Genomic DNA, 52,162 nt, shown 5'->3' on the forward strand with positions numbered 1-52,162 from the left:
CAAGGCAGTAGTTGTCGTCTGGTCTTCCTCTGCAGGGGTTATCAGCTAGCCAGTCCTTCTTCTTGTTGTTGCAGGAATCTAAAATCTTAGGTTCAGGGAAGCCCTTAAATACTAAATTTAAGGGCGTGTTTAGGTCTGGGGGGTTAGTAGCCAATGGCTACTAGCCCTGAGGGTGAGTACACCCTCTTTGTGCCTCCTCCCAAGGGGAGGGGGTCACATCCCTAATCCTATTGGGGGAATCCTCCATCTGCAAGATGGAGGATTTCTAAAAGTTAGAGTCACCTCAGCTCAGGACACCTTAGGGGCTGTCCTGACTGGCCAGTGACTCCTCCTTGTTATTCTCATTATTTTCTCCGGCCTTGCCGCCAAAACTGGGGGCCGGGGCCGGAGGGGGCGGGCAACTCCACTAGCTGGAGTGTCCTGCGGTGCTGTGACAAAGGGGTGAGCCTTTGAGGCTCACCGCCAGGTGTTACAGCTCCTGCCTGGGGGAGGTGTTAGCATCTCCACCCAGTGCAGGCTTTGTTACTGGCCTCAGAGTGACAAAGGCACTCTCCCCATGGGGCCAGCAACATGTCTCTAGTGTGGCAGGCTGCTGGAACTAGTCAGCCTACACAGACAGTCGGTTAAGTTTCAGGGGGCACCTCTAAGGTGCCCTCTGGGGTGTATTTTGCAATAAAATGTACACTGGCATCAGTGTGCATTTATTGTGCTGAGAAGTTTGATACCAAACTTCCCAGTTTTCAGTGTAGCCATTATGGTGCTGTGGAGTTCGTGTTTGACAAACTCCCAGACCATATACTCTTATGGCTACCCTGCACTTACAATGTCTAAGGTTTTGTTTAGACACTGTAGGGGTACCATGCTCATGCACTGGTACCCTCACCTATGTTATAGTGCACCCTGCCTTAGGGCTGTAAGGCCTGCTAGAGGGGTGACTGACCTATACTTGCATAGGCAGTGAGAGGCTGGCATGGCACCCTGAGGGGAGTGCCATGTCGACTTACTCGTTTTGGTCTCACTAGCACACACAAGCTGGCAAGCAGTGTGTCTGTGCTGAGTGAGAGGTCTCCAGGGTGGCATAAGACATGCTGCAGCCCTTAGAGACCTTCCTTGGCATCAGGGCCCTTGGTACTAGCAGTACCAGTTACAAGGGACTTATCTGGATGCCAGGGTCTGCCAATTGTGGATACAAAAAGTACAGGTTAGGGAAAGAACACTGGTGCTGGGGCCTGGTTAGCAGGCCTCAGCACACTTTCAATTGTAAACATAGCATCAGCAAAGGCAAAAAGTCAGGGGGCAACCATGCCAAGGAGGCATTTCCTTACACAACCCCCCCCCAAACGAAAGAGGATGAGACTAACCTTTCCCAAGAGAGTCTTCATTTTCTAAGTGGAAGAACCTGGAAAGGCCATCTGCATTGGCATGGGCAGTCCCAGGTCTGTGTTCCACTATAAAGTCCATTCCCTGTAGGGAGATGGACCACCTCAACAGTTTTGGATTTTCACCTTTCATTTGCATCAGCCATTTGAGAGGTCTGTGGTCAGTTTGAACTAGGAAGTGAGTCCCAAAGAGGTATGGTCTCAGCTTCTTCAGGGACCAAACCACAGCAAAGGCCTCCCTCTCAATGGCACTCCAACGCTGCTCCCTGGGGAGTAACCTCCTGCTAATGAAAGCAACAGGCTGGTCAAGGCCATCATCATTTGTTTGGGACAAAACTGCCCCTATCCCATGTTCAGAGGCATCTGTCTGCTCAATGAACTGCTTAGAATAATCTGGAGCTTTTAGAACTGGTGCTGAGCACATTGCTTGTTTCAGGGTGTCAAAGGCCTGTTGGCATTCTACAGTCCAGTTCACTTTCTTGGGCATTTTCTTGGAGGTGAGTTCAGTGAGGGCTGTCACAATGGATCCATATCCCTTCACAAACCTCCTGTAATACCCAGTCAAGCCAAGGAATGCCCTGACTTGAGTCTGGGTTTTTGGAGCTACCCAGTCCAGAATAGTCTGGATCTTGGGTTGGAGTGGCTGAACTTGGCCTCCACCTACAAGGTGGCCCAAGTAAACCACAGTTCCCTGCCCTATCTGGCATTTGGATGCCTTGATAGAGAGGCCTGCAGATTGCAGAGCCTTCAAAACCTTCTTCAGGTGGACCAAGTGATCCTGCCAGGTGGAGCTAAAGACAGCAATATCATCAAGATAAGCTGTGCTAAAGGACTCCAAACCAGCAAGGACTTGATTCACCAACCTTTGGAAGGTGGCAGGGGCATTCTTTAAACCAAAGGGCATAACAGTAAACTGATAATGCCCATCAGGTGTGGAGAATGCTGTTTTCTCTTTTGCTCCATGTGCCATTTTTATTTGCCAGTACCCTGCTGTCAAGTCAAAGGTACTTAAGAATTTGGCAGCACCTAATTTGTCTATGAGCTCATCAGCTCTAGGAATTGGATGGGCGTCTGTCTTGGTGACAGAGTTGAGCCCTCTGTAGTCCACACAAAACCTCATCTCTTTCTTTCCATCTTTGGTGTGAGGTTTGGGGACTAAGACCACTGGGCTAGCCCAGGGGCTGTCAGAGCGCTCAATTACTCCCAATTCCAGCATCTTGTGGACTTCCACCTTGATGCTTTCCTTAACATGGTCAGACTGTCTAAAAATTGTGTTTTTGACAGGCATGCTGTCTCCTGTGTCCACATCATGGGTACACAGGTGTGTCTGACCAGGGGTTAGGGAGAAGAGTTCAGGAAACTGTTGTAGGACTCTCCTACAATCAGCTTGCTGTTGGCCAGAGAGGGTGTCTGAGTAGATCACTCCATCTACTGAGCCATCTTTTGGGTCTGATGACAGAAGATCAGGGAGAGGTTCACTCTCTGCCTCCTGATCCTCATCTGTTACCATCAACAGATTTACATCAGCCCTGTCATGGAAGAGCTTAAGGCGGTTCACATGGATCACCCTCTTGGGGCTCCTGCTTGTGCCCAGGTCCACCAGGTAGGTGACCTGACTCTTCCTTTCTAGCACTGGGTAAGGGCCACTCCATTTGTCCTGGAGTGCCCTGGGAGCCACAGGCTCCAGAACCCAGACTTTCTGCCCTGGTTGGAACTCAACCATTGCAGCCTTTTGGTCATACCAAAACTTCTGGAGCTGTTGGCTGGCCTCAAGGTTTTTGCTTGCCTTTTCCATGTACTCTGCCATTCTAGAGCGAAGGCCAAGTACATAGTCCACTATGTCCTGTTTAGGCTCATGAAGAGGTCTCTCCCAGCCTTCTTTAACAAGAGCAAGTGGTCCCCTTACAGGATGACCAAACAGAAGTTCAAAGGGTGAGAATCCTACTCCCTTCTGTGGCACCTCTCTGTAAGCGAAAAGCAGACATGGCAAGAGGACATCCCATCTCCTTTTGAGCTTTTCTGGGAGCCCCATGATCATGCCTTTTAATGTCTTGTTGAATCTCTCAACTAAGCTATTAGTTTGTGGATGGTATGGTGTAGTGAATTTGTAAGTCACCCCACACTCATTCCACATGTGTTTTAGGTATGCTGACATGAAGTTGGTACCTCTGTCAGACACCACCTCCTTAGGGAAACCCACTCTGGTAAAGATACCAATAAGGGCCTTGGCTACTGCAGGGGCAGTAGTTGACCTAAGGGGAATAGCTTCAGGATACCTAGTAGCATGATCCACTACTACTAGGATATACATATTTCCTGAGGCTGTGGGAGGTTCTAGTGGACCAACTATGTCCACACCCACTCTTTCAAAGGGGACCCCCACCACTGGAGGTGGAATGAGGGGGGCCTTTGGATGCCCACCTGTCTTACCACTGGCTTGACAGGTGGGGCAGGAGAGGCAAAACCCCTTAACCTTGTGGGACATATTGGGCCAGTAGAAGTGGTTGACTAACCTCTCCCACGTCTTGGTTTGTCCCAAATGCCCAGCAAGGGGAATATCATGGGCTAAGGTCAGAATAAACTCTCTGAACGACTGAGGCACTACCACTCTCCTAGTGGCACCAGGTTTGGGGTCTCTGGCCTCAGTGTACAGGAGTCCATCTTCCCAATAGACCCTATGTGTTCCATTTTTCTTGCCCTTGGACTCTTCAGCAGCTTGCTGCCTAAGGCCTTCAAGAGAGGGACAGGTTTCTTGTCCCTTACACAGCTCCTCCCTTGAGGGTCCCCCTGGGCCTAAGAGCTCAACCTGATAAGGTTCAAGCTCCAAAGGCTCAGTTCCCTCAGAAGGCAGAACTTCTTCCTGAGAAGAGAGTTTCTCTTTTTCTGACTGTGTTGCAGTTGGTTTCCCAACTGACTTTCCTTTTCTCTTGGTAGGCTGGGCCTTTCTTCCAGACTCCAGCTCTACTTTTTCACCCTGTGCCTTGCACTGTGCTCTTGTTTTTACACACACCAGTTCAGGGATACCCAGCATGGCTGCATGGGTTTTTAGTTCTACCTCAGCCCATGCTGAGGACTCCAGGTCATTTCCAAGCAGACAGTCTACTGGGATGTTTGAGGAGACCACCACCTGTTTCAGGCCATTGACCCCTCCCCATTCTAAAGTTACCATTGCCATGGGATGTGCTTTAGTCTGATTGTCAGCGTTGGTGACTGTATAGGTTTTTCCAGTCAGGTATTGGCCAGGGGAAACCAGTTTCTCTGTCACCATGGTGACACTGGCACCTGTATCCCTCAGGCCCTCTACACTTGTCCCATTAATAAAGAGCTGCTGCCTGTATTTTTGCATGTTAGGCGGCCAGGCAGCTAGTGTGGCTAAATCCACCCCACCCTCAGAGACTAGAGTAGCTTCAGTGTGGACCCTGATTTGCTCTGGGCACACTGATGATCCCACTTGGAGACTAGCCATTCCAGTGTTACCTGGATTGGAGTTTGGAGTGGAACTTTTCTTGGGACAGGCCTTGTCTCCAGTTTGGTGTCCAGACTGACTACAGTTTCGACACCAGGCCTTTTTGGGATCAAAGTTTTTACCCTTGTACCCAGGATTGTTTTGTGAAGAGGCTCTGGGCCCACCCTCCTGTGCAGGTTTTTGGGGGCCTGTAGAAGACTCTTTACTATTTTTATTTTTGGCTGTCTCACCACCTTTCCCCTGGGGAGGTTTTGTGACCCCTTTCTTTTGGTCACCCCCTGTGGAAGTTTTGGACACCCTTGTCTTGACCCAATGGTCCGCCTTCTTTCCCAATTCTTGGGGAGAAATTGGTCCTAGGTCTACCAGATGCTGATGCAGTTTATCATTGAAACAATTACTTAACAGGTGTTCTTTCACAAATAAATTGTACAGCCCATCATAATTACTTACACCACTGCCTTGAATCCAACCATCTAGTGTTTTTACTGAGTAGTCTACAAAGTCAACCCAGGTCTGGCTCGAGGATTTTTGAGCCCCCCTGAATCTAATCCTATACTCCTCAGTGGAGAATCCAAAGCCCTCAATCAGGGTACCCTTCATGAGGTCATAAGATTCTGCATCTTTTCCAGAGAGTGTGAGGAGTCTATCCCTACACTTTCCTGTGAACATTTCCCAAAGGAGGGCACCCCAGTGAGATTTGTTCACTTTTCTGGTTACACAAGCCCTCTCAAAAGCTGTGAACCATTTGGTGATGTCATCACCATCTTCATATTTAGTTACAATCCCTTTGGGGATTTTCAACATGTCAGGAGAATCTCTGACCCTAGTTATGTTGCTGCCACCATTGATGGGTCCTAGGCCCATCTCTTGTCTTTCCCTTTCTATGGCTAGGATCTGTCTTTCCAAAGCCAATCTTTTGGCCATCCTGGCTAACTGGATGTCCTCTTCACTGGAATATCCTCAGTGATTTCAGAGTTGTTGGTCCCTCCTGTGAGGGAACCAGCATCTCTGACTATTATTTGTGGAGTCAGGGCTTGAGAAGCCCTGTTCTCCCTAAGTAGGACTGGAGGGGGGGAATTTCCCTCCAAGTCACTATCTTCATCCTCTGTGTTGCCATCCTCAGAGGGGTTGGCTTTTTCAAACTCTGCCAAAAGCTCCTGGAGCTGTACTTTGGTAGGTTTGGAGCCCATTGCTATTTTCTTTAGTTTACAGAGTGACCTTAGCTCTCTCATCTGTAGATGGAGGTAAGGTGTGGTGTCGAGTTCCACCACATTCACATCTGTGCTAGACATTATGCTTCTAAAAGTTGGAATACTTTTTAAGAATCTACAACTAGTTCTAGGTTCTAATTCAAACTTTTAACAAACTTTTAAACTCTAAAAGAAATGCTAACAGGGACTAACACAAGGCCCTAGCAGGACTTTTAAGAATTTAGAAAACTTTTCAAATTGCAAAAATCTATTTCTAATGACAATTTTGGAATTTGTCATGTGATCAGGTATTGGCTGAGTAGTCCAGCAAATGCAAAGTCTTGTACCCCACCGCTGATCCACCAATGTAGGAAGTTGGCTCTGTATGTGCTATTTCAAAGTAAGGAATAGCATGCACAGAGTCCAAGGGTTCCCCTTAGAGGTAAAATAGTGGTAAAAAGAGATAATACTAATGCTCTATTTTGTGGTAGTGTGGTCGAGCAGTAGGCTTATCCAAGGAGTAGTGTTAAGCATTTGTTGTACATACACATAGACAATAAATGAGGTACACACACTCAGAGACAAATCCAGCCAATAGGTTTTGTATAGAAAAATATCTTTTCTTAGTTTATTTTAAGAACCACAGGTTCAAATTTAACATGTAATATCTTGTTTGAAAGGTATTGCATGTAAGTACATTAGGAACTTTGAATCATTTCAATTGCATGTATACTTTTCAAGTTATTCACAAATAGCTATTTCAAAAGTGGACACTGCAATTTTCACAGTTCCTGGGGGAGGTAAGTTTTTGTTAGTTTTACCAGGTAAGTAAGACACTTACAGGGTTCAGTTCTTGGTCCAAGGTAGCCCACCGTTGGGGGTTCAGAGCAACCCCAAAGTTACCACACCAGCAGCTCAGGGCCGGTCAGGTGCAGAGTTCAAAGTGGTGCCCAAAACGCATAGGCTTCAATGGAGAGAAGGGGGTGCCCCGGTTCCAGTCTGCCAGCAGGTAAGTACCCGTGTCTTCGGAGGGCAGACCAGGGGGGTTTTGTAGGTCACCGGGGGGGACACAAGCCCACACAGAAATTTCACCCTCAGCGGCGCGGGGGCGGCCGGGTGCAGTGTTAGAACAAGCGTCGGGTTCGCAATGGAAGTCAATGAGAGATCAAGGGATCTCTTCAGCGCTGCAGGCAGGCAAGGGGGGGCTTCCTCGGGGAAACCTCCACTTGGGCAAGGGAGAGGGACTCCTGGGGGTCACTTCTGCAGTGAAAGTCCGGTCCTTCAGGTCCTGGGGGCTGCGGGTGCAGGGTCTTTTCCAGGCGTCGGGACTTAGGTTTCAGAGAGTCGCGGTCAGGGGAAGCCTCGGGATTCCCTCTGCAGGCGGCGCTGTGGGGGCTCAGGGGGGACAGGTTTTGGTACTCACAGTCGTAGAGTAGTCCGGGGGTCCTCCCTGAGGTGTTGGTTCTCCACCAGCCGAGTCGGGGTCGCCGGGTGCAGTGTTGCAAGTCTCACGCTTCTTGCGGGGAGATTGCAGGGTTCTTTAAAGCTGCTCCTTTGGATAAAGTTGCAGTCTTTTTGGAGCAGGTCCGCTGTCCTCGGGAGTTTCTTGTCGTCGTCGAAGCAGGGCAGTCCTCAGAGGATTCAGAGGTCGCTGGTCCCTTTGGAAGGCGTCGCTGGAGCAGAGTTCTTTGGAAGGCAGGAGACAGGCCGGTGAGTTTCTGGAGCCAAGGCAGTAGTTGTCGTCTGGTCTTCCTCTGCAGGGGTTATCAGCTAGGCAGTCCTTCTTCTTGTTGTTGCAGGAATCTAAAATCTTAGGTTCAGGGAAGCCCTTAAATACTAAATTTAAGGGCGTGTTTAGGTCTGGGGGGTTAGTAGCCAATGGCTACTAGCCCTGAGGGTGAGTACACCCTCTTTGTGCCTCCTCCCAAGGGGAGGGGGTCACATCCCTAATCCTATTGGGGGAATCCTCCATCTACAAGATGGAGGATTTCTAAAAGTTAGAGTCACCTCAGCTCAGGACACCTTAGGGGCTGTCCTGACTGGCCAGTGACTCCTCCTTGTTATTCTCATTATTTTCTCTGGCCTTGCCGCCAAAAGTGGGGGCCGGGGCCGGAGGGGGCGGGCAACTCCACTAGCTGGAGTGTCCTGCGGTGCTGTGACAAAGGGGTGAGCCTTTGAGGCTCACCGCCAGGTGTTACAGCTCCTGCCTGGGGGAGGTGTTAGCATCTCCACCCAGTGCAGGCTTTGTTACTGGCCTCAGAGTGACAAAGGCACTCTCCCCATGGGGCCAGCAACATGTCTCTAGTGTGGCAGGCTGCTGGAACTAGTCAGCCTACACAGACAGTCGGTTAAGTTTCAGGGGGCACCTCTAAGGTGCCCTCTGGGGTGTATTTTGCAATAAAATGTACACTGGCATCAGTGTGCATTTATTGTGCTGAGAAGTTTGATACCAAACTTCCCAGTTTTCAGTGTAGCCATTATGGTGCTGTGGAGTTCGTGTTTGACAAACTCCCAGACCATATACTCTTATGGCTACCCTGCACTTACAATGTCTAAGGTTTTGTTTAGACACTGTAGGGGTACCATGCTCATGCACTGGTACGATCACCTATGGTATAGTGCACCCTGCCTTAGGGCTGTAAGGCCTGCTAGAGGGGTGACTGACCTATACTTGCATAGGCAGTGAGAGGCTGGCATGGCACCCTGAGGGGAGTGCCATGTCGACTTACTCGTTTTGGTCTCACTAGCACACACAAGCTGGCAAGCAGTGTGTCTGTGCTGAGTGAGAGGTCTCCAGGGTGGCATAAGACATGCTGCAGCCCTTAGAGACCTTCCTTGGCATCAGGGCCCTTGGTACTAGCAGTACCAGTTACAAGGGACTTATCTGGATGCCAGGGTCTGCCAATTGTGGATACAAAAAGTACAGGTTAGGGAAAGAACAGGCCTCAGCACACTTTCAATTGTAAACATAGCATCAGCAAAGGCAAAAAGTCAGGGGGCAACCATGCCAAGGAGGCATTTCCTTACATCATGGAAAAAGGATAACTTTGTCATTCATGGCTGGTTAGCTCAGTTGGTTAGAGCGTGGTGCTAATAACGCCAAGGTCGCTGGTTCGATCCCCGTACGGGCCAAGTTAAGTTTTTTCTCTCAAGTAAACTCTTTTTTTCTCATTTAATCAAACGCTTGTAAATCCATAATCTCTGTTGCTCCAGTACACGTTCACTTTCCATTAGTCCTTCTTTTGCCACTTCTGACCAAAGCTCAAGCCGGCAGCGCCAGTAGAACAACAGAAGTGCAAGAGATTGTCTCTCCAAGATGGAGACACTGGTTCAGACTATGTCACGTGAGAGGTGGAGGGAGACCAAGAGCTGATTATTAGATGCGTGGGGATAAGAGGAACATAACTCAGGTGAACAGATTCTGGATAGTCATTCTATAGCTAGGATCAGCAACGTTACAGGGGAATGGATAGGAAAATAATTAGGTGACAGAAGTATAGAAGTGGCTACAAGGGGGCGTGTCTCTTAACAGGGCCGAAAGATACACAGAAGGCGAAGGTGAAGTGAAAGAAGAAAGAAAAATCAAAGGAAATCAACAGTGATTGAGAGAAAACTCACAAAGGCAAATTGAGCAAAAGATAGGACATGGGGAGTTAGACTACTTCAATGCAAATTTACGCCGCAGATGAGCATGACAACTGACCCTTGTCCAGTGGTGCTGAAACAATTTTCAGTGTGGGAGTGCTGCCATCAAAGAGCTTCTGAAAATCCAGGAATCATACAAAGAACAAGTCCTGCAGAATGAGCCACGCACATTCAGAAAGAGTGGTGATGCGTTTGTTACTTATTGGTAATCTTCATTAGCCTTAGTCCATTGCGTCCTTGTGACAGTCATTACAAAGTAAAGTGATGTCACCCTCCAAGAGGAAGAAAGAACAGGAGGATTCTCAAATGCTAGCGCCATGCACCCAACCTGGGTGCCAAGCCCTTGCCAAAGGACTGATGGGAAGGTGGGCAGGATGTAATGTTTGTGACAAGGACAAGATGGACTTAGGGTAATGCAGAGTTCAAAACATTGGTACTCAAATGCAAAACAGAAAATTTATTAAGCGATAATGCTTGACAAATGTATGCCCTCAGGCCCAAGTAACCACCCTAGGAATTTCCTAGATTGTTACTCACTGGGATTCAACCCAGGAGGTGGCCATTCCTCTCGTAGACCATCCCTGACCTGGAAGATTTTCTAAAAAGCCTTGCAAAGCCAGAAAAATTGACAACTTAATCCACCTACTCAGAGTCATAAAAGTCACCTTCTTTTCTTTTCCAGGCTGTCCAAAAGTCACAAACAAGGAGTCGGTTTTCCTGAACTACAGAGGCCTGGTGACATAAATGAAAAGAGCTCTTTAAACATCAAGTGTATTCAACAAATGTTCCTCCGGAGAGGAAGGAGAGGGAATGAAAGAAGAAAGAATTATTTACTAAGATCTATCAAAAATAGACTTAACCTTTGCAGCAAAGGTAGGGCTAGGCCTTAAAGTTACCCCATCTTCCAAAGTATCAAATGAAGAGAGGACAGCATTTTAAGGCTCCCAGCTCCCCAATTGTTCTCAGCAAGGTGATAGCAAATAGGAAAATAACTTTACAGGAGACAATCTTTAATTGTACAGTATCCAGATCCTCAAAGAGATAAAATTGCAAAGCCTATAAAAGAGTAGGAAGATTCTGAGTTGGAGAAAAGGGATTTTTCATTGTTCTTACCATTGACAAAAGATCATAACAGTCTAGACACCAAAGAGTGTAACATCGATGAAAGTTCAGAAAAGTCCCTAAAAGCCTTTATCGCAAACCAATGAGCTTTCAGAGTGGAAAGAGATTCAAGTGAAACCCATTCAGAAGAAAATGCAAAATAGCAGACAAACTACAGGTAGGTGCCAAAAGATCATGAGCAGAACATCACGTCTGAAAGGACTTCCAGTTCTTTGAGTAAGACTTCGAAGTAGAAGGCCTGCTGGAGTGCTGAATTAACTCCACTAAGGAAGAGGAAAGACCCTTTGCTAGCAGTCCAGACTTCTCAACCTCCAAAGCGATAGAGTGAGTTGGAGCAAGAAGGTCAGGGACAACGTTCTGAGAAGAGACACACTTGAGCAGTACCCAAGGAGGTAGAAGAGCCAGGGGTTCAGAAGAGGAAACCATGACATCTCTGGCCAATCAGGGCCAACAAGAATCAAGTTCCCTCCCCCCTGCTGAGACTTGAAGAGAACTATCTGGATCAATAAAAAGGGGGGGAATGTATAAAGGAGACTTCTCAGCCACTTTATCACCAATACGTCCACTACCTAGGCTCCTTGTTCCGGAAACCTGGATCAGAATCGACAAAGATGAGCATTGTCCTTGTTTGAAAAGAGATCCAGAAAGGGTTTCACAAACTCTCGGCATATCTCTCAAAACAACGACCTGGATAACGTCAACTCCAGCAAATTTGGAAACCTCCAGCTGTCTGCCATCACATTGTCGGTGCCCTTGATGTGTACTGCCGACGTATGCAACAGGTTGATCTCTGCCCAATAGCCCAATTGTTCTGCTATTGCATTGAGGGATTTTGAATGCATGCTTCACTGCTGGTTAATGTAAAAGACCACTACCTTATTCTCTGTCTTTACTAGCACATTTTTCTGAGACAGATGATGATGGGAAAACTTCAAAGCCCTGAAGCTTACCATCAATCCATCTACTTCCATGACCTCCGACTCTCTAGGAAAGACCACTTGAATCGACAGGATCAGTCCAACGCAGTAGCTCTCCAGCCAGGTTTGCTGGCATCTGTTGCGAGGGATTCAGGAGGATCCAGGTGTATTAGTGTCCACTTAGACCAGTGGTCTTCAAACTCTTTAATGCCACATCCACCCAAAGGGAAAAAAAAACATTGGTGCCTCCCCTCTGAATTTTCCAGAATTCTTCTATCAAATTGACACTGTTTAAATATGTCTAGACCTATTTAAACATTGCAGTTAAGTTCTGTTACTGTTTTAAAAATGCAATCAAATACATGACCCCAAATATACTATTCTGGTCAGGCAGGCCTTACTAACCAATTGCAGCGTCATGCTCTGCTGAGTAAACTGATCTCACGGCAGTGAGGAATGCACAGGCCGGGTGGTGCCCGGCGCACGAAAGCACGCCTTCTTGTGTTGTACGTCTCTTTGCGCAAATGCAAACTCAAATTTCCTGCACTGTGGTCGGCAGGAGAGACATGGGAAGGTGCAGTAGGGAAGGCTTGAGCAACAAACCGTTGGCTATGTTTTGTTGTTACTTTGTTGACATGAGCTAGAGTAATTTAAAGCAGAAGGAACGGCCAGACCTAAAAACAACTCTCTTACCTCCAACGCCGAATAACCACTATAATTAGAATATCTCAAAAGCAGCTGGCCTTGTAAACTTAATGAGCAAGCAAGCCGATGCATTTTGCGTTTTGTTGTAAAAGAATACAAATCCTATCCATCCTTTCCTTTTCTTCCGGCAACAACCAATGTTACAAAGATATCACAGCACACAGTGACATTGACTGAAAGAAGAGGCGCTGAGGCTGGCGTGCAGCACTCAACAGCTCTTGTTATTGCAATCCAGACAGGGGATGGAAGGAGAAAAGTATGAAGGAATTGCGATAGTGAGACCGACTCTTCTGTGTATCTGCATGTCATGGAAAAAGGATAACTCTGTCATTCATGGCTGGTTAGCTCAGTTGGTTAGAGCGTGGTGCTAATAACGCCAAGGTCGCTGGTTCGATCCCCGTACGGGACAAGTTAAGTTTTTTCTCTCAAGTAAACTCTTTTTTTCTCATTTAATCAAACGCTTGTAAATCCATACACTCTGTTGCTCCAGTACACGTTCACTTTCCATTAGTCCTTCTTTGCCACTTCTGACCAAAGCTCAAGCCGGCAGCGCCAGTAGAACAACAGAACTGCAAGAGATTGTCTCTCCAAGATGGAGACACTGGCTCAGACTATGTCACGTGAGAGGTGGAGGGAGACCAAGAGCTGATTATTAGATGCGTGGGGATAAGAGGAACATAACTCAGGTGAACAGATTCTGGATAGTCATGCTATAGCTAGGATCAGCAACGTTACAGGGGAAAGGATAGGAAAATAATTAGGTGACAGAAGTATAGAAGTGGCTACAAGGGGGCGTGTCTCTTAACAGGGCCGAAAGATACACTGAAGGCGAAGGTGAAGTGAAAGAAGAAAGAAAGATCCAAGGAAATCAACAGTGATTGAGAGAAAACTCACAAAGGCAAATTGAGCAAAAGACAGGACCTGGGGAGTTAGACTACTTCAATGCAAATTTACGCCGCAGATGAGCATGACTACTGACCCTTGTCCAGTGGTGCTGAAACAATTTTCAGTGTGGGGGTGCTGCCATCAAAGGGCTTCTGAAAATCCAGGAATCATACAAAGAACAAGTCCTGCAGAATGAGCCACACACATTCAGAAAGAGTGGTGATGCGTTGGTTACTTATTGGTAATCTTCATTAGCCTTAGTCCATTGCGTCCTTGTGACAGTCATTACAAAGTAAAGTGATGTAGCCCTCCAAGAGGAAGAAAGAACAGGAGGATTCTTAAATGCTAGCGCCATGCACCCAACCTGGGTGCCAAGCCCTTGCCAAAGGACTGATGGGAAGGTGGGCAGGATGTAATGTTTGTGACAAGGACAAGATGGACTTAGGGTAATGCAGAGTTCAAAACATTGGTACTCAAATGCAAAACAGAAAATTTATTAAGCGATAATGCTTGACAAATGTCTGCCCTGAGGCCCAAGTAACCACCCTAGGAATTTCCTAGATTGTTACTCACTGGAATTCAACCCAGGAGGTGGCCATTCCTCTCGTAGACCATCCCTGACCTGGAAGATTTTCTAAAAAGCCTTGCAAAGCCAGAAAAATTGACAACTTAATCCACCTACTCAGAGTCATAAAAGTCACCTTCTTGTCTTTTCCAGGCTGTCCAAAAGTCACAAACAAGGAGTCGTTTTTCCTGAACTGCAGAGGCCTGGTGACATAAATGAGAAGAGCTCTTTAAACATCAAGTGTATTCAACAAATGTTCCTCCGGAGATGAAGGAGAGGGAATGAAAGAAGGAAGAATTATTTCCTAAAATCTATCAAAAATAGACTTAACCTTTGCAGCAAAGGTAGGGCTAGGCCTTAAAGTTACCCCATCTTCCAAAGTATCAAATGAAGAGAGGACAGCATTTTAAGGCTCCCAGCTCCCCAATTGTTCTCAGCAAGGTGATAGCAAATAGGAAAATAACTTTATAGGAGACAATCTTTAATTGTACAGTATCCAGATCCTCAAAGAGATAAAATTGCAAAGCCTATAAAAGAGAAGGAAGATTCTGAGTTGGAGAAAAGGGATTTTTCATTGTTCTTACCATTGACAAAAGATCATAACAGTCTAGACACCAAAGAGTGTAACATCAATGAAAGTTCAGAAAAGTCCCTAAAAGCCTTTATCGCAAACCAATGAGCTTTCAGAGTGGAAAGAGATTCAAGTGAAACCCATTCAGAAGAAAATGCAAAATAGCAGACAAACTACAGGTAGGTGCCAAAAGATCATGAGCAGAACATCACGTCTGGAAGGACTTCCAGTTCTTTGAGTAAGACTTCGAAGTAGAAGGCCTGCTGGAGTGCTGAATTAACTCCACTAAGGAATAGGAAAGACCCTTTGCTAGCAGTCCAGACTTCTCAACCTCCAAAGCGATAGAGTGAGTTGGAGCAAGAAGGTCAGGGACGACGTTCTGAGAAGAGACACACTTGAGCAGTACCCAAGGAGGGAGAAGAGCCAGGGGTTCAGAAGAGGAAACCATGACATCTCTGGCCAATCAGGGTCAACAAGAAGCAAGTTCCCTCCCCCTGCTGAGACTTGAAGAGAACCATCTGGATCAGCAAAAAGGGGGGGAATGTATAAAGGAGACTTCTCAGCCACTTTATCACCAATACGTCCACTACCTAGGCTCCTTGTTCCGGAAACCTGGATCAGAATCGACAAAGATGAGCATTGTCCTTGTTTGAAAAGAGATCCAGAAAGGGTTTCACAAACTCTCAGCATATCTCTCAAAACAACGACCTGGATAACGTCAACTCCAGCAAATTTGGAAACCTCCAGCTGTCTGCCATCACATTGTCGGTGCCCTTGATGTGTACTGCCGACGTATGCAACAGGTTGATCTCTGCCCAATAGCCCTATTGTTCTGCTATTGCATTGAGGGATTTTGAATGCATGCTTCACTGCTGTTTAATGTAAAAGACCGCTACCTTATTCTCTGTCTTTACTAGCACATTTTTCTGAGACAGATGATGATGGGAAAACTTCAAAGCCCTGAAGCTTACCATCAACTCCATCTACTTCCATGACCTCCGACTCTCTAGGAAAGACCACTTGAATCGACAGGATCAGTCCAACGCAGTAGCTCTCCAGCCAGGTTTGCTGGCATCTGTTGCGAGGAATTCAGGAGGATCCAGGTGTATTAGTGTCCACTTAGACCAGTGGTCTTCAAACTCTTTAATGCCACATCCACCCAAAGGGAAAAAAAAACATTGGTGCCTCCCCTCTGAATTTTCCAGAATTCTTCTATCAAATTGACACTGTTTAAATATGTCTAGACCTATTTAAACATTGCAGTTAAGTTCTGTTACTGTTTTAAAAATGCAATCAAATACATGACCCCAAATATACTATTCTGGTCAGGCAGGCCTTACTAACCAATTGTAGCGTCATGCTCTGCTGAGTAAACTGATCTCACGGCAGTGAGGAATGCACAGGCCGGGTGGTGCCCGGCGCACGAAAGCGCGCCTTCTTGTGTTGTACGTCTCTTTGCGCAAATGCAAACTCAAATTTCCTGCACTGTGGTCGGCAGGAGAGACATGGGAAGGTGCAGTAGGGAAGGCTTGAGCAACAAACCGTTGGCTATGTTTTGTTGTTACTTTGTTGACATGAGCTAGAGTAATTTAAAGCAGAAGGAACGGCCAGACCTAAAAACAACTCTCTTACCTCCAACGCCGAATAACCACTATAATTAGAATATCTCAAAAGCAGCTGGCTTGTAAACTTAATGAGCAAGCAAGCAGATGCATTTTGGGTTTTGTTGTAAAAGAATACAAATCCTATCCATCCTTTCCTTTTCTTCCGGCAACAACCAATGTTACAAAGATATCACAGAACACAGTGACATTGACTGAAAGAAGAGGCGCTGAGACTGGCGTGCAGCACTCAACAGCTCTTGTTATTGCAATCCAGACAGGGGACGGAAGGAGAAAAGTATAAAGGAATTGCGATAGTGAGACCGACTCTTCTGTGTATCTGCATGTCATGGAAAAAGGATAACTCTCTCATTCGTGGCCAGTTAGCTCAGTTGGTTAGAGCGTGGTGCTAATAACGCCAAGGTCGTGGGTTCGATCCCCCTACAGGCCAAGATAAGTTTTTTCTCTCAAGTAAACTCTTTTTTTCTCATTTAATCAAACGCTTGTAAATCCATACACTCTGTTGCTCCAGTACACGTTCACTTTCCATTAGTCCTTCTTTTGCCACTTCTGACCAAAGCTCAAGCCGGCAGCGCCAGTAGAACATCAGAAGTGCAAGAGATTGTCTCTCCAAGATGGAGACACTGGCTCAGACTATGTCACGTGAGAGGTGGAGGGAGACCAAGAGCTGATTATTAGATGCGTTGGGATAAGAGGAACATAACTCAGGTGAACAGATTCTGGATAGTCATGCTATAGCTAGGATCAGCAACGTTACAGGGGAAAGGATAGGAAAATAATTAGGTGACAGAAGTATAGAAGTGGCTACAAGGGGGCGTGTCTCTTAACAGGGCCGAAAGATACACTGAAGGCGAAGGTGAAGTGAAAGAAGAAAGAAAGATCAAAGGAAATCAACAGTGATTGAGAGAAAACTCACAAAGGCAAATTGAGCAAAAGACAGGACCTGGGGAGTTAGACTACTTCAATGCAAATTTACGCTGCAGATGAGCATGACAACTGACCCTTGTCCAGTGGTGCTGAAACAATTTTCAGTGTGGGGGTGCTGCCATCAAAGGGCTTCTGAAAATCCAGGAATCATACAAAGAACAAGTCCTGCAGAATGAGCCACGCACATTCAGAAAGAGTGGTGATGCGTTGGTTACTTATTGGTAATCTTCATTAGCCTTAGTCCATTGCGTCCTTGTGACAGTCATTACAAAGTAAAGTGATGTCACCCTCCAAGAGGAAGAAAGAACAGGAGGATTCTTAAATGCTAGCGCCATGCACCCAACCTGGGTGCCAAGTCCTTGCCAAAGGACTGATGGGAAGGTGGGCAGGATGTAATGTTTGTGACAAGGACAAGATGGACTTAGGGTAATGCAGAGTTCAAAACATTGGTACTCAAATGCAAAACAGAAAATTTATTAAGCGATAATGCTTGACAAATGTATGCCCTGAGGCCCAAGTAACCACCCTAGGAATTTCCTAGATTGTTACTCACTGGAATTCAACCCAGGAGGTGGCCATTCCTCTCGTAGACCATCCCTGACCTGGAAGATTTTCTAAAAAGCCTTGCAAAGCCAGAAAAATTGACAACTTAATCCACCTACTCAGAGTCATAAAAGTCACCTTCTTGTCTTTTCCAGGCTGTCCAAAAGTCACAAACAAGGAGTCAGTTTTCCTGAACTGCAGAGGCCTGGTGACATAAATGAAAAGAGCTCTTTAAACATCAAGTGTATTCAACAAATGTTCCTCCGGAGAGGAAGGAGAGGGAATGAAAGAAGGAAGAATTATTTCCTAAGATCTATCAAAAATAGACTTAACCTTTGCAGCAAAGGTAGGGCTAGGCCTTAAAGTTACCCCATCTTCCAAAGTATCAAATGAAGAGAGGACAGCATTTTAAGGCTCCCAGCTCCCCAATTGTTCTCAGCAAGGTAATAGCAAATAGGAAAATAACTTTATAGGAGACAATCTTTAATTGTACAGTATCCAGATCCTCAAAGAGATAAAATTGCAAAGCCTATAAAAGAGTAGGAAGATTCTGAGTTGGAGAAAAGGGATTTTTCATTGTTCTTACCATTGACAAAAGATCATAACAGTTTAGACACCAAAGAGTGTAACATCGATGAAAGTTCAGAAAAGTCCCTAAAAGCCTTTATCGCAAACCAATGAGCTTTCAGAGTGGAAAGAGATTCAAGTGAAACCCATTCAGAAGAAAATGCAAAATAGCAGACAAACTACAGGTAGGTGCCAAAAGATCATGAGCAGAACTTCACGTCTGAAAGGACTTCCAGTTCTTTGAGTAAGACTTCGAAGTAGAAGGCCTGCTGGAATGCTGAATTAACTCCACTAAGGAAGAGGAAAGACCCTTTGCTAGCAGTCCAGACTTCTCAACCTCCAAAGCGATAGAGTGAGTTGGAGCAAGAAGGTCAGGGACGACGTTCTGATAAGAGACACACTTGAGCAGTACCCAAGGAGGTAGAAGAGCCAGGGGTTCAGAAGAGGAAACCATGACATCTCTGGCCAATCAGGGCCAACAAGAATCAAGTTCCCTCCCCTCTGCTGAGACTTGAAGAGAACTATCTGGATCAATAAAAAGGGGGGGAATGTATAAAGGAGACTTCTCAGCCACTTTATCACCAATACGTCCATTACCTAGGCTCCTTGTTCCGGAAACCTGGATCAGAATCGACAAAGATGAGCATTGTCCTTGTTTGAAAAGAGATCCAGAAAGGGTTTCACAAACTCTCTGCATATCTCTCAAAACAACGACCTGGATAACGTCAACTTCAGCAAATTTGGAAACCTCCAGCTGTCTGCCATCACATTGTCGGTGCCCTTGATGTGTACTGCCGACGTATGCAACAGGTTGATCTCTGCCCAATAGCCCTGTTGTTCTGCTATTGCATTGAGGGATTTTGAATGCATGCTTCACTGCTGTTTAATGTAAAAGACCGCTACCTTATTCTCTGTCTTTACTAGCACATTTTTCTGAGACAGATGATGATGGGAAAACTTCAAAGCCCTGAAGCTTACCATCAACTCCATCTACTTCCATGACCTCCGACTCTCTAGGAAAGACCACTTGAATCGACAGGATCAGTCCAACGCAGTAGCTCTCCAGCCAGGTTTGCTGGCATCTGTTGCGAGGAATTCAGGAGGATCCAGGTGTATTAGTGTCCACTTAGACCAGTGGTCTTCAAACTCTTTAATGCCACATCCACCCAAAGGGAAAAAAAAACATTGGTGCCTCCCCTCTGAATTTTCCAGAATTCTTCTATCAAATTGACACTGTTTAAATATGTCTAGACCTATTTAAACATTGCAGTTAAGTTCTGTTACTGTTTTAAAAATGCAATCAAATACATGACCCCAAATATACTATTCTGGTCAGGCAGGCCTTACTAACCAATTGTAGCGTCATGCTCTGCTGAGTAAACTGATCTCACGGCAGTGAGGAATGCACAGGCCGGGTGGTGCCCGGCGCACGAAAGCGCGCCTTCTTGTGTTGTACGTCTCTTTGCGCAAATGCAAACTCAAATTTCCTGCACTGTGGTCGGCAGGAGAGACATGGGAAGGTGCAGTAGGGAAGGCTTGAGCAACAAACCGTTGGCTATGTTTTGTTGTTACTTTGTTGACATGAGCTAGAGTAATTTAAAGCAGAAGGAACGGCCAGACCTAAAAACAACTCTCTTACCTCCAACGCCGAATAACCACTATAATTAGAATATCTCAAAAGCAGCTGGCTTGTAAACTTAATGAGCAAGCAAGCAGATGCATTTTGGGTTTTGTTGTAAAAGAATACAAATCCTATCCATCCTTTCCTTTTCTTCCGGCAACAACCAATGTTACAAAGATATCACAGAACACAGTGACATTGACTGAAAGAAGAGGCGCTGAGACTGGCGTGCAGCACTCAACAGCTCTTGTTATTGCAATCCAGACAGGGGACGGAAGGAGAAAAGTATAAAGGAATTGCGATAGTGAGACCGACTCTTCTGTGTATCTGCATGTCATGGAAAAAGGATAACTCTCTCATTCGTGGCCGGTTAGCTCAGTTGGTTAGAGCGTGGTGCTAATAACGCCAAGGTCGCGGGTTCGATCCCCGTACGGGCCAAGTTAAGTTTTTTCTCTCAAGTAAACTCTTTTTTTCTCATTTAATCAAACGCTTGTAAATCCATACACTCTGTTGCTCCAGTACACGTTCACTTTCCATTAGTCCTTCTTTTGCCACTTCTGACCAAAGCTCAAGCCGGCAGCGCCAGTAGAACAACAGAAGTGCAAGAGATTGTCTCTCCAAGATGGAGACACTGGCTCAGACTATGTCACGTGAGAGGTGGAGGGAGACCAAGAGCTGATTATTAGATGCGTTGGGATAAGAGGAACATAACTCAGGTGAACAGATTCTGGATAGTCATGCTATAGCTAGGATCAGCAACGTTACAGGGGAAAGGATAGGAAAATAATTAGGTGACAGAAGTATAGAAGTGGCTACAAGGGGGCGTGTCTCTTAACAGGGCCGAAAGATACACTGAAGGCGAAGGTGAAGTGAAAGAAGAAAGAAAGATCAAAGGAAATCAACAGTGATTGAGAGAAAACTCACAAAGGCAAATTGAGCAAAAGACAGGACCTGGGGAGTTAGACTACTTCAATACAAATTTACGCCGCAGATGAGCATGACAACTGACCCTTGTCCAGTGGTGCTGAAACAATTTTCAGTGTGGGGGTGCTGCCATCAAAGGGCTTCTGAAAATCCAGGAATCATACAAAGAACAAGTCCTGCAGAATGAGCCACGCACATTCAGAAAGAGTGGTGATGCGTTGGTTACTTATTGGTAATCTTCATTAGCCTTAGTCCATTGCGTCCTTGTGACAGTCATTACAAAGTAAAGTGATGTCACCCTCCAAGAGGAAGAAAGAACAGGAGGATTCTTATATGCTAGCGCCATGCACCCACCCTGGGTGCCAAGTCCTTGCCAAAGGACTGATGGGAAGGTGGGCAGGATGTAATGTTTGTGACAAGGACAAGATGGACTTAAGGTAATGCAGAGTTCAAAACATTGGTACTCAAATGCAAAACAGAAAATTTATTAAGCGATAATGCTTGACAAATGTATGCCCTGAGGCCCAAGTAACCACCCTAGGAATTTCCTAGATTGTTACTCACTGGAATTCAACCCAGGAGGTGGCCATTCTTCTCGTAGACCATCCCTGACCTGGAAGATTTTCTAAAAAGCCTTGCAAAGCCAGAAACATTGACAACTTAATCCACCTACTCAGAGTCATAAAAGTCACCTTCTTGTCTTTTCCAGGCTGTCCAAAAGTCACAAACAAGGAGTCGGTTTTCCTGAACTGCAGAGGCCTGGTGACATTAATGAAAAGAGCTCTTTAAACATCAAGTGTATTCAACAAATGTTCCTCCGGAAAGGAAGGAGAGGGAATGAAAGAAGGAAGAATTATTTCCTAAGATCTATAAAAAATAGACTTAACCTTTGCAGCAAAGGTAGGGCTAGGCCTTAAAGTTACCCCATCTTCCAAAGTATCAAATGAAGAGAGGACAGCATTTTAAGGCTCCCAGCTCCCCAATTGTTCTCAGCAAGGTGATAGCAAATAGGAAAATAACTTTATAGGAGACAATCTTTAATTGTACAGTATCCAGATCCTCAAAGAGATAAAATTGCAAAGCCTATAAAAGAGTAGGAAGATTCTGAGTTGGAGCAAAGGGATTTTTCATTGTTCTTACCATTGACAAAAGATTATAACAGTCTAGACACCAAAGAGTGTAACATCGATGAAAGTTCAGAAAAGTCCCTAAAAGCCTTTATCGCAAACCAATGAGCTTTCAGAGTGGAAAGAGATTCAAGTGAAACCCATTCAGAAGAAAATGCAAAATAGCAGACAAACTACAGGTAGGTGCCAAAAGATCATGAGGAGAACATCACGTCTGAAAGGACTTCCAGTTCTTTGAGTAAGACTTCGAAGTAGAAGGCCTGCTGGAATGCTGAATTAACTCACACTAAGGAAGAGGAAAGACCCTTTGCTAGCAGTCCAGACTTCTCAACCTCCAAAGCGATAGAGTGAGTTGGAGCAAGAAGGTCAGGGACGACGTTCTGAGAAGAGACACACTTGAGCAGTACCCAAGGAGGTAGAAGAGCCAGGGGTTCAGAAGAGGAAACCATGACATCTCTGGCCAATCAGGGCCAACAAGAATCAAGTTCCCTCCCCCCTGCTGAGACTTGAAGAGAACCATCTGGATCAATAAAAAGGGGGGGGGAATGTATAAAGGAGACTTCTCAGCCACTTTATCACCAATACGTCCACTACCTAGGCTCCTTGTTCCGGAAACCTGGATCAGAATCGACAAAGATGAGCATTGTCCTTGTTTGAAAAGAGATCCAGAAAGGGATTCACAAACTCTCGGCATATCTCTCAAAACAACGACCTGGATAACGTCAACTCCAGCAAATTTGGAAACCTCCAGCTGTCTGCCATCACATTGTCGGTGCCCTTGATGTGTACTGCCGACGCATGCAACAGGTTGATCTCTGCCCAATAGCCCAATTGTTCTGCTATTGCATTGAGGGATTTTGAATGCATGCTTCACTGCTGGTTAATGTAAAAGACCGCTACCTTATTCTCTGTCTTTACTAGCACATTTTTCTGAGATAGATGATGATGGGAAAACCTCAAAGCCCTGAAGCTTACCATCAACTCCATCTACTTCCATGACCTCCGACTCTCTAGGAAAGACCACTTGAATCGACAGGATCAGTCCAACACAGTAGCTCTCCAGCCAGGTTTGCTGGCATCTGTTGCGAGGAATTCAGGAGGATCCAGGTGTATTAGTGTCCACTTAGACCAGTGGTCTTCAAACTCTTTAATGCCACATCCACCCAAAGGGAAAAAAAAACATTGGTGCCTCCCCTCTGATTTTTCCAGAATTCTTCTACCAAATTGACACTGTTTAAATATGTCTAGACCTATTTAAACATTGCAGTTAAGTTCTGTTACTGTTTTAAAAATGCAATCAAATACATGACCCCAAATATACTATTCTGGTCAGGCAGGCCTTACTAACCAATTGTAGCGTCATGCTCTGCTGAGTAAACTGATCTCACGGCAGTGAGGAATGCACAGGCCGGGTGGTGCCCGGCGCACGAAAGCGCGCCTTCTTGTGTTGTACGTCTCTTTGCGCAAATGCAAACTCAAATTTCCTGCACTGTGGTCGACAGGAGAGACATGGGAAGGTGCAGTAGGGAAGGCTTGAGCAACAAACCGTTGGCTATGTTTTGTTGTTACTTTGTTGACGTGAGCTAGAGTAATTTAAAGCAGAAGGAACGGCCAGACCTAAAAACAACTCTCTTACCTCCAACGCCGAATAACCACTATAATTAGAATATCTCAAAAGCAGCTGGCTTGTAAACTTAATGAGCAAGCAAGCCGATGCATTTTGGGTTTTGTTGTAAAAGAATACAAATCCTATCCATCCTTTCCTTTTCTTCCGGCAACAACCAATGTTACAAAGATATCACAGCACACAGTGACATTGACTGAAAGAAGAGGCGCTGAGGCTGGCGTGCAGCACTCAACAGCTCTTGTTATTGCAATCCAGACAGGGGACGGAAGGAGAAAAGTATAAAGGAATTGCGATAGTGAGACCGACTCTTCTGTGTATCTGCATGTCATGGAAAAAGGATAACTCTCTCATTCATGGCTGGTTAGCTCAGTTGGATAGAGCGTGGTGCTAATAACGCCAAGGTCCCGGGTTCGATCCCCGTACAGGCCAAGTTAAGTTTTTTCTCTCAAGTAAACTCTTTTTTTCTCATTTAATCAAACGCTTGTAAATCCATACACTCTGTTGCTCCAGTACACGTTCACTTTCCATTAGTCCTTCTTTTGCCACTTCTGACCAAAGCTCAAGCCGGCAGCGCCAGTAGAACAACAGAAGTGCAAGAGATTGTCTCTCCAAGATGGAGACACTGGCTCAGACTATGTCACGTGAGAGGTGGAGGGAGACCAAGAGCTGATTATTAGATGCGTGGGGATAAGAGGAACATAACTCAGGTGAACAGATTCTGGATAGTCATGCTATAGCTAGGATCAGCAACGTTACAGGGGAAAGGATAGGAAAATAATTAGGTGACAGAAGTATAGAAGTGGCTACAAGGGGGCGTGTCTCTTAACAGGGCCGAAAGATACACTGAAGGCGAAGGTGAAGTGAAAGTAGAAAGAAAGATCAAAGGAAATCAACAGTGATTGAGAGAAAACTCACAAAGGCAAATTGAGCAAAAGACAGGACCTGGGGAGTTAGACTACTTCAATGCAAATTTACGCCGCAGATGAGCATGACAACTGACCCTTGTCCGGTGGTGCTGAAACAATTTTCAGTGTGGGGGTGCTGCCATCAAAGGGCTTCTGAAAATCCAGGAATCATACAAAGAACAAGTCCTGCAGAATGAGCCACGCACATTCAGAAAGAGTGGTGATGCGTTGCTTACTTATTGGTAATCTTCATTAGCCTTAGTCTATTGCGTCCTTGTGACAGTCATTACAAAATAAAGTGATGTCACCCTCCAAGAGGAAGAAAGAACAGGAGGATTCTTAAATGCTAGCGCCATGCACCCAACCTGGGTGCCAAGTCCTTGCCAAAGGACTGATGGGAAGGTGGGCAGGATGTAATGTTTGTGACAACGACAAGATGGACTTAGGGTAATGCAGAGTTCAAAACATTGGTACTCAAATGCAAAACAGAAAATTTATTAAGCGATAATGCTTGACAAATGTATGCCCTGAGGCCCAAGAAACCACCCTAGGAATTTCCTAGATTGTTACTCGCTGGAATTCAACCCAGGAGGTGGCCATTCCTCTCGTAGACCATCCCTGACCTGGAAGATTTTCTAAAAAGCCTTGCAAAGCCAGAAAAATTTACAACTTAATCCACCTACTCAGAGTCATAAAAGTCACCTTCTTGTCTTTTCCAGGCTGTCCAAAAGTCACAAACAAGGAGTCGGTTTTCCTGAACTGCAGAGGCCTGGTGACATAAATGAAAAGAGCTCTTTAAACATCAAGTGTATTCAACAAATGTTCCTTCGGAGAGGAAGGAGAGGGAATGAAAGAAGGAAGAATTATTTCCTTAGATCTATCAAAAATAGACTTAACCTTTGCAGCAAAGGTAGGGCTAGGCCTTAAAGTTACCCCATCTTCCAAAGTATCAAATGAAGAGAGGACAGCATTTTAAGGCTCCCAGCTCCCCAATTGTTCTCAGCAAGGCGATAGCAAATAGGAAAATAACTTTATAGGAGACAATCTTTAATTGTACAGTACCCAGACCTTCAAAGAGATAAAATTGCAAAGCCTATAAAAGAGTAGGAAGATTCTGAGTTGGAGAAAAGGGATTTTTCATTGTTCTTACCATTGACAAAAGATCATAACAGTCTGGACACCAAAGAGTGTAACATCGATGAAAGTTCAGAAAAGTCCCTAAAAGCGTTTATCTCAAACCAATGAGCTTCCAGAGTGGAAAGAGATTCAAGTGAAACCCATTCAGAAGAAAATGCAAAATAGCAGACAAACTACAGGTAGGTGCCAAAAGATCATGAGCAGAACATCACGTCTGAAAGGACTTCCAGTTCTTTGAGTAAGACTTTGAAGTAGAAGGCCTGCTGGAGTGCTGAATTAACTCCACTAAGGAAGAGGAAAGACCCTTTGCTAGCAGTCCAGACTTCTCAACCTCCAAAGCGATAGAGTGAGTTGGAGCAAGAAGGTCAGGGACGACGTTCTGAGAAGAGACACACTTGAGCAGTACCCAAGGAGGTAGAAGAGCCAAGGGTTCAGAAGAGGAAACCATGACATCTCTGGCCAATCAGGGCCAACAAGAATCAAGTTCCCTCCCCCCTGCTGAGACTTGAAGAGAACCATCTGGATCAATAAAAAGGGGGGGAATGTATAAAGGAGACTTCTCAGCCACTTTATCACCAATACGTCCACTACCTAGGCTCCTTGTTCCGGAAACCTGGATCAGAATCGACAAAGATGAGCATTGTCCTTGTTTGAAAAGAGATCCAGAAAGGGTTTCACAAACTCTCGGCATATCTCTCAAAACAAAGACCTGGATAACGTCAACTCCAGCAAATTTGGAAACCTCCAGCTGTCTGCCATCACATTGTCGGTGCCCTTGATGTGTACTGCCGACGTATGCAACAGGTTGATCTCTGCCCAATAGCCCAATTGTTCTGCTATTGCATTGAGGGATTTTGAATGCATGCTTCACTGCTGGTTAATGTAAAAGACCGCTACCTTATTCTCTGTCTTTACTAGCACATTTTTCTGAGACAGATGATGATGGGAAAACTTCAAAGCCCTGAAGCTTACCATCAACTCCATCTACTTCCATGACCTCCGACTCTCTAGGAAAGACCACTTGAATCGACAGGATCAGTCCAACACAGTAGCTCTCCAGCCAGGTTTGCTGGCATCTGTTGCAAAGAATTCAGGAGGATCCAGGTGTATTAGTGTCCACTTAGACCAGTGGTCTTCAAACTCTTTAATGCCACATCCACCCAAAGGGAAAAAAAAACATTGGTGCCTCCCCTCTGAATTTTCCAGAATTCTTCTATCAAATTGACACTGTTTAAATATGTCTAGACCTATTTAAACATTGCAGTTAAGTTCTGTTACTGTTTTAAAAATGCAATCAAATACATGACCCCAAATATACTATTCTGGTCAGGCAGGCCTTACTAACCAATTGCAGCGTCATGCTCTGCTGAGTAAACTGATCTCACGGCAGTGAGGAATGCACAGGCTGGGTGGTGCCCGGCGCACGAAAGCGCGCCTTCTTGTGTTGTACGTCTCTTTGCGCAAATGCAAACTCAAATTTCCTGCACTGTGGTCGGCAGGAGAGACATGGGAAGGTGCAGTAGGGAAGGCTTGAGCAACAAACCGTTGGCTATGTTTTGTTGTTACTTTGTTGACATGAGCTGGAGTAATTTAAAGCAGAAGGAACGGCCAGACCTAAAAACAACTCTCTTACCTCCAACGCCGAATAACCACTATAATTAGAATATCTCAAAAGCAGCTGGCTTGTAAACTTAATGAGCAAGCAAGCCGATGCATTTTGGGTTTTGTTGTAAAAGAATAGAAATCATATCCATCCTTTCCTTTTCTTCCGGCAACAACCAATGTTACAAAGATATCACAGCACACAGTGACATTGACTGAAAGAAGAGGCGCTGAGGCTGGCGTGCAGCACTCAACAGCTCTTGTTATTGCAATCCAGACAGGGGACGGAAGAAGAAAAGTATAAAGGAATTGCGATAGTGAGACCGACTCTTCTGTGTATCTGCATGTCATGGAAAAAGGATAACTCTCTCATTCATGGCCGGTTAGGTCAGTTGGTTAGAGCGTGGTGCTAATAACGCCAAGGTCGCGGGTTCGATCCCCGTACGGGCCAAGTTAAGTTTTTTCTCTCAAGTAAACTCTTTTTTTCTCATTTAATCAAACGCTTGTAAATCCATACACTCTGTTGCTCCAGTACACGTTCACTTTCCATTAGTCCTTCTTTTGCCACTTCTGACCAAAGCTCAAGCCGGCAGCGACAGTAGAACAACAGAAGTGCAAGAGATTGTCTCTCCAAGATGGAGACACTGGCTCAGACTATGTCACGTGAGAGGTGGAGGGAGACCAAGAGCTGATTATTAGATGCGTGGGGATAAGAGGAACATAACTCAGGTGAACAGATTCTGGATAGTCATGCTATAGCTAGGATCAGCAACGTTACAGGGGAAAGGATAGGAAAATAATTAGGTGACAGAAGTATAGAAGTGGCTACAAGGGGGCATGTCTCTTAACAGGGCCCAAAGATAGACTGAAGGCCAAGGTGAAGTGAAAGAAGAAAGAAAGATCAAAGGAAATCAACAGTGATTGAGAGAAAACTCACAAAGGATAATTGAGCAAAAGACAGTGCCTGGGGAGTTAAACTACTTCAATGCAAATTTACGCCGCAGATGAGCATGACAACTGACCCTTGTCCAGTGGTGCTGAAACAATTTTCAGTGTGGGGGTGCTGCCATCAAAGGGCTTCTGAAAATCCAGGAATCATACAAAGAACAGGTCCTGCAGAATGAGCCACGCACATTCAGAAAGAGTGGTGATGCGTTGGTTACTTATTGGTAATCTTCATTAGCCTTAGTCCATTGCGTCCTTGTGACAGTCATTACAAAGTAAAGTGATGTCACCCTCCAAGAGGAAGAAAGAACAGGAGGATTCTTAAATGCTAGCGCCATGCACCCAACCTGGGTGCCAAGTACTTGCCAAAGGACTGATGGGAAGGTGGGCAGGATGTAATGTTTGTGACAAGGACAAGATGGACTTAGGGTAATGCAGAGTTCAAAACAACCACCCTAGGAATTTCCTAGATTGTTACTCACTGGAATTCAACCCAGGAGGTGGCCATTCCTCTCGTAGACCATCCCTGACCTGGAAGATTTTCTAAAAAGCCTTGCAAAGCCAGAAAAATTGACAACTTAATCCACCTACTCAGAGTCATAAAAGTCACCTTCTTGTCTTTTCCAGGCTGTCCAAAAGTCACAAACAAGGAGCCGGTTTTCCTGAACTGCAGAGGCCTGGTGACATAAATGAAAAGAGCTCTTTAAACATCAAGTGTATTCAACAAATGTTCCTCCGGAGAGGAAGGAGAGGGAATGAAAGAAGGAAGAATTATTTCCTAAGATCTATCAAAAATAGACTTAACCTTTGCAGCAAAGGTAGGGCTATGCCTTAAAGTTACCCCATCTTCCAAAGTATCAAATGAAGAGAGGACAGCATTTTAAGGCTCCCAGCTCCCCAATTGTTCTCAGCAAGGCGATAGCAAATAGGAAAATAACTTTATAGGAGACAATCTTTAATTGCACAGTATCCAGACCTTCAAAGAGATAAAATTGCAAAGCCTATAAAAGAGTAGGAAGATTCTGAGTTGGAGAAAAGGGATTTTTCATTGTTCTTACCATTGACAAAAGATCATAACAGTCTAGACACCAAAGAGTGTAACATCAATGAAAGTTCAGAAAAGTCCCTAAAAGCCTTTATCTCAAACCAATGAGCTTCCAGAGTGGAAAGAGATTCAAGTGAAACCCATTCAGAAGAAAATGCAAAATAGCAGACAAACTACAGGTAGGTGCCAAAAGATCATGAGCAGAACATCACGTCTGAAAGGACTTCCAGTTCTTTGAGTAAGACTTCGAAGTAGAAGGCCTGCTGGAGTGCTGAATTAACTCCACTAAGGAAGAGGAAAGACCCTTTGCTAGCAGTCCAGACTTCTCAACCTCCAAAGCGATAGAGTGAGTTGGAGCAAGAAGGTCAGGGACGACGTTCTGAGAAGAGACACACTTGAGCAATACCCAAGGAGGTAGAAGAGCCAGGGGTTCAGAAGAGGAAACCATGACATCTCTGGCCAATCAGGGCCAACAAGAATCAAGTTCCCTCCCCCCTGCTGAGACTTGAAGAGAACCATCTGGATCAATAAAAAGGGGGGGAATGTATAAAGGAGACTTCTCAGCCACTTTATCACCAATACGTCCACTACCTAGGCTCCTTGTTCCGGAAACCTGGATCAGAATCGACAAAGATGAGATTGTCCTGGTTTGAAAAAAGATCCAGAAAGGGTTTCACAAACTCTCGGCATATCTCTCAAAACAACGACCTGGATAACGTCAACTCCAGCAAATTTGGAAACCTCCAGCTGTCTGCCATCACATTGTCGGTGCCCTTGATGTGTACTGCCGACGTATGCAACAGGTTGATCTCTGCCCAATAGCCCAATTGTTCTGCTTTTGCATTGAGGGATTTTGAATGCATGCTTCACTGCTGGTTAATGTAAAAGACCGCTACCTTATTCTCTGTCTTTACTAGCACATTTTTCTGAGACAGATGATGATGGGAAAACTTCAAAGCCCTGAAGCTTACCATCAACTCCATCTACTTCCATGACCTCCGACTCTCTAGGAAAGACCACTTGAATCGACAGGATCAGTCCAACACAGTAGCTCTCCAGCCAGGTTTGCTGGCATCTGTTGCGAGGAATTCAGGAGGATCCAGGTGTATTAGTGTCCACTTAGACCAGTGGTCTTCAAACTCTTTAATGCCACATCCACCCAAAGGGAAAAAAAAACATTGGTGCCTCCCCTCTGAATTTTCCAGAATTCTTCTATCAAATTGACACTGTTTAAATATGTCTAGACCTATTTAAACATTGCATTGCAGTTAAGTTCTGTTACTGTTTTAAAAATGCAATCAAATACATGACCCCAAATATACTATTCTGGTCAGGCAGGCCTTACTAACCAATTGCAGCGTCATGCTCTGCTGAGTAAACTGATCTCACGGCAGTGAGGAATGCACAGGCCGGGTGGTGCCCGGCGCACGAAAGCGCGCCTTCTTGTGTTGTACGTCTCTTTGCGCAAATGCAAACTCAAATTTCCTGCACTGTGGTCAGCAGGAGAGACATGGGAAGGTGCAGTAGGGAAGGCTTGAGCAACAAACCGTTGGCTATGTTTTGTTGTTACTTTGTTGACATGAGCTAGAGTAATTTAAAGCAGAAGGAACGGCCAGACCTAAAAACAACTCTCTTACCTCCAACGCCGAATAACCACTATAATTAGAATATCTCAAAAGCAGCTGGCCTTGTAAACTTAAGGAGCAAGCAAGCCGATGCATTTTGGGTTTTGTTGTAAAAGAATAGAAATCCTATCCATCCTTTCCTTTTCTTCTGGCAACAACCAATGTTACAAAGATATCACAGCACACAGTGACATTGACTGAAAGAAGAGGCACTGAGGCTGGCGTGCAGCACTCAACAGCTCTTGTTATTGCAATCCAGACAGGGGACGGAGGGAGAAAAGTATGAAGGAATTGCGATAGTGAGACCGACTCTTCTGTGTATCTGCATGTCATGGAAAAAGGATAACTCTGTCATTCATGGCTGGTTAGCTCAGTTGGTTAGAGCGTGGTGCTAATAACGCCAAGGTCGCGGGTTTGAGCCCCGTAGGGGCCAATTTAAGTTTTTTCTCTCAAGTAAACTCTTTTTTTCTCATTTAATCAAACGCTTGTAAATCCATACACTCTGTTGCTCCAGTACACGTTCACTTTCCATTAGTCCTTCTTTTGCCACTTCTGACCAAAGCTCAAGCCGGCAGCGCCAGTTAAACAACAGAAGTGCAAGAGATTGTCTCTCCAAGATGGAGACACTGGCTCAGACTATGTCACGTGAGAGGTGGAGGGAGACCAAGAGCTGATTATTAGATGCGTGGGGATAAGAGGAACATAACTCAGGTGAACAGATTCTGGATAGTCATGCTATAGCTAGGATCAGCAACGTTACAGGGGAAAGGATAGCAAAATAATTAAGTAACAGAAGTATAGAAGTGGCTACAAGGGGGCGTGTCTCTTAACAGGGCCGAAAGATACACTGAAGGCGAAGGTGAAGTGAAAGAAGAAAGAAAGATCAAAGGAAATCAACAGTGATTGAGAGAAAACTCACAAAGGCAAATTGAGCAAAAGACAGGACCTGGGGAGTTAGACTACTTCAATGCAAATTTACGCAGCAGATGAGCATGACAACTGACCCTTGTCCAGTGGTGCTGAAACAATTTTCAGTGTGGGGGTGCTGCCATCAAAGGGCTTCTGAAAATCCAGGAATCATACAAAGAACAAGTCCTGCAGAATGAGCCACGCACATTCAGAACGAGTGGTGATGCGTTGGTTACTTATTGGTAATCTTCATTAGCCTTAGTCCATTGCGTCCTTGTGACAGTCATTACAAAGTAAAGTGATGTCACCCTCCAAGAGGAAGAAAGAACAGGAGAATTCTTAAATGCTAGCGCCATGCACCCAACCTGGGTGCCAAGCCCTTGCCAAAGGACTGATGGGAAGGTGGGCAGGATGTAATGTTTGTGACAAGGACAAGATGGACTTAGGGTAATGCAGAGATCAAAACATTGGTACTCAAATGCAAAACAGAAAATTTATTAAGCGATAATGCTTGACAAATGTATGCCCTGAGGCCCAAGTAACCACCCTAGGAATTTCCTAGATTGTTACTCACTGGAATTCAACCCAGGAGGTGGCCATTCCTCTCGTAGACCATCCCTGACCTGGAAGATTTTCTAAAAAGCCTTGCAAAGCCAGAAAAATTGACAACTTAATCCACCTACTCAGAGTCATAAAAGTCACCTTCTTGTCTTTTCCAGGCTGTCCAAAAGTCACAAACAAGGAGTCGGTTTTCCTGAACTGCAGATGTCGCGCCGCACCGCACGGCGCGAGCCGAGCGTTCGGCACAAGCCGCGCGTTCGGCTCGGGCCGCGCTTCGCGTCTTTAAGACGCGGCGCGCCCCGAGCCTTTCCTGCACCCTACGAGGCCCCAAGGCTTACTTGGGGCCTCGCGCTGCTCTCTCCCTCCGTTTTGTTGGGGTCTCCTGACCCCTCTTACCTGTCTGGGCTCCTTTTCTTCTTTCTTCTGTCTTCTTTCTTTTTGGGTCTGTTTCTTACTCTTTCCTTTATGTCTTTTCCCCTTCCCAGGTTACCCTTGTCTTCCCAGCATTCCTCCTTCCCTATTCTCTATGGTTTCTGCTCCAGTCTATTCTATCTACTTTTCCCTATCCAAGATGGTGTCCTTTTTCTTCCTGTGGGTCACTTCCTGTTTTATGGTATTTAAGGGTGGTGTTTTCTTTTCCTCTTTGCGCTGCAACACTCTCTGTTCAGTTAGTGTCCTCGCTCCTGATTTCCTAGCCTTTGGCTCTGGATTTCGCCATTTCTGTGTTATTACGTCAGTTCTTTTTGATTCCTGTTCCTCTGTTCTTGTTTCAGGAATCTTCTGCGAATCTTCTTGGAGGTTTTTTCCTCTTCTTCTGAAGGGGTTTTTTCCCTCTGGCGCTACTTTCTCACGGTCACGGTCTGTCCTTGGCGTTTCCTTTGCCTACAGCACCGTGGCTACCAGAAAGAGTTGCCCCTTTTTGGGCCAAAGTCGAACTCTCAAGATCCACGCCTCAAGATCTGCAAACTCCAGGCGCAAGCAGCACGTGAGTCGTGACAGATTGCAGCGCCCAACCATCCCGACGTCTTCTAACACCATGGAAGACACTGTGGTAGCTGCTGCAGATCCGGATCAAGCTCTTCTAACTACAATTCAGCAACAAGCTCAAGAATTACACCAACTACGTAGTGAGAATGCTGCGCTGCGACAGGCTTTGGCTTTCCGTAGTGGTGATGTTCCGACGCTCTCCGCCTCTACCCATCGTTTTTCTGGTGAACCAACCAAGCTGCGTGAGTTCCTTGATTCCTTAACAGTGTACTTCGCCTTCCGACCCACCCAATTCTCCCATGACAGAACAAAGGTGGGTTATCTCATCAGTGCCTTATCTGGTCCTGCCTTGGCCTGGGCAACCCCGATGGTATCATCTAACGATCCGGTATTGTCGGATTATTCCACCTTTGTGAACCGCTTCAAGCTGATGTTTAGTCGTCCGGGATTGGAGGCTTCAGCGGAAGAAGCCTTATGCGATATTCAGCAAGGTTCACAAGATGTCCTTCAATACATTACACGCTTTCGTCAACTAGCGGCAGAGACCACCTGGGTGGAACGTACTTTGGTGACTTTGTTTCGTAGAGGACTCAAAGAAGAAATAAAAGATGAACTAGTACATTCCACCAGAGTGGAAGATCTTCGTGGCCTGATGGATCAAGCCCTCTCCATCGAGTATCGCCTTCAGGAACGGAGAGCAGAGAAGAGAAAGAGCAGAGGGTCTTTTCAACCAAGCACCTCACGAGTTTTTCCGCATCGTTCTGAGGAACCTCGCCCTCCTGTCAGAGACACCGAAGGAGAACCCATGCAGGTGGATACAACTCGAGGCCCTCTCTCCGCTAGCGAACGAGAAGATAGACGAAAGAAGGGTTTGTGTTTATACTGCGGTTCTGCCGGCCACATACTGCGTACCTGTCCAGTACGTCCATCAAGGCCATCGGGAAACGCCGCTTCCCGTCCTCTGTAAGAAGGGAGGGGACGGGATTAGCAGCTATACCTTCCATCAGTTCTTTCAATAACAATACCACATCCTTGTTCATTTTACCAGTCATGTTACAATTACCTGATGGCCGTCAAGAGAAGACTATGGCACTACTAGATTGTGGAGCTAGTGGTATTTATATGGATAAGAAGTGGGCCACTACTCAACAAGTTCCTATACAACCTAAGGAGATTCCAGAACAAGTACACACGGTGGACGGATCTTTGATATCATCGGGTCCAGTTGATACAACTACCCTGATGCTGAATCTACAGATCGGTAACCATCAGGAACACATCTCCTTTGATCTTATAACTTCCCCCAACCATACCATCATTCTTGGAATCCCGTGGTTCATCAGACATAATCCATATGTGAACTGGGCTACCCGGACGGTTTCCTTGTCTTCACAGTTCTGTCACGAGCACTGTTTTGCTTCAGACAAGTATTGGTCGCCTAAGAGATCAATAATCACGGAGGGTACTACCGGTTCGACCATAAATACAGTCCAAGGAGTTCCTGAACACTATTTGGATTTTCAAGATGTCTTCCAAAAACCTTCCAAACCTGTGTTACCTCCACATCGAGATTACGATTGTGCTATTCCCTTGGAACCTAGCACTATCGTTCCTTTTGGCAGGATGTATTCCCTCACGGAAACTGAAAAGGAAGTACTAAAGGAGTATTTGGATGAAAATATTCAAAGTGGTCTTATTGTTCCATCGTCCTCTCCGGCCGGGGCTCCTCTCTTTTTCGTACCCAAGAAGACAAAGGATCTTCGCCCTTGCCTGGATTTTCGAGGCCTGAATAAAATAACTATTAAAGATCGTTATCCTTTGCCTCTCATAAGGGACATTTTAGAGGCAGTCAGAGGGGCCCAACGGTTTACCAAACTAGATCTACGGGGAGCCTACCACCTTTTACGCATTAAAGAAGGAGATGAGTGGAAAACGGCCTTTAGGACTCCATTTGGTCACTTTGAATACAGGGTAATGCCTTTCGGTCTTACTAATGCCCCGGCAATCTTTCAGAGATTTATGGACTCAGTATTCTCGGATCTCCTGAATCAGACAGTTGTAATCTACCTTGATGATATTCTTATTTATTCTAGAAATCCCGAACTCCATTCTTCCCATGTGAAACAAGTCCTTCAACGACTCCGGGCACATCAACTATTTTGCAAACCCGAAAAGTGTGAGTTTGACAAGACGGAAGTCAAATATCTAGGATATCATTTAAGTACCACCGGTGTAGCTATGGATCAAGAAAAGGTACAAGCTATTCTAGATTGGCCTTCTCCATCTTCTATTAAAGAAACACAATGCTTTCTAGGATTAGCGAACTTCTATCGACAATTCATCGCAGACTTTGCAAAACAAACTAGCCATATAACTCACACTTTAAAGAAGGAAAATCTTATTAAAGGGTTTGTCTGGAATAAAGCTGCCGAAACAGCCTTTCAGGATTTAAAGAAGGCATTTACACAAGCTCCCATCTTAAGACATCCAGATACCAACAAACAATTTATTGTCGTTGTAGTGCTTTCCTCTTATCTAGTTTCTAAGCACTAACATAACACAACAGAAATGCACTTCTGAGGTCAAAGAAGACTTTTATTGTTGTTAATTCTTCCCCAACCACAATATTTTATGTATGACGAATTAGTAGCTTTCAAGTCCGCGTTAATCAAACAAAATATATCAGTTTGCAATATACACAGCAGGTTATATTTATAAGATATTGAATGCAAAGCAAAACAAATACTTCACCGTGTGGGAACTATTCACAGCTTCATCTTTCTAAGGTCTGCAAGCTGAGGACCCCTGTCAGCCGCGAGAAAGAGAGATTCATCTACCCACACGGGATTGCTGGCAGCTGGCGCCAAGCTCCAGCACGAGGTCCGGCAGATTCAAATCTGACTCTCTGCAGCCTGTGTCATTCGTTACAAAGGTGTGCCCCCTCCTCTCAGACCTGGGAAACTGAGCAAGCCTTTTGGAGACTGGCCAGGTCTCCAAGACTACTCCTGTTCACAAGCTCAAGCGAAGAAAAAACAACACCCATGTACTCTCTCTTATCATGTCTAGTCTACTGTGAGAAAAACATCTTGGTTCTCTGGTGCAAAAACACAGCTTGGAAAAATACAGCTTGGATTCTCAACTGCAATGTCTAACTCCACGTTAAAGGCAATAGGCAGCTAACCTAGATATCAAATGTAATGTCATGTTAAAGGCAATAGGCAGCTAACCTAAATATCAAATGCAATGTCTAGTGTCATGTCAAAGCCAATAGGCATCTAAGCTGAATACAAAATGCAATGTCTTATATCATGTCAAAGCCCATAGGCAGCTGAGCTGAATACAAAATGCAATGTATAATATCATGTCAAAGCCAATAGGCAGCTGAGCTGAATATAAAATGTAATATATGATATCATGTCAAAGCCAATAGGCAGCGGAGCTGAATACAAAATGTAATATATGATATCATGTCAAAGCCAATAGGCAGAATATCTAATAGCATGTCAAAGTCAATAGGCAGCTAAACTGAATACATCATGTCAAAGTCAATAGGAATGCAATGTCAAAGCCAATAGGCGGCTAGACTGGATACAGCATGTCAAAGCCAATAGGCAGAATACAGAATGTAATGGCTAATGCAATGTCAAAGCCCATAGGCGGCTCAACTGAATACAGAAAGTAATGGCTAATGCCATGTCAAAGCCAATAGGCGGCTAAACTGAACAAAACATACCATGTGCTACTGGTGAACATTGAGCAACTAATATGCGCAGTGGTGAAACACAAAGTCATTGGTCAAAACAAACTTTATCAAATGGCAGTACATTCCGCCCTTTGACCAATGAATTTTTGTTTCACATATCTCTTGTTTCAAACAAAAACAAAAAACATCAGATTTGAATGATCAAAACAATCCCTGTAAAGCAATAGAAGTGAATTAACACATTGATTTCATAACCTTTCACATCAGATACATCTACATAGAAAAGACTGGGCAATTTTTATACTCTGAATGAGTCTCTAATTCAATAGTGTTAGCAATTTGATGTGGCATGAGTTCTGCTCATGTAAAGAGGCACGGTCCACCTGAAAGGTTTGCTGGAAGATAAGCAAAAGTCAGAGTTCCATACGAGAAGGGAAAAAGAAAAAAAAACACAGCAAACAAGTTGAACTTGAACTGAAGGAGCAGTTTGCGCAAAATGGATCCATGGTGCTGGCACTTTACTCAGCCAGGTTCAGGTTGGTGGTTCGGTCCCTTCCCCGACCCCACACGCACACACTGGAAGGGGGACCACACAGCACACTCAGGGACAGTGGCGAAACGTGGTAGGATCTGCAAAAGAAACAAGTATGACTTTTCTTGCAAATAACATTTTTCATTTAAACTACACCCTTCCTCTTTCTTTCCCTGTTTTATAATCAGCAGGACGTTTTTGAGGCCCTTTGTTATATTTTCTGCAGGTTCTGGAGGATCACTTGGGGCTTCAGCCCACACATCAGCACTGAGGTTTTTATCTGCTGCGCCACAGCTTCCCTTTTCTTGCACTGTCAGAAGGGCTGGGGCAGACTCATTCTTTACCAAACCTCCATTCACTGCACTTTTGTCAATTTGGGCCATTCTGTCTCCAATTTGTATGAATGAATCAGATTCTTTTCTAGGTATCAGCATAATTTCGATTTTTCCTTGGTAATCTGCAGCAATCACTCTCCCTAAAACCTGATCACTTTCCCATTCCTGTCCTGGTAACTTTCCTCTCCCCAACTGCTCTGTGACTGCTTGCATGACAGATTGCTTTTGTGCGTACTGCACAGTTTTTATCAAAACTAGGGGAATGTGCATCTCTCTCATCTCTGCCCACCTGTAAGTGGCTTTTTCTCTCAGCTGTTCACATTTCTGGGGCACCCACTTAGCCATCCCAACTAAGGCAGAATTCTGGGTGAACACTTCTCTCTCTGAATTTTTCTCATTAACATCTGTAAGGTAATTGAACCAGTTAGGTGCTAAAACATTAACAATGAACCAAAAATCAGCATAAAAATGACACATCTCACGTAGCTCTTGCTTTAAAATCTGACACACATTATACAACGCTGTTCCTTCTGCTGTGCCAGAAAACAACATTTCAGTCAATGAATCATTAGTAAAACAAACATGCTTTTTATCTTCAGTGGACACGAATTCAAATGGTGCACACAACTTCATTGATAACTCTTTTACCTGTGGTACTCTAGCCCTGTCTTGCAAGTACCAGATCCATTGTATGATTCTAGCTAGGGGCACTATTTTCTTTCCTTGTTCTTGATTTACATGTACATCAGTTTTTCCTTCTTGCACTGCGCAGAAACCTGAAGTCTGCATTATTTCATTTGCCAAATCACAAGCGCGCAGCTGCATATAATTTTTCACAGTGACCATATACAAAAGTGTTAGGATTTCTCTCAAATGAGGGCTATTCTTTTTCCAAAAATCAAACAAGCTAATGAAACTCGGGGTGTCTTGCTCTAAAATCCTTAAAACCCTGGCTCACACGGAAAGGCTGTCTTAACCCCCTCATTACTGGAATGGGACAAGAAAGATTCTTCAAAAACAGCCTTTTTATAACTTTCAGTCGGGCTAATTTGCTCACGTAAATTCCTATTTTCATGTTCCAACTTCCTACATTTCTCCTGCATTTCTCTGTAAGCAGATAAAGGTATCCAGACCTTTCTGTCATCATTAATTCCAAAAGACACGTTTTCTACATCAGGCATTTTAGCTACACATGCATTTTCTTCTGTAATTCCCCAAACAGAAAACAATTCACAGTTTTTCTTAGCACCATCAGGCAGTTTAACAACACATGACATGGTCTGCTGTGCTACTGTGATTTTCCAAACAACAAACAATTCACAGTTTTTCGTAGCACCATCAGGCAGTTTAACAACACATGACATGGTCTGCCGTGCTACTGTGATTCTCCAAACAACAAAAAACAATTTCTGTAACTCTCCAAACAACAAAAAAAACAATTACACTTTTAAAGTGTGCACTTAGAAATCTACTAACTCGTCAAACCCCTTCTTAATCACCTCTTAATGACCGACCCCACGACTCCAGGTACCAATTGTAGTGCTTTCCTCTTATCTAGTTTCTAGGCACTAACATAACACAACAGAAATGCACTTCTGAGGTCAAAGAAGACTTTTATTGTTGTTAATTCTTCCCCAACCACAATATTTTATGTATGACGAATTAGTAGCTTTCAAGTCCGCGTTAATCAAACAAAATATATCAGTTTGCAATATACACAGCAGGTTATATTTATAAGATATTGAATGCAAAGCAAAACAAATACTTCACCGTGTTGGAACTATTCACAGCTTCATCTTTCTAAGGTCTGCAAGCTGAGGACCCCTGTCAGCCGCGAGAAAGAGAGATTCATCTACCCACACGGGATTGCTGGCAGCTGGCGCCAAGCTCCAGCACGAGGTCCGGCAGATTCGAATCTGACTCTCTGCAGCCTGTATCATTCGTTACAAAGGTGTGCCCCCTCCTCTCAGACCTGGGAAACTGAGCAAGCCTTTTGGAGACTGGCCAGATCTCCAAGACTACTCCTGTTCCCAAGCTCAAGCGAAGAAAAAACAACACCCATGTACTCTCTCTTATCATGTCTAGTCTACTGTGAGAAAAACATCTTGGTTCTCTGGTGCAAAAACACAGCTTGGAAAAATACAGCTTGGATTCTCAACTGCAATGTCTAACTCCACGTTAAAGGCAATAGGCAGCTAACCTAGATATCAAATGTAATGTCATGTTAAAGGCAATAGGCAGCTAACCTAAATATCAAATGCAATGTCTAGTGTCATGTCAAAGCCAATAGGCATCTAAGCTGAATACAAAATGCAATGTCTTATATCATGTCAAAGCCCATAGGCAGCTGAGCTGAATACAAAATGCAATGTATAATATCATGTCAAAGCCAATAGGCAGCTGAGCTGAATATAAAATGTAATATATGATATCATGTCAAAGCCAATAGGCAGCGGAGCTGAATACAAAATGTAATATATGATATCATGTCAAAGCCAATAGGCAGAATATCTAATAGCATGTCAAAGTCAATAGGCAGCTAAACTGAATACATCATGTCAAAGTCAATAGGAATGCAATGTCAAAGCCAATAGGCGGCTAGACTGGATACAGCATGTCAAAGCCAATAGGCAGAATACAGAATGTAATGGCTAATGCAATGTCAAAGCCCATAGGCGGCTCAACTGAATACAGAAAGTAATGGCTAATGCCATGTCAAAGCCAATAGGCGGCTAAACTGAACAAAACATACCATGTGCTACTGGTGAACATTGAGCAACTAATATGCGCAGTGGTGAAACACAAAGTCATTGGTCAAAACAAACTTTATCAAATGGCAGTACAGTCGTCACCGATGCTTCTGAAAAAGCCATTGGTGCCGTCCTACTCCAACAACAAGAGGATGATGGTCTTGAACATCCTGTTTTCTATTTGTCTCATATACTCTCTATTGCAGAACAACATTACTCAGTACTGGAAAGAGAATTGTTGGCTCTGAAAACAGCTTGTATTGAATGGAGACAGTTTCTGATGGGTTCCAAGGAACCTTTTGAAGTGAGAACAGACCATCGAAACTTACAATGTTTACGAAATTTCGTATGCCAAAATAGTCGTCAAGCTCGTTGGGCCTTCTTCTTCAGCCAGTATGATTTCTACATTACATATATTCCTGGCTCCCAAAACATTCTGGCTGATGCTCTGTCGCGTCGTTATCCAGATTGTACTCCTGTCCCAGCTCAACCCCTACTGGAACCTAATAAGATCATTGGGGTAGCTCAGTCTTTTCTGGAGGAGGTACAACTGGAATACTCCAATCTATCTGATGATGAAGTAGAGAACTTAAGGCCTCTTTTACATAAGAGACAAGGATACTATTATTATCACGATCTGTTATTCATCCCTACTAACAGAGTTAGAGAAAAGGCATTACAAATGTGTCATGATTCACCGGTTGCTGGTCATAGAGGCATCAAGGCCACACAAGAACTGTTATCACGATTTTTCTGGTGGCCTACTTGGAAACAGGATATTGAAACATACGTTCAGGCTTGTCCCACATGCGCTCAAGTCAAGATTCCCCGAACCAGACCTGCAGGATTACTCCAGCACTTGCCGGTTCCGCCAACTCCATGGCACACCATCTCTACTGATTTTATGTGTTCGTTACCACTTTCAACAGGAAACCGGGTAATCATGGTCACTGTGGACTCCTTTACTAAGATGGCTCACTTCACTGCCTTGAAAAAGCTACCTACATCCCAAGAATTAAGCCAGATATTCATCGAACATATCTTCCGTCTTCATGGACTTCCTCATACCATTATATCTGATAGAGGACCTCAGTACATTTCTCGGTTTTGGAGGTATTTTTGTAAGACACTAAACATCGATAGAGCTCTGTCATCGGGCTTCCATCCTCAGACCAATGGACAGACCGAGCGTCTGAACCAAGGCTTAGAACAATACCTTCGTTGTTTTTGCAACTCAACTCAAAGCAACTGGAACACTTATCTCCCTATTGCTGAATTCTCTTACAATAATTCAGTCCATAGTGCCTCCAAGACCACTCCTTTTTTCTGTTCTTATGGTTTTCATCCTACCTCTTTTCCTACTTCTTCTCGGTCTCCCACTCCCTTGCCCGCTATTACTCATTTTTCCAAACGTCTTCGACAAATCCATAGACTGATTCGTTCTAATCTCTTACACACCAAGAGATATATGAAGAAAGTAGCAGACAAGAAACGTAGGGCCACTCCGGACTACCATCCACAGGATAAATTTTGGCTTTCTTCAAAATTCTTACCCTCACATCTTTCTCAGAACAAATTCACACCTCGCTACTACGGGCCTTTCCGTATTCTCCAGTTGCTTAATCCTGTCACTGTCCGTCTTCACTTGCCTCACACGTGGAAGATTCATCCAGTCTTCCATGTCTCCCAACTCAAACCTTATGTACCAGATCCGTATTCTCGTCAGTTTTCCTGTCCTCCTCCTGTCTTAGTGGATGATGTTCCTGAATATGAGGTTCAGGAGATTTGTGACTCTCGTCTTTTTCACACCCGTCTGCAGTATCTGATTCATTGGAAGGGTTATCCTCTCAGTGAATGTTCTTGGGAAGATGCATCTTCTGTTCATGCTCCTCTTCTGACTCAGCGCTTTCACTGTTTATTTCCTTTCAAACCAGGGCCTTCGGGAGGGGGGCTGTAGGAGGCTGGACTAGCTTGTAGTGAGTACCAAGGGGTACTTGCACCTTGCACCAGGCCCAGTTATCCCTTATTAGTGTATAGGGTGTCTAGCAGCTTAGGCTGATAGATAATGGTAGCTTAGCAAAGCAGCTCAGGCTGAACTAGGAGACGTGTGAAGCTACTACAGTACCACTTAGTGTCATATGCACAATATCATAAGAAAACACAATACACAGTTATACTAAAAATAAAGGTACTTTATTTTTATGACAATATGCCAAAGTATCTTAGAGTGTACCCTCAGTGAGAGGATAGGAAATATACACAAGATATATATACACAATAGCAAAAATATGCAGTATAGTCTTAGAAAACAGTGCAAACAATGTATAGTTACAATAGGATGCAATGGGGAAACATAGGGATAGGGGCAACACAAACCATATACTCCAAAAGTGGAATGCGAACCACGAATGGACCCCAAACCTATGTGACCTTGTAGAGGGTCGCTGGGACTATTAGAAAATAGTGAGAGTTAGCAAAATAACCCTCCCCAAGACCCTGAAAAGTGAGTGCAAAGTGCACTAAAGTTCCCCTAAGGACAAAATAGTCGTGTTAGAGGGAAAATGCAAGGAAAACACAAATCAGCAATGCAACAACGATGGATTCCTGACTGAGGGTACCTGTGGAACAAGGGGACCAAGTCCAAAAAGTCACAAGTAGCTCGGAGATAGGCAGATGCCCAAGAAATGCCAGCGGTTGGTGCAAAGAAGCTCTTACTAGGCTGAAGAACTGTGAATACTGCAGGAACGACAAGGGCTAGAGACTTCCCCTTTGGAGGATGGATCCCCCACGCCTTGGAGAGTCGTGCAGAAGTGTTTTCCCGCCGGATGGACGCCAACAAGCCTTGCTACACGCAAATCGTGCGTTTGGCGTTTTTGGACGCTGCTGGGGCCCAGGAGGGACCAGGAGGTCGCAAATTGGACCTGCAGAGAGAAGGGACGTCGAGCAAGACAAAGAGTCCTCACTAAAGCAGGTAGCACCCGGAGAAGTGCCAGAAACAGGCATTACGAGGATGCGTGAAACAGTGCTCGCCGAAGTTGCACAAAGGAGTCCCACGTCGCCGGAGACCAACTTAGAAAGTCGTGCAATGCAGGTTAGAGTGCCGTGGACCCAGGCTTGGCTGTGCACGAAGGATTTCCGCCGGAAGTGCACAGGGGCCGGAGTAGCTTGCAAAGTCGCGGTTCCCAGCAATGCAGCCCAGCGAGGTGAGGCAAGGACTTACCTCCACCAAACTTGGGCTGAAGAGTCACTGGACTGTGGCGGTCACTTGGACGGTGTCGCTGGATTTTAGGGACCTCGCTCGTCGTGCTGAGAGGAGACCCAAGGGACCAGTAATGCAGCTTTTTGGTGCCTGCGGTTGCAGGGGGAAGATTCCGTCGACCCACGGGAGATTTCTTCGGAGCTTCTGGTGCAGAGAGGAGGCAGACTACCCCCACAGCATGCACAAGCAGGAAAACAGTCGAGAAGGCGGCAGGATCAGCGTTACAGAGTTGCAGTAGTCGTCTTTGCTACTATGTTGCAGGTTTGCAGGCTTCCAGCGCGGTCAGCGGTCGATTCCTTATCAGAAGGTGAAGAGGGAGATGCAGAGGAACTCGGCTGAGCTCATGCATTCGTTATCTAAAGTTTCCCCAGAGACAGAGACCCTAAATAGCCAGAAAAGAGGGTTTGGCTACCTAGGAGAGAGGAAAGGCTACTAACACCTGAAGGAGCCTATCACAAGGAGTCTCTGACGTCACCTGGTGGCACTGGCCACTCAGAGCAGTCCAGTGTGCCAGCAGCACCTCTGTTTCCAAGATGGCAGAGGTCTGGAGCACACTGGAGGAGCTCTGGACACCTCCCAGGGGAGGTGCAGGTCAGGGGAGTGGTCACTCCCCTTTCCTTTGTCCAGTTTCGCGCCAGAGCAGGGGCTAAGGGGTCCCTGAACCGGTGTAGACTGGCTTATGCAGAATTGGTCACATCTGTGCCCAACAAAGCATTTCCAGAGGCTGGGGGAGGCTACTCCTCCCCTGCCTTCACACCATTTTCCAAAGGGAGAGGGTGTCACACCCTCTCTCAGAGGAAGTTCTTTGTTCTGCCATCCTGGGCCAGGCCTGGCTGGACCCCAGGAGGGCAGCTGCCTGTCTGAGGGGTTGGCAGCAGCAGCAGCTGCAGAGAAACCCCAGGAAGGGCAGTCTGGCAGTATCAGGGTCTGTGCTACAGACCACTGGGATCATGGAATTGTACCAACAATGCCAGGATGGCATAGAGGGGCCAATTCCATGATCATAGACATGTTACATGGCCATATTCGGAGTTACCATGGTGAAGCTACATATAGGTAGTGACCTATATGTAGTGCACGCGTGTAATGGTGTCCCCGCACTCACAAAGTTCAGTGAATTGGCTCTGAACAATGTGGGGGCACCTTGGCTAGTGCCAGGGTGCCCTCACACTAAGTAACTTTGCACCTAACCTTTACCAGGTAAAGGTTAGACATATAGGTGACTTATAAGTTACTTAAGTGCAGTGTAAAATGGCTGTGAAATAACGTGGACGTTATTTCACTCAGGCTGCAGTGGCAGGCCTGTGTAAGAATTGTCAGAGCTCCCTATGGGTGGCAAAAGAAATGCTGCAGCCCATAGGGATCTCCTGGAACCCCAATACCCTGGGTACCTCAGTACCATATACTAGGGAATTATAAGGGTGTTCCAGTAAGCCAATGTAAATTGGTAAAAATGGTCACTAGCCTGTCAGTGACAATTTGGAAAGAAATGAGAGAGCATAACCACTGAGGTTCTGATTAGCAGAGCCTCAGTGAGACAGTTAGTCACTACACAGGTAACACATTCAGGCACACTTATGAGCACTGGGGCCCTGGGTTACCAGGGTCCCAGTGACACATACAACTAAAACAACATATATACAGTGAAAAATGGGGGTAACATGCCAGGCAAGATGGTACTTTCCTACACAACCCCCCCCAAACGAAGGACAATAAGACTAGCCATTACCTGATGAGTCTTCATTGTCTAAGTGGAAATATCTGGAGAGTCCATCTGCATTGGAGTGGCTACTCCCAGGTCTATGTTCCACTGTATAGTCCATTCCCTGTAGGGATATGGACCACCTCAACAATTTAGGATTTTCACCTTTCATTTGTTTTAGCCAAAGTAGAGGTTTGTGGTCTGTCTGAACAATGAAGTGAGTGCCAAACAGGTATGGCCTCAACTTCTTCAGAGCCCAGACCACAGCAAAGGCCTCCCTCTCAATGGCAGACCAACGCTTTTCTCTAGGGGTCAACCTTCTACTAATAAAAGCAACAGGTTGATCCTGGCCCTCAGAATTAAGTTGTGATAGGACTGCCCCTACTCCTAATTCAGATGCATCAGTTTGGACATAGAATTTTTTAGAGTAACAAGGGCTTTTCAGGACAGGTGCAGAACACATGGCCTGCTTCAGCTCCTCAAAAGCTTTCTGACAGTTTGCTGTCCATAATACCTTTTTAGGCATTTTCTTGGATGTGAGGTCATTAAGAGGGGCTGCAATGGAGCCATAGTTCTTAATGAACCTCCTGTAATACCCAGTGAGGCCTAGGAAGGCTCTCACCTGAGTCTGTGTGGTAGGGGGAACCCAATCAATAATAGTTTGGATTTTCCCCTGAAGTGGTGCAATCTGTTCCCCACCAACAAGGTGTCCCAGATAAACCACCTTACCCTGCCCTATCTGGCACTTTGAAGCCTTGATAGTGAGGCCTGCCTTTTGCAGGGCCTCCAAAACTTTCCATAGGTGGACCAGGTGATCATCCCAGCTGGAGCTAAAGACAGCTATATCATCCAAATATGCTGCACTGAAAGCTTCCAGCCCTTGCAGGACTGTGTTCACCAACCTCTGAAAAGTGGCAGGTGCATTTTTCAAACCAAAAGGCATTACAGTAAACTGGTAATGTCCTCCAATGGTAGAAAATGCAGTCTTAGATTTAGCATCTTCTGACAATTTGATCTGCCAATACCCTGCAGTCAAATCAAAAGTGCTTAGATACTTGGCAGATGCCAGGGTATCTATGAGCTCATCTGCCCTGGGTATAGGGTGAGCATCAGTTTTGGTTACTAAGTTGAGACCTCTATAGTCGACACAAAACCTCATTTCCTTCTTTCCATCTTTAGAATTGGGTTTTGGTACCAGTACCACAGGAGAAGCCCATGGACTGTCAGAGTGCTCAACCACTCCTAGTTCCAACATCTTCTGAACTTCTTGCTTTATGCAGTCCCTGACATGGTCAGGCTGCCTATAGATCTTACTTTTGACAGGTAAACTGTCTCCAGTATCTATAGTGTGCTCACACCAAGAAGTGGTGCCTGGCACAATGGAGAAGAGTTCTGAAAATTGTCCTAGGAGATTTATGCAATTATCTTTCTGCTCAGCAGTAAGACAATCAGCCAAAACTACACCTTCCACAAGAGCATCTTGTTCTGTGGAAGAGAAGAGATCAGGTAGAGGATCACTGTCTTCTTCCTGTCCCTCATCTGTTGCCATGAGCAGGGTGAGATCAGCCCTGTCATAGTAGGGTTTCAGGCGGTTGACATGGAGCACCCTAAGGGGACTCCTGGTAGTGCCTAAGTCAACCAAGTAGGTGACTTCACCCTTCTTTTCAACAATTGTGTGGGGTCCACCATTTATCTTGGAGTGCTCTTGGGGCCACAGGCTCCAAGACCCACACTTTCTGCCCTGGTTGGTACTGAACCAAAACAGCCTTCTGATCATGCCATTGCTTCTGGAGCTCTTGGCTGGCCTGAAGGTTTTTACTGGCCTTTTTCATGTACTCAGCCATGCTTGATCTGAGGCCAAGTACATAATCCACAATATCCTGCTTAGGAGCTTTTAAAGGTTGTTCCCAACCCTCCTTTACAAGTGTGAGTGGACCCCTAACAGGGTGTCCAAAAAGAAGTTCAAAGGGGCTGAAGCCCACTCCTTTCTGGGGTACCTCCCTGTAGGCAAAAAGGAGGCATGGTAGAAGGATATCCCATCTCCTGCGGAGTTTTTCAGGGAGTCCCATAATCATGCCTTTGAGAGTTTTATTAAATCTCTCCACCAGTCCATTTGTTTGTGGATGATAGGGTGTTGTGAACTTGTAAGTTACACCACACTCCTTCCACATGGCCTTTAAGTATGCAGACATGAAATTGCTTCCTCTGTCTGATACTACTTCCTTTGGGAAGCCCACCCTGGAAAATATTCCCAGGAGGGCCTTTGCCACTGCAGGAGCTGTAGTGGTCCTTAAAGGAATTGCTTCAGGATATCTTGTGGCATGGTCCACTACCACCAAGATAAACCTATTGCCTGAAGCAGTAGGAGGGTCAAGGGGGCCAACTATGTCAACCCCTACCCTTTCAAAGGGAACCCCAACCACAGGCAGTGGGATAAGGGGTGCCTTTGGAGTGCCACCTGTCTTGCCACTGGCTTGACAGGTTTCACAGGACTTACAAAATTCTTTTGTGTCCTCAGACATCCTAGGCCAATGAAACAGTGGTACCAATCTGTCCCAAGTTTTCATTTGACCCAGGTGCCCAGCTAAGGGAATGTCATGTGCCAGTGTTAGGAGGAACTTTCTGTACTCCTGAGGAATCACTAATCTCCTGGCAGCTCCAGGTTTAGGATCCCTATGCTCAGTGTACAAGAGGTTGTCCTCCCAGTAAACTCTGTGTGAGTCACTGACATCCCCATTAGCCTGTTTGACAGCTTGCTGTCTGAGACCCTCTAATGTGGGACAGGTTTGCTGTGCCACACTCAGCTCCTCTCTGGCAGGCCCCCCTTCACCCAAAAGCTCAGCAGTGTCTGCTTCCAGCTCCTCTGGTGTAGGTTCTGCACAGGGAGGGAATTCTTCTTCCTCAGAAGTAGAATCCACTGTAGAGGGAGGGATAGTAGGAAGTGGTTTGCTTCTACTAGCCCTAGCTTTAGGGAGCACTTGGTCCATTGTTCCAGGATCCAAGCTTCCCTGTCCTTTTTGCTTTTTGGCCTGAGCCCTTGTCAAAGCAAAAATATGCCCTGGGATGCCCAGCATTGCTGCATGGGCCTCCAACTCCACATCTGACCAAGCTGATGTCTCCAAATCATTCCCTAATAGACAGTCTACAGGTAAATCTGAAGCTACCACAACTTTCTTTGGACCAGTTACCCCCCCCAGTTGAGATTTACAACAGCCATGGGGTGGCTTTGTGTTATGTTGTGAGCATCGGTTACTTGGTACTGGTGTCCAAGTATGTGCTGTTCAGGGTGCACCAGTTTCTCAATCACCATTGTGACACTGGCACCTGTGTCCCTGTAGGCCTGGACCTCAACACCATTTATTAGGGTTAGTTGCTTGTACTTCTCCAAGTTATGGGGGCAAGCAACCAAAGTGGCTAAATCAATAGCCCCTTCAGAGACTAAAGTAGCCTCTGTGGTCTCCCTAATCAGACCAACCCCAACTAAATTACCAAAAGTGAGCCCAGCTACTCCCTTGGATTGGCTATTAGTAGGTTTGCTCCCACCACCACTGCTATTAGTAGGGACACTGGGTGTAGCAGTAGGGGTTGTAGTGGTAGGAGCTGTGGTGCCTTTCTTTGGACAACTGGGATCTGTTGTCCAATGGCCTTTTATTTTACATAAATAGCACCATGGTTTGTTTTCCTTGTTCTGATTAAAGGAGGATTTGGACCCACCACCCCCACCAGAGTGTTTTTGTGGGCCTGATGAAGACTCATTTTTAGATTTGTCCCCACCCTTGTCAGAAGACTTACCATCCTTCTTTTTGTTGCCATCTTTGTCACCCCCTGTATGAACTTTTCTGTTCACTCTTGTTCTGACCCATTTGTCTGCCTTCTTTCCCAATTCTTGGGGAGAGGTCAGATCAGAGTCCACCAAGTACTGGTGCAACAAATCAGACACACAATTATTAAGAATATGCTCTCTCAGGATCAAGTTATACAGGCTGTCATAATCAGTAACTTTACTGCCATGTAACCACCCCTCCAAGGCCTTCACTGCCTGGTCAATGAAATCAACCCAGTCTTGTGAAGACTCCTTTTTGGTATCTCTGAACTTTATCCTGTACTGTTCAGTGGTTAAGCCATAACCATCCAGGAGTGCATTCTTAAGAACTTGGAAATTGTTAGCATCATTTTCTTTTACAGTAAGGAGCCTATCCCTACCTTTTCCAGTAAATGATAGCCATAGGATAGCAGCCCACTGCTTTTGAGGGACATCCTGTACAGCACAGGCCCTCTCAAGTGCAGCAAACCACTTGTTAATGTCATCCCCCTCCTTGTAAGAGGGATCTATCTTGTGCAGATTCCTGGAATCATGCTCTTTTGCAGGATGACTATGGGGAATACTGCTGCTGCCACCATGGGTATCTAAACCCATCTTCTGTCTTTCCCTCTCTATTTCTAAAGACTGTCTATCCAAATCCAGCTGTTGCTTCTTGAGCTTCAGTCTGGTTTGCTCCACTCTCAATCTATTGAGCTCCCTTTCTAACAATCTGTCATCAGGGTGGGTGGGAGGGACATTTCTAGATACAGAGGTATGATGGGAATGAACAGAAGGAGACCTGTCCCTTACAAGGGGCACCCTAACAGCTTGGCTACCAGCATAATGTGAGAGCACATCATCAGTATGATGTGATTCAACCTCTGTACCAACTATGCTAGACTGTCTAGTAATGGGCAGGCTGAGAAGTTTCTTTCCTGAACCTTTTCCTGGGGGAGTCCCTGGATCAGATTGAGAACCATTAGCTACTTTTTGTACAGATTGGGCACTTATGGCCTTATCCTGTACTCTAAGCATATTAATTAACAGTTCTAAGGAAGGATTCTTCCCTACACTCAAACCTCTCTCTATGCAGAGACTCCTTGCTCCTTTCCAGCTAAGGTGATCATATGCAAGTTTGGACAGTTCAACTTTTTGGCCTGTGCCAGACATTTTTAGAGAGAGTTAAAGTGATAGACAAAGAGAAAAAAGTTTTCAGAACTTTTTGGAAAGACAGAAAAAACTTTTTAAACTTTTAAGAACTTTTTGAAAGTTTAGAAGTACTTTTCAGCACTTAGAAAAGAGTGAAAAGAGGAAATGCAAAACTTTTTGGCTATGTGTATATACACTGACCTTGTTTTGTATATTTTTCTCTTATGAAAAGTACAATGACAAGAGTGGTAAGTAGTCTCAAAGCACCTATCCCACCGCTGCACAACCAATGTAGGAGGCTGGACTGGCTTGTAGTGAGTACCAAGGGGTACTTGCACCTTGCACCAGGCCCAGTTATCCCTTATAAGTGTTTAGGGTGTCTAGCAGCTTAGGCTGATAGATAATGGTAGCTTAGCAAAGCAGCTCAGGCTGAACTAGGAGACGTGTGAAGCTACTACAGTACCACTTAGTGTCATATGCACAATATCATAAGAAAACACAATACACAGTTATACTAAAAATAAAGGTACTTTATTTTTATGACAATATGCCAAAGTATCTTAGAGTGTACCCTCAGTGAGAGGATAGGAAATATACACAAGATATATATACACAATAGCAAAAATATGCAGTATAGTCTTAGAAAACAGTGCAAACAATGTATAGTTACAATAGGATGCAATGGGGAAACATAGGGATAGGGGCAACACAAACCATATACTCCAAAAGTGGAATGCGAACCACGAATGGACCCCAAACCTATGTGACCTTGTAGAGGGTCGCTGGGACTATTAGAAAATAGTGAGAGTTAGCAAAATAACCCTCCCCAAGACCCTGAAAAGTGAGTGCAAAGTGCACTAAAGTTCCCCTAAGGACAAAATAGCCGTGTTAGAGGGAAAATGCAAGGAAAACACAAATCAGCAATGCAACAACGATGGATTCCTGACTGAGGGTACCTGTGGAACAAGGGGACCAAGTCCAAAAAGTCACAAGTAGCTCGGAGATGGGCAGTTGCCCAAGAAATGCCAGCGGTTGGTGCAAAGAAGCTCTTACTAGGCTGAAGAACTGTGAATACTGCAAGAACGACAAGGGCTAGAGACTTCCCCTTTGGAGGATGGATCCCCCACGCCTTGGAGAGTCGTGCAGAAGTGTTTTCCTGCCGGATGGACGCCAACAAGCCTTGCTACACGCAAATCGTGCGTTTGGCGTTTTTGGACGCTGCTGGGGCCCAGGAGGGACCAGGAGGTCGCAAATTGGACCTGCAGAGAGAGGGGACGTCGAGCAAGACAAAGAGCCCTCACTAAAGCAGGTAGCACCCGGAGAAGTGCCAGAAACAGGCACTACGAGGATGCGTGAAACGGTGCTCGCCGAAGTTGCACAAAGGAGTCCCACGTTGCCGGAGACCAACTTAGAAAGTCGTGCAATGCAGGTTAGAGTGCCGTGGACCCAGGCTTGGCTGTGCACGAAGGATTTCCGCCGGAAGTGCACAGGGGCCGGAGTAGCTTGCAAAGTCGCGGTTCCCAGCAATGCAGCCCAGCGAGGTGAGGCAAGGACTTACCTCCACCAAACTTGGGCTGAAGAGTCACTGGACTGTGGGGGTCACTTGGACGGTGTCGCTGGATTCGAGGGACCTCGCTCGTCGTGCTGAGAGGAGACCCAAGGGACCGGTAATGCAGCTTTTTGGTGCCTGCGGTTGCAGGGGGAAGATTCCGTCGACCCACGGGAGATTTCTTCGGAGCTTCTGGTGCAGAGAGGAGGCAGACTACCCCCACAGCATGCACAAGCAGGAAAACCGTCAAGAAGGCGGCAGG

The 52,162-nt window shown here is 45.3% G+C and overlaps 5 non-coding genes across 5 annotated transcripts; all 5 read left to right on the plus strand.

Annotated features, from left to right (window-relative positions):
- The first annotated feature begins 9,093 nt into the window (after window positions 1-9,093).
- TRNAI-AAU (transfer RNA isoleucine (anticodon AAU)) lies at window positions 9,094-9,167 on the plus strand. Its single transcript has one exon. It is a non-coding gene; the product is annotated as a tRNA-Ile (tRNA).
- A 7,256-nt stretch (window positions 9,168-16,423) lies between these two features.
- On the plus strand, window positions 16,424-16,497 carry TRNAI-AAU (transfer RNA isoleucine (anticodon AAU)). Its single transcript has one exon. It is a non-coding gene; the product is annotated as a tRNA-Ile (tRNA).
- A 3,592-nt stretch (window positions 16,498-20,089) lies between these two features.
- Window positions 20,090-20,163, plus strand: TRNAI-AAU (transfer RNA isoleucine (anticodon AAU)). The gene has a single exon. It is a non-coding gene; the product is annotated as a tRNA-Ile (tRNA).
- A 3,595-nt stretch (window positions 20,164-23,758) lies between these two features.
- On the plus strand, window positions 23,759-23,832 carry TRNAI-AAU (transfer RNA isoleucine (anticodon AAU)). Its single transcript has one exon. It is a non-coding gene; the product is annotated as a tRNA-Ile (tRNA).
- Window positions 23,833-27,424: 3,592 nt separating this feature from the next.
- TRNAI-AAU (transfer RNA isoleucine (anticodon AAU)) lies at window positions 27,425-27,498 on the plus strand. The gene has a single exon. It is a non-coding gene; the product is annotated as a tRNA-Ile (tRNA).
- Window positions 27,499-52,162: the final 24,664 nt, after the last annotated feature.

This window comes from Pleurodeles waltl, chromosome 12, assembly GCF_031143425.1.
Source record: "Pleurodeles waltl isolate 20211129_DDA chromosome 12, aPleWal1.hap1.20221129, whole genome shotgun sequence".
Lineage (NCBI taxonomy): Eukaryota > Metazoa > Chordata > Amphibia > Caudata > Salamandridae > Pleurodeles > Pleurodeles waltl.